Source organism: Alligator mississippiensis, chromosome 1, assembly GCF_030867095.1.
Source record: "Alligator mississippiensis isolate rAllMis1 chromosome 1, rAllMis1, whole genome shotgun sequence".
NCBI lineage: Eukaryota > Metazoa > Chordata > Crocodylia > Alligatoridae > Alligator > Alligator mississippiensis.
Genome location: NC_081824.1, coordinates 250,894,609 through 250,966,697, shown reverse-complemented (window position 1 = coordinate 250,966,697; position 72,089 = coordinate 250,894,609).

The window sequence follows — 72,089 nt, the reverse complement described above, 5'->3', positions numbered from 1 at the left end:
ACACATACAGATACACACACATACACACTTACACTTCATTAAAAACCCAAATAGGTAGGGTTTAATAATATACTAGTCTATAGCATGGGTACTCATGACCTTGGCACATACCATTCTGGCTGGTGGATGCCTACTGGAGTGGACTTCCATTGACTATTGGTGTTGTGGACTGGCAGGTGGGGGGAAACAAATATTCAGCATAAGTATTTCCTTCAACCTGTCCTCTGTCACCAATTATGATCGCAGTGAAGATTTATGTGCCTGGTCATGGCTGGAGACACTGAGGGAACCAAGAAGTATAGGACTGTGGTATCTCCAGGCAAAGCTTTTAAGTTAGGTTGAGTCACTATAGCTACTACAGAACTACTTGCAGAACTCCAAAGGACACAGAAAAACGCAGTATGAAATTACCTCAGTGCTGCAGCACATGGGAGCCCTGAGCAAACTTGAATCTGATGCTGAATTCCCATCTCTCAAATGCTAATTAAGCAGCCAACAGGAATTATTTCATTAACCCTATACAGTTAGGATGTGATCAAGGTCTTTTGAATTGGGCTCCTGGGCTCCTTATGTGTTCACTCTGGTTTCTTTACCAACAGGATTTAATTAAAGTGACCCAATTTATGGCTAGGAAGGGGAGGAAAAGAAGTTTATGCTCCCCCCACACACCCACCATTCTAATAATGTTTGACAACATTGTAAATATTGCTCTGGACATTTGGGAGGCCTAGATGGAGATTAGAAAATCCACAGGTTGATTTTTTTTCCCTTCATTTTTGTGTATATTGCTCAGCTTTTTAAGGAAAAAAAGGCAATTCATAAGGCTTTGCTACTCTAATTGCAAGATGACCACAGAATTTCCACTGAAAGAGACTGAGGGTAGGCCAAGGTTTGAGCTTATGCTTTCTGAGTAGAATGATTTTGCAGCCGTAGGAGGTCCAAGATGCAGAAGAAGCATTTTAGCTCTTCTAGGGGAAGGGAATGAAAAGCAGGGATGTTTCATGACTAGAGACAACTGTAAAATTTTCATCCAAATACTTTTTTTCCATCCAAAAAAGCTATTTTGACACCACAGAGGGGTTTTTTCATGGAAATATATGGATTTCAAGTAAATTAAAAATAAGTGTTGTGGGATAGAATTTGGAAGATGTTACCATATCCCATTTCCATATTTTTGACTGAAAAGCTTTATTTTTCAATTTCGAAATGACATTTTTGCTTAGAAATTTATTTTTATATTTAAAAGTACATCCAAATCAAAATAAAAACTTTGTGTAAATAAATTGCTTTGATTGCTCAGACTTGAAATTGCTTTTCAGTCTGTCTCAATAACAAAAATTACAATTTTGATTTTTTTAAATCTGGATTCACACCAAAGAAAAGTTTCCTTTTAGTAAAATCTTGATATTTACCATGTGATGGAGAATCAGTCACATTTACTCCTAACTGACTTTGTTTCTGTGGGGCTGCATTCTGTGGGGAACTCTCTCCAGAAGGCAACACCCAGACAAAGAAAAGATGCCATGTCTCAAGATGTGTTAACAGTTATGGCTTTAAACACCACTTAGCACCAAGTGCAGACAGGAGTTAAAAGTGTTAGAGGCTTGCTATTAGTTAATATATTTTATGCGCTATTGCATTTGTAAAACTTTCTTCTAGTGGTAGAAGTTATAATTGAGAGATACTCCCTAACTAAAGGAGTTGGGAATTAGGTGATGATCCCTGAGGTAGAGACCAGCTAGCTAATCAGTTGACAAAGGGTCTGCAGGGGTTGACTATTGAGCTACAATTAAAGTTTTTAATTAGTTGTTCTACTTCATTGTATGTCTGTGTTTATTGAACCCAGTGATCATTACATTCCTACTCTCATGGTCTAGACAAGGCCTTCGGGAACCCGGAAACAGTGTCTCAGTCAGACTACAGAAGTGGCAAAGCAGCCCAAGACAAAGCCCACTGGGTCTGCCCCTTGTGCACACAATCCAGTAGTTGTAAACCCCTACTGCCCCTGGGCAGTAGATATGCAGCTTGTGGGGTCCCTGGCACATTGCAACCAGCTTGATATACAAATTCCATTTCCTCCACCCTGCCCTGGTCTCTCACACAAAGCAGTGGGTTTGCAGGGTTGTATAATTACAGCTACTTACTTGGATATTAATGTTTGCACACACAGCAGTCATTACAGCAAGAGCAAACTATTATTTTTTAATTTTAAATGGTTAATGTTCATCAAATGTTTATGAAAATACTTAACCCGTAATGATGACAAACACAGCGCCTAATAAAGATGGAAGTGAAGATCCTCTTTGTGAATATGTAATCAGAAGAGTAAAGAAAATTACATTAAAAAGACTTCATTATGCCATTAAATATGTGAAATGACTTTTTCTACTCCATTTTAATTTTATCATATTTCTTTTTTAAATATCCCTGACATTTTTATGAGATGGATGCATAAAGAAGCATCAGCTTCTGTAACAAGAACAATTCTGACTTGCTGCATCCATCATCCAGATCCAAATTTCCATTTCATTTATCATTGAGAAAAATCAACAATATTTTTGCCCATTATTATAGCTTTTATTTTCCTGAGAGAGAAAGATCAGGCTTAAATACATCATATAAAGCAAAATCCCAAGACCCTTACTCAGGCCTCAATGGAGTCCACCTTCTGTGCTTAAGAAGTATTCTCCCATATGGGAAGCTTGCCGAAGTGAAATATATGAGCTGCCGATTTAGCCAACACACAGGTGATAGATGTGGGAACCTACGGTGCTGAAAACACATCTCTTCTACTACTTGGGCTAAAAGATTAGGCTCTCTATAAAGGAAACTCCATCTCTGAAGCCTTAGTCCAAAAGGGGGAAAGTCAAACATACCTTACAGTGGATTGCCTACTTTTCATACACAGAGGAAACCTCTCCCAAGCTCCTGAGGCAAACCAGGCTCCTGGATTAGTTGCATTGATATGCCACTCACCATCTTGGCTGTTACAAGAGTTCAAAATGTGAATTTCTACTGTTCAAGTTAAAAAGCATGACTGTCCTTGGTGGCTGTAACAGGCTTATGCTCTCCATGGTCCCGATGCAGAGGGGATGATACAGAGCATACTGTGATCAGCGTGTGATGCAAGGAACACTGTGCAAGGCTGGCCATGCTACTTCTTCCCAAGGAAGTGGGGCTATGGTGTGTTCCCCATTCCGCTTTGGCTAGCAGAGTTTTCTGCACTGTGTCACATGGTGGCACCACACTCCTGCCTTCATTTAGAGTTTCCAGAGGTCCCTGGTCTTCCAGAGCTACACAGTTTCCCCTCGGCCTCCTAGCTCTGAGGCAAGGCTGTGCCACTTGGGTCTAACCCCAATCTCCCACTGAAGTCAAAGATGCCAAATTCTACAGTCCTTTGTCACTCCCTGTAAAAATTCTCACTGACATCAGTGGGAGCTTTGATTAAATTCTGAGTGAAAATGGAAGAAGGCAATGAAGAGTTTGTCCTGTGCAGAATAGTCGTTGATTTCTTCTTCTTTTTTTTTAAACCCTATTCATTTTACATTGTGTGTTAACTGTGGTGTTAATTTACACAATTAATATTCGCTCTTGGCAAGATGATGCAGTGGTTCCTTATTAACAGGCACTTCCATTCTAGCAGCACTTTGTGACAAGCATGCTCCATTCTGTTGTACTTATCTCCGTAGTAGTTTAGCACCACTCATCTCTTCAGCAGCACCTGAGGCAGGGCTCTCCAAATTTTTTGCCCTGTGGGTCAGGTATTCACTTCCAGTGGTAGCATGATGACTAATTGCTGTGGCTGCCAGTGCACAGTTCCAGACCCAATGGAATGAATCCTACCACTGCTCACCCCACTTTTTCTCCTGCTGCTGATTGAGTTGCCGAGCAATGACCAAAGATCCCAATTTGGTGGTGGACAGGAAGATGGAGGGAGGTGGCAGCTGTGTTCACCCCATGGGCTGCAGAGTTGTGCTGGCTACAATTTAACCCCTCATGGACCACATGCAGCTTGTGGGCCATTATTTGGACAGCCCTGACCTAAGGTACATCCCACAACTCAGTCTCCAGATATGACATTCTTCTCTTCTATTCTGTATTGCTATTTGGTCTCACTATAAATCACGTCCATCTCTGACCTGACTGCTTTGTGAAGGAAGGCTCATCGGTTTGGTAAGCCAGGCCCTGTAACACTGTTTTCATTGTTTAAGACTATCGGAGGATGTCATGGCCAAATGAACCCTGAGCATGCAGTTTTGGTGCACAAATGGAACCTGAGCTCTTCTGAAAATTTGTTATGGGTATCCCTGATTTCTGCCAAAAATTGTCCTACTAGCCCACAATCTATTATCCTTAGGAATGTTTCCATGGATATAAATGACTTGTGGATCAGGGACTCTTTTTCCTAGAGTATAGCCCTTGTGAACAAGGGTCTCCAGGTGGCATCTGTTTAAGATACTTCCTGATTAAAGTGTGGTCAAGGGCAGTAGCATCACTTTGGGCAAGTGGGACATCAGCCCTGGGCACCTCGCTGGTGGGGTCACCAGGACTGTGCCCCCTGAAAGTCTACACTCTTGCAGCAGCAGCATCCCTGCACCACTGCTGTTGTAGGATCAGCTGCTGTAGGAGCAGCAACCTGGGCAGGAAGACCATGCCATGGCAGCAGTAGATGGGGATTTTTTGATTGTCTGGAGTAGGTAAGACTCCTGCACAGCCTCTCAATGTCTCTAGCTCTAGTTTTATGGCCAGTAGAGTCTGTCAGCCATGGGAGCTTACCCCCTTTCTACCCAATGCCTGTCTTCCCCATCAATCTGGATAAAGACAGTCCTACAACTGAAGGAGCACTCACCTGAAAAAGAATTGGGAAGCCTCAGAGAGAGCTCAAAAACTTTAATGTAGGGTTGGCACCCTTAGGAAAAATACACTAAGTGCACTGCTGGGATAAGAATAGGTGAGGAAATTGTACCATCATACAGTTTCCTGACATAGTTACGCATTAATGCCAACTTTAAAGGTTAATGCAATTTAACTCACTCCCAGCTCTTACTCTGAAATAACATATCAAGGATTTCTCTATAAACCGATACCAGGGACAGGATATTTTATGACAAACACCAACAATAAAATGGAGCGAGATTTTTGCAGCATTAGGTGTGCATGAGTCAAAGGCCAACTGTGTGTGTGTGAAAGACGTCAAGAGATAGAGACAGATAGACAGACAGAGGGACAGAGTTAATGTGTTTTTACTCTATCAGATAACCTGTCAGATCCATGTTGTGTTTGTTGCTGAGATAATAGAAATATCATATGGAAACACCATGTGTGTGTATATGTGTGTGTGCGCACACATGTGTGAGTTTGCATCACATTTGTACTGCCAGAAATGCTGCACTAAACAAATCACAGATGAGAAACATCAATTTTCAGCACTTTATACTGAATGCACTTAAGCAGATTTATATAAGACCAGCACTAACTAGGGATCCTCACCCCACTCTCTCTTTTAAAGGCCTACTGCAAACCAGGCCTGTGTCAAAGCTCTTCCAAAAAAAGTCACAAGAACTTTTTGAATGGTTGATGGAGTATTATTATGTGGTTTCATTAATACATATTGGCAAATCATTTTGATATCTTTATGTTAAGTGCACTCACAAGTTTAAGGACTGGATGTGAAGACATATGTGATGCTGGTAGTAGTTTTAGTTTTAAAACAGCACTATGCTTAAAATTATAATATTCAAGAAAAACACCCCAGCAAAATGTTACACAGACTCACACCCCACCCTCCCACCTTTACCCTCACCCTACATAGGGTGAGCTCATTTGATCACTGGTCATTATTGAGGTGTTCCTCACCACAGGACTGACATATTCTCTAGGTCAGTGGTTCTCAACCTTTTTGGACTCGAGGCACCCCTCCATCACTTTGAAATTGGGTGCTACTCAATTCACAAAAAACCTAATTTATATATTACAGTGCTTACTGCCTTGTAGAATGGATGGGGAATGGGGTGGGATTCAGGCAGGGACAAGCCTGACCTGTGTTTTTCTACTTAGCTCCACACACCTTGGAGCACCCTTCAAAGGATCCAGCAGCACCCCAGGGTGCCCTGGTACCTTGGTGCAGAATCACCGCTTTAGGTTTGGGACCAGCCACCAGAGGGCACTCGGCCCAGGTAGAAGTAGAATCTGTTCCCCATGTAAGAAATTGTGAGCTCGGGCTGTTACCTGGAACCAGAATCACTCCTTCCCATTCAGAAGCCTCCTTCCCACATCTCCCTTGTCCCAAAGGTCTTGCACATGAACACAGAGCCAGAGTTTCTTCTGAGCAAGAAGTTCCCCTTGGGCCAAAGCCTTATTCTATGTAGAGACATAGCTCTGAACAACCTTTTTTTCTACTGCTGTGTTTCCTTTCCTCACATTTCTGACTATTTCTGTTTATCTCTTAGAAAGAACTTTCCCATAAATCTAGTCATTTCTTTACATGTTTCCAGGTTTTCTTTTATTTCCTCCAAGACTGTTTTATGTTTCAAGACTTTTTCTTTTCTTTTCTTGGTCTATCCCTTTCCTGTCAGTGTTTTTCATTTTCTCTAGTATTTTCTTTCTTTTGCTGTTACCTCTCTGTTATTTATACCCTTTAACTCTGGTTTTGTTGTGTCATCCCTTTTTACAGTTTCTTCTGACTATATTAGCTCCCTTCTCTCTCAAACTCTCTCTCCTTCTCCTCCATCCTACTTCCATTTGCCCCACTGCTCTTTCTTTCCTCTTTCAATTTCCACGTCCCCTCCCTCCTGGGACCCCATGCATCAAAGTACAGAAGTATCTGTTTTATGGAATATGTCTTTTTGCATGCACATCCACACAGCAATAAAGAAATTCCCAGCGAGCGGCCCCAACATGCAGTAAGCTAAGCTGAAATGTGGAATGGATTCTCTGGGAACAGGGTCTTCCATGGCTCTTTTGAATCAGGGGCAGGGCTCTAGAGAGGATATTGGCAATCCCTCAAGACACTGTACTCTCTCCCTCAATCATGTTGGCTGGAAACATGATTGGGTAAAGAATTTCTGGCTTCCAAGAGTAAAACAGAGGTTTCTTTCCCTCCTTAGCAGGGGATCAGCCTGCAATGACTCACATGCATTAGTGTGGAGCAGAGGAATGTTCTGTCACTACCCCAAGATGCCTTTGCCCTTCACACCTGCTTCAGCAGTTCTCAAACAGCATTAAAATGTAACTCTCCTCCTCGCTAAGAGCAGCCACTGGACAGCAAGGGCACAGGCGGTCCAGCTCAGTGCCAAGATGTTTTGCAGAGTAGCAGCAGGCTTGTATCATTTTTATCCTGTGCCTGCCAAAGTAGTGTAGCTGGGGGTTTAGATCTGCCAAGGTCCTGATGATGCCCATGGAGTTGACTTTCCCCCACTTGTCTTTTTTTCTGATATCTCTTCTTCCATTGGCACCAATGGTGGCAACAGCAAAGTAATAAGGATCCCAGCTGCCTGCCAGTTTCCTTCATAGCCTGTCATGCAGACCCACTTAGTGGAGCCAGTCAGGAGTTTTTTGACAAAACTGTTTTTCACTCAAAAATGCTGGTTATTAAGACCAACATTTCTCACAGTAACATGCCAGCTTCAATGATGCTGCTGCTGTGAAAGTTTTCTCCAAGAGAAAATGTCTGCTATGAGAGAGAGCAGAACATCACAGATTAGCCATTGGCCCAGTGGTCAGGGCACTCAACATGGCATGAGAGACCCAAATTCAAGTCCTCCTCTTCCTGATTCACAATGAGGGAGTGTATCTTGTTTTGCCCTATCCTAACCTGCCCTTGTACTAAGCAAGAGCTCTCACTGGGGTGTCACTTGTGACTGTTTAGGCTTCCATTCAAGGTGGCAGTGGAAAAGAAAGAGGCAGGAGCCCGTGTGAAGAGGAAATTAGAACAGACTGCCATTCAGCAAAGTGTCTTACGTCTTAGTAATCTTTGGCTGGTGTCAGGAACAGGATCTAATAAAGCCCTGACAGATCCCAGAACACCCCTGCAGAAAACAGAAAGGAGGCGCTTTCAAGGAATTGCTCTCAGCCCAACCAGAAGAACTTAAATACTGCACAATAATAGCAGCATGAGAGGCAGAAAGGAGGTATAAAAACTTAGAGAGCCCAGAGAGAACTGCTAAGGTGAGTTCAGGCTGCAACAGAGGGTGATGATAGGGAAGTAAAGGACACTAGAGCTAAGGGTTGACTCATGACAACAGTTCTTTGCTTTCTTAGGGGAGCTACACCCCCATTCTCCATACAAAGGTGAATGCAAATAAACCGGGAGAAGTACCCACTCTGATAGAACAGCAGCATGACTATACTTGATCCTTCAAAGTCCCATTCCTTCATGTCTCAAAATATGATTTCCAGGCTCTTGAGAGATGGCTGATCTGGGTGAGAAGACCCTCAGCCAGGCTTTTGATTTGGATCTCAGACAGAGGAAAAATGTGTAAGAGCCCTGGCCTTGTGCAAAGGGACCTTCAAGCAGAAGATTTTTCCTTTCCAGAAGTCTCACAGCTGCTCAACTGAAACAGTTCCCTCTGGTTCAAGGAGCCCCTTGTGTAGGTAAGCATTTCACACCTTCCTATACAGCAGGCATGATTTCACATAGGCAAACAAGGACTGGGTGAGTCAGCAAATGATTTCACAGCAAACTTGAATCCCCCACTGGCTATGGGGAGATGACCAAGGAATTTATCAAAGACAGGGTCTGTGTTAGACTGAGAGGCTGCTAGTAATCAGAATCAGTGGCATAACTGGGAGGAGGGGGCAACAGGGGCAACCACCTTAGGTGCTGACTTGGGGAGGGGGGAAAGCAGCGCCAAAAGGCGGCTGTTGCCAGAAGCTGTGCATTTGTAATCATGAGCACAAAGATATTTCTTTTGCTTTTCCTGCCTGGCTGTGTTCCTACACTGCTGATCAGAATGACTCCAAAATTATCCAAACCTTATACTATAGACAACTAACAGCAGCATTTTGGGGAAAAGCTAGGGTAGACAAGGCCCCAGACTCTGCAAGTCCACCAGAAAAGAGCAGACCTGATATCACCCTCTCTTTGAAAGGTTCATGTCATGAAAAGTCACTGTGCCTGCTTAAGTTTCAGTCTGCAGTACCTCATGCCATTGATATGGTCCCTGAGGGACCTCTCTCAAGAGCTGACATATTTCTTAGGGCTACTGTGAAACCAAGTGCTTTAACTATTTTTTGAAAGTCCCCTATCTGATGGGCCAGCAGGAAAACGTTTGGTCATGCAAAGGACCAAAGCTCTCAGGCCACTCAGTGCTAAGGGAACTAAAATGATAACAAAATTAACCCAGTAGCATGTAATTCTGCTCCACCATAGTTCTGCCCTTTAAACAGGCCTGTTCATTTGTGTCACCATGAGATGGAAAAAAACATACAGCAGAGGACACCAAGAATGAGAGATGGATGGGCCAGGATATGGGGAATTAAAGGATGAGGAAGTGGGCTCAACAAACACAGGCTTTTAAATGTACATGTGTGGGGGTGTCTCATGCTGTTCAGAGACTCTGACTTGCTTTGTCTTTTTTCCAATATAATACTTCCAAACCTGTCCGCTGATAACTTTGTTCCCCTCAGCCCTAGCTTGGCCTTGGCAGGAAATCACAGGATACTGCAGTTTCTGTGCAAGTCGGAAGCTGATGTCCTGCTACATGAACTTGGGAATTGTGCTCTCTTTCTTTTTCTTCTCCATGGCCGCAGGTGAATTCTATTTTTTTTTTTAAGTCTTAGAAATTGCCTGCTTACAACATCCTTGCTCTCAGCCACCAAAGTCCCGGGTGGCTCCTCTTAATTGTCCATATAAATTGCTTTCTATTTTGGACACTTGGAATATCTCAACAGTGTTCTGTTTCTCCCTTCTGGGCACCTCCAGCTGTGCGTGAAATTCCCCCAAAGAGGCCAAGTGAAAATTCCTTCCCCATTGTTGAAAACAAAGAAATAAAAAAGTTACACAAAAGGGCTGGATTACTCCCCAACCCTCAAACCAGATGAAAATAGCATAGCCTGTGGTCTGGAAACCACAGGGAAGGAAAAGCTAAACAAGGATCATTCTCTGTTTCCAGGGAACCTTTCAGTCAGAGTGGTACAAACCCAAGTCTCTTCGTGTACCGTGGGTAAGATTCAAGTCATGTTTCCCAAGAACAGCAACACCCCTCAAGATGGTAGCACTACGTGAAAGAATAGCAGTGCCAGATGAGACTCCAGGAGGAATAGACAGATGAGAGATGGACTTTGGCATAGAGAGCAGTGCAAAACCCTTTCCCCACACCTCTTGCTTTTGAGTTTGTCTAGTACCTACTGGGTTCATCTACGCGAGATGCTAACTGAATAGTAGCCTAATAATACTGCACAGTAGCGTGCTGGGCTAAAACCATGCTAATACACTACTGCACAGTACTATTAGGCTAATGCCCAGTAAGCATCACTAAAAGACCATATACCGGCACTACTGTGCACTAGTGCAAGTTACTAAGCATTGATTTAGTACTTGGTTAACTGAGTACCAAACAATGCTCAGTAACTACATTGCATTAATGAATGTGTAGATGCGCTCCCTGTTCACCAATCCCAAAGGGTTTTACACTCACCATTGCCTGGAGAGACGATAAAGCAATGTCAGTCCTGTTTAACTGATGAAGACAATGAAGCAGGAAAAGATAAAGTGATGTGTTTGCAGGTGGCAACAGAGCCCAGAATACAGCTCATGTTTTCTAATCTAGAACTTTGGCTGCTGACAGACATACAGGCCCCTGCTCTAACTCATGGCACTTGCCTTTAGTTACAGCAGTGCCCCCTGGCCCAACAGACTGTTGGGTGTCAGGGGGCGGGGTGTGGAATCATGCTCCATTTTGGAGCTGATCAAGCATAGGATCCTGCCTGCAGCCACTCTCCCCTAGTACTGCCACCCCTCTCAGTGCTGTCTGCAGGAAGGGAAGGGGGAGAAAGGAGGAAAAGTGAGCTGTGGGCTGTGGTTTACCTGATCTGTGCTGGAGGGGGAGGGCTGCGGGGAGCCGTGAGACACTGGGGACTTCAATCCACCCACCTACCTCCAGCTCAGGCCAGACAAACCCTAGACTGCAGCTCACTCCCCCTCCCTTCTTGCAAAAGCACCAGGGGTGGGGCTAGGCTGCATCAATCCAGCCCTAATTCTGCAATGGATTGACCATAGGGAACACAAGTTCCCTAAGGCACTCCAAAGTAGAGCATCTTCATCTGATCCCTCATGTGATGAGGGTTAATTTGTCATGCAATCAGCCACTTTTAAAGCACTGTGTAGCCGTGCATAAATTGCATATGTGTCACAGAATGGCTGTAGAGCACATTCAGGGGGCTGATCACATGACAAATGTCGCTTCTGTCAGTGCCTTTTAACTGCATAACCAGCCTTTCTCTTGGGCCAGCTTCCAGGGAGCTGTCAATAACCACAAGCAGACAGCATCTCAATCTTACATCTTGTTTGAGAAATGACTCCTCTATCAGTGCAGAGCACCAGCCAGGATTCAGTACTGATTCAGGGTGTATTCTTAACTTAAGATGCTTTAGCTGAAATATCTAACTGAAGTGAAAATAGCAGTGAAGACAAGGCATTTGTGTCTTAACTCAGATTAACAACTGAAGATAAGGCTCATAAGGGAGCATGGAACAGACTCAAGCTGCTAAACTGAGTTAAAATGCAAGTTGCTTTTCCTTCATTCCTACTTTAACCCAAATAGCAAACTCAAGCACCCAGCCTTGATTTTTTTTTCCAGTGTAGACACTAGGAGGGTGCTACCTGCTATATTATGCACAGCATGTTCTGTAGAGCAGTGGGTTTGGTACTCAGATACAGGCCCCCATGCCAGCCTCAGTTGGTTTAGACTATGTGACAAAATCACAGCCTGAAACTATATGACTTCAGGACTGGAAATGAAGGATATTTAGAGGCCAAACCTGTTGCCAATCTCATCATTATGAGTCCATGTTGCATTTGCTGCTAGACAAGGAGTTATGCTTTGGACTGGTTGGGTATAAATGGAACATTGGCTGCTGCATAAATGTTCATTATACTTAAATGAAAACAGAACTAAATGAGCAGAGAGCTGAGGAGAGGATAGTTTTGTATGCTTTATGCTGGCAATGCCACCTGGCTGGATCTGTGTTAGGCTGCTGTCCTACCCTGGCTTGAGAGGAATAGGATGGAATGCAAGGCTTAGTGGATTTAACTTCAATAGGCAGCCCTTTGTGCCACTCCAACCGTATGGTCTACAATTCTGTGCCTCTCAGATCTCTCAGATGCTTCTGGATACACAGTACAACTGTTGGCTTTTCCCTGTTTCCAACCAGGAGATAGTTACCTTCCCCTGTCTCTCGTGAGCATCAGTAAGCCAGTCCATGTCTCTGTCACCTCCAGATGGCATTCCTGGCTGGCCCTCTCTTTGGAGCTACCCTGTAGAGACTCTAGTGTTGTTCACTTTCTCATGGAGTGTAATATCTCTGAGTACCCAGCACCTATCCTCTTTGCCCACACTCAGTATCCATTTGGTTCTTCATGTAGCTCAAGATGTGATGGCTTTGGGCAACCTGAACACTCTACATTCATTGATTATTATTCAGATTATTTGTTATTCATTATTTCATAATTTCATAGATTTCATAGACATTAGGGCTGGAAGGGACCTCGGAAGATCATCATGCCCCAACTCATCTTCCCTACCTCTGCCCCTTACTGCCTGACTCCCACAAGCTTTGGTTTTATGAAGCACCAAGGGAATGATTTTCAGGTGACCAGCCCTCAGTGGATGACCCGCTTCTAAATAGGAGGAAAATTATGTCTCTTTGTTCATTCCAGTTTGGGTTTTCCTTCACCTAAACCCATGCAGCTGAGTAAAAAATCTCTAATGCATCATTTAAATAACAAATCCTTCATTTATCACTTCCCACTGCATATCTGTGAGTGAAGTATAATTTCCACATTTTATTTATCTATTCCAAGTTATTTTCTGAATTAATTTTGTATGGCATTTTTATCCCTCTGTATTCATTGGTCGCTTGAATAGGAGACAGGGAATATTCAAAGGGGAAAGCTCATGACAAATACAGTGGGTGAAAAGACATTTTACTGAAAATAATTTCTGGAATAATTCCAAGGACGACTTTTATATCTCCATCTTTTCTTTCATTGTGCCACTCCTTCCTGTTCTGCTTTCAACATCTTGGGTTCTGTAGAGCCCCAATAAATCCTCTTTAATGCTACAGATTAAAGTAACAACTGTGGGACTATCAAATGATACTGACATGTAAACATTACATATTCAGGATTGTGTAGTGATGCAAAAATAGCAAAACTGTTTCAATTTTAACCCTATTTCATTCATGATATAAACCAGAGCGAGTTAGTTAATTTGTGTTACTATAGAATACTGCAGCTGTACCAGTGCAATAACTTAACATGTGCTCCTAAGTAGTAGCTCCCTCACCCCTTTCCAAGCAGTTGAAAGGTATGTTTGTCCTTCTCCTAGATGTCCTGGAATCTATAGGCCATAGTTTGGAAACCAGTTATTATTTAACAGCCTACTTGCCCCTCTCCTTCCCCTCCACCTTATCATATAGTTTGGGATCTGTAGCTGCTGGCATGCCCTCTGTCAGAACCTAATGGCTAGCTTGCCAGTCCAGGCAGGATTGTCTTTTGGCATATGAGTTTGGCGAGTGGTAGATCAGGCAGTGATGCTTTCCTGCTCAGTCCAATTTCCAACGAAACGTTATTTTGGGTTGCATGTTTGGAGCCAGAGTAGCTTTTATAGAAGGTTGGACATTGGGAGTCATTTTGACTTCTGTGTCTGTTAATATTATTTTATAGCGTCTCATTACTTTTGTTACATGTATTATGAGATAATAAATAAATAAAATATCATGACTTAGTGACTGCAATGCTGATTCTGTTAACAGGCTTATTCCCCTTCTGTTTCCTATATTTGTTTAAAGTGGCTTCATTTAACATTTATGCAGGCTTTGGTGCAGAGAAAATGTGTTACAACAGGAGTTTGTCCTAAGGGATCCTCCAGTACTAACAGCTACATCATCTACAGAGGCAGATATTGCTAAACAATGATATGAAAAGACATCATCTAGGTCGCTTAAAATCATTTTTTACACAGTTATTTTGCAACAAAATGCTGTGAAAGCTAATTTAGGTTTCCCCTTTCATCTCAGTGTTAATGGCAAAGAGGTACAAATGTCTTCCAGATGCAAGAAGGAAGACTGGGGCCACTGAATTTGCTCTAATGCTGTTCCACTGAGGCAAGGTACATCACCCTAGTTTTGGTACAAAAGGCAAATGCATATTAAATGCTCCTTTGACTTTGCCACCCTGTTTCAATAGTGGATACTAATAAAAACATGTCTTTAACACGTTCTTTCTTCTAAAATTAGAAATAAATTTAACTTTAGTGGTTTGTACATAGACACACCATGCAGGAAATTGAAAAGTCCTTGCTTCTAATCTTAACTCTGCTTCTCACTTGCTCTGTGGCCTTGGGTTAATCACAATACTTCTCTGTCCTCTTGGTCAGTGGGATGATAATAATTCTCAGTGCTTGCACAGTACTTTTAGCATCTAGAATACTATGCAAATAGCAGTAGCATTACTGCTCACATATTCTCCATCCTACTCTCCACCCCTACCAGTGGAAGCCAATGTGAGCAGGATGTAATCACTGTTATTAGGTATTAAAGAGAAATGCAGCCTCCATGTTCATTCATAACCTCAGCTTCCACAGCATGCTCTACCCTAGGAAGATCATTTCCAATCTCTGAATACCATCCACTTCACAATGAGAGGAAAATTACATCTCTCTTCATTCTGTTTTTTGGCTTTCCTTCACTGTGGTCTGACACAACTGAGCAACCAATCTACACTGTATCATTTACGTCACAAATCCAGCCTCTTTGACTGGCCCTAGAATATCTATGAATAGAGTGGAAGTTCCACAACTTATTATTCACATTTAGTCTCTTAATTACTTTTGCTACCAATATTGTTAACTCTCTGCATTGTTCATGAGCAGTCCTCCCTGAGTGCTCACTGCTTCCTATTCAAGCCCTTGGTTATTTGAGGTTGTTTAGATAAATCACATAGCATCATTTCTATTCATTGACTGAGTGGATATACAGTCATGTCCTCTAATAAAAGTCAAGCATTTGACTTCAAAATTTACTTGGTCACATGAGTATACATGGTCTTAAAACTGGTCACATGGAAACTGAGCCCAAACGTTATTTATAAGCCAGAGTATTTGTTTATTGATCCAAGTGAATATTTATGGATGATTTTTTTTTCCTGCAGGATTTTCCCCATTTTTGATGTGTTGCTGAAATAGCATCTTTGCCCTAAAAACACTATTCCGTTTAGGTTAATAGAGGACCAAGTTTACTGTGTCCATTTCTTACTTGGATTTCCCTAAGACAATGTGCCACTATATTTTCCATATGAAACAGAAAGGCCTTGTTCTCTTGGTTCTCTGCCCCATATTCAATATGGCTATGAGCACCTAGCCCAGGGTGGGGTAAAATATGGCCTGCAGGCCAGATCTGACCCACCAAGGGATTTTATCCAGCCCGTGGCGGATTCCGCAGCCCAGGCATGGGGGGCAGTTGAGGCCATGGCACATACAGTGGGTCCCACCACTGTCAGGTGCAGTGAGGCTAGGGTGGCATGGCAGTCTGATTTCAGCTTCCCACCAGCCCCAGCAATGGTGGCTCCTTCCAGCTTCTGCTGCCAGTGTTGCTGCTGCCATTGAACCCAGCCCTGCTACCCAGGCAATCCACCCCATCCACTCTCCACCCCCCGCCAGGGGTGTTGGACAGAGCAGGCTGGGTAGGGGTCCCAACTGGTCTCCATGGAGACCCAACCTACCTGTCTGCCTGCTTCATCTGCAGTCCCAACAGTGGGTGTGGTGTGGATGGGCCCAGGCCACATAGGACCAATTGCCCCCCACTCCCGTTGTGCTAGGTCAACACTCCCTCCCAATGCCAGACTGGGTCAGCATCCCCCCACTCCTCCACAACAGCTCACAACTCCCTAAGTAGCCCTCCAGCCCAGATAATTGCCCACCCCTGACCTATCCCCACACACATATTTGCCTATTCATCTAGCCAGTAATTTGATATTATTTCTAAAGGAAGGTTCAGAGAAAGAATAAGCTTTCATGAGATTAAGATCAGAGACAGTCCTTTAGGATTTTAAGTGTTCCCCTGAATCTCAAGATTGTTTACAAGGCCTGCAAAGATACTCAAGTTGCAGCTTCTCTAAAGCTCTACCTTCCTCATTCTCCTTTCCAAAATTAGTGAAATGATTCTCCTTCACAATCACCTGCTGTGCTGGGAAGAAAGCCTAGATGGCAGAACATGTGACTGGATAAGTGTGTATGAGAACAGTATGCAGCCAGGAAGGCTAGACTCAGCAGAAGGGGAATGGGGACAAAAAGACTCCTGTGGTTATTCAGAGATGAGAGTCTTCCAACAGACAAATATCCTGTGTGCCCTTGATGTTTGGAGCTTGTTTCAGCTTTAACAAAGGGACTGGAAATTCTTTAGAAGGTGTGGAAGACAAATGCATCTTCTCTTGTATAATAAACATGGGGGCAGACCCAGCGATGATTCAGTTGAATGTTCTGCATTTGGGAAAAAAGGCTGGGGATGGAAGATCGCTTTTAACTTACCCTACACCAAAAAAACAGTTGTCCAAGAGAGATTCTGGTTCTTTACTGCCTTAGAACCATTGTGCTCCTTTCATTGCATGTAGGATCAAGACTCTATTTCATTAAATTCAGGTTCCTCCTTCTCCCTGTAGTATCTGAATACCTTCCAGGAATGCATCAGGTAATATGATGAACACCTTGCCACATCCGATTAGCTCTTTGCCTCAGCCTCCTGCCCCATCTCCCAGGCAAGAACTGTGCATGTTGTGTAGTGTTTTAATTTGATAGGGGGGGTTATCTTACATTTTTTTCTTTTTCTTTCATACAGACATGCTGCTATACTGAGCTTATGTTGGAGAACGGAAGGTCAAAGAAATGCACCTGGCCTTTGAACCAGTGGCTGGTGAAGTTTGGGGAGCTCCTCAGGTCTTGGGGAAGTTCATGGCACATTCATAGGATCATAGGAAAGTAGGACTGGAAGGGACTTCATGGGGTCATCTAGTCCACTCCCCTGCTAAGGCAGGATCATCCCTGACAAGACCATCCCATCTAAGTGTCTGTCTAACCTGCTCTTGAAATCTTCCAAGGATGGAGAATCCAAAATTCCTTTTGGTCATCTCTTCCAAGGCTTGGCCACCCTCATAATCAGAAAGTTCCTCCTAAGTTCTGCCCCCTACAGCCACAGAGAATAGCCCATCCCCATCTTCTCTAAAATCACTCTTCAAGCATATGAAGACTGTTACCAAATTCCCCTTCTCAGTCTTCTGTTCTCCAGACTAAATAACCCTAGTTCTTTCAGTCTTTCCTTATAAGTCATGCTTCCCAAGCCCCTAGTTATTTTTGTGGTTCTGCACTGGATGCCTTGCAACCTGTCCACATTCTTCTTGAAGTGTGCAGCCCAAAGCTAGACCCAGTACTCCAGGTGAGGCCTCACTGGTGCTGTTTAGAGTGGAAGAATCATTTCCCTTGATTTGGAAGTGACACTCCTGTTAATACAACCCAGTATGCTGTTGGCTTTTTTTGCAACAAGAACACACTGCTGGCTTGTATTCAGCTAGACCTATTATAACCCCCAGGACCTTCTCTGTAGTATTACAGCCTAGCCAGTCATTCCCCAGTCTGTATTTGTGCATGGAATTATTCTGTCTCAAGGGCAGAACTTTGCACTTATCCTTGCTTGATTGTGGGCCAGTTTTTCAGTCTATCCAAATCATTCTGGATCCTAGTTCTACCCTTCAGAGTGTCTGCAGTCTCAGGAAAATTGCCAGAGAAAGCTGTCTTTTCTCAGAGGTGAATTACCTTCATGATAGACAGTTCCATTGTGCCAGCCAAGCATAGTTGTCATCTACTGCCTTTCTCCTGAAGGTTTAGATAGCTTGTAGGTATCATGGGATAAAGCTATGAAGCATCTTAAAAATAAGGGCTGAGACCTTAAACTTAACTCCATATTCTGTGGGAAGCCAGTGTAGAGTGGAGGCCACATCTGAAGAATTCATGGTGAGCTAGATGACCCCCGGAGGTTGCTTCCAACCCTACTCTTAAATGTTTCTAAGCAGTGGCCATCTTACTTTTAGTGCTGTTATATACAGTGAAGGATAGCTGGAGCTGTATGTCATCCCTGCCTATATTGTTTTTCCAGTTTAATAAGTGGCTGCATGGAGATATTGAATAATACTGGGGATAAAATAGGGTACTACTGGATTTTACAAAGGAAGCCTCAAGTGACAGAGCAAGAGCTCCTAGACTCCCCAGGATCTCCATTCCAGCCAACTTAAATGAATCCATAAATCCAAAGCATGCTGAAAATGTTGAGGAATCATGGATCAAAGAATCACTAGACCAAATTCATTCTCAGTGCAACACAATTCCACTTTTATTAGCAGCCATCAACTTATAATGTGACAGATTTATGAAAGTGGAAAATACTGTATCCATCTATCTCCACCATCAACCAACACATGACTATTCTCTAGTGTAAATTTATTAATGTTATGTCTAGGCTACCTTCAAAGTATATGTCCTGAGCAAAGGGACTCTTATCCCTTCTCCTGGATAGTGTATTCTACCACCTAAGGCTCCTTAGTGATTCCTGATTTTCAAACCATATTTCCCTTTCCTGATTTCATTTTATCTCTACCAGTTATGTCACTGTACCCTTAACAATCCAAGGAGAGGAGTAATTCTTTTCCTTCCAGCACCTTCTACATTGTATTTGGTTTGCATGTGTGTGTGTCTAAGTGGATAAGCAGAGATAACAGATTCATGGGCCAGTACTGGAGGTGTGTTATACTACACAGACTGTAACTTCTAGGTTCAACATCACTGCAGTGGTTAATTCTAACCTCACCAAGCCACAAAATTGCAGAGATAGACCTGAATGTCTCCAAAATTGTCACAATGAATTGAACCATGGGATTGAGCTGAACATTTTATGGAGAAGGGTGACATTCGATGACATTCATTTACTCACAGGAGTGTAAAAGGTTCATAAGAAAGTAGGGCTGGAAGGGACCTCATGAAGTCATCTAGTACAACCCCCTGCTCAGGGTCTCTCACTACATCGAAAAACAATGCTGTCCCAAGTTGGTTTGGGCATAAACATTTGGTTTGGGTGTTTTGTTGAAACTAAGTTTTCAGTTTGTTGATTTGGGGTGAGCTTGAAATGTGTTATTGTTTTCAGGCTATTTAATCTCCATTTTAAAAAAAATCCTTAAAACTTACTTCCTTTTAAAAAATTGAACAATTCTGTTTCGGAATGGTCACTTGGAAAGTTTTGTTTAAAGGAAATGTTAAAATAAAGCATTTTAGCTTTTCCAGGGTCAAGTGTTCCATTTTGAAAAGGTCTAACAAAATGGTATAACATTTTTGCAAAATTCATTGCTTAGATTAAAATTATCTGCTGATTCCAGTCCCCATAAAATTCCAAAATTCAGTGAATTTAGTATACATTAAAATAAAGAATTTGTTGTGCTTCAATGCTGATTCCCTGTTTGTCTTGCACTGATACTATATCCCAGTTTACAAGCCTGTAGCCCTCTCTTCTCTGCCTTTCTGTCTGTTACACAACACATTACTTAAGAACCCTTCAGCTGAATGTTCTTGGAGAATGTGGATGCCTGGAAATATTGTTTGGTTGTTTGTTTCAACCAATTTGATGAAATTTGCCCCAGATTTGAATTTTCCTTCCAATTTGATTTACTTTGCCTTGAGGTTTTGGTTTGGCCTATTTCTTGTCCCCAGGATAAGGATGGCCTGCTGAATAAGATACAAGGTGATGCAGATCTGCCACAGACTTCCTCCATGACCTTAAGGGCAGTCAGTTGATTTGTTTCTTCCTCAGCTCCCCCTCTGTAAAATGGAGATAACACTGAAGTGTCTCACTGGGGGTTTGTGAGGATAAAGTTAATTAACACTTGCAAGGTTTTCAAGCCCTGCCATAATGAATTCTGTAGAGACACCTACATATTAAATAAACCCATTATACATTCTGGTGCAATTAAAACATGCCATGACAATAAACTTTCCTGTTCATGTGCTGAAGTCAGTTTTCAAATACTAATAACATGCCCACTTTGAACATCTTTTCCCCTCCTTTAAAATGCCAGGTATGCTGCTTTTGCCTCATGACTGGCAAACAGCGGCAGTTCATTTGAAAAAGCAAATCTGCTCAAATATTTATAAATGGTATCAATACATGGGTGAGAATTCCAGTGCATGATGGGGATACAGTCACCTGACTCGCAATGACTGTTTGGAGACACAAAAACCATTGTCAGGAGAGCTGGATTGGCTTTACCAGTCCTAGCCATGGCTGTTCACACTTGACTTTCTTTCTTCCTGAGCAGAAAGAGAGAAATCCCAGGGTGAGAGAAATGCTTTGTCTTAATAGTACACTAAGTCTTTCCAAGGCTTTTCTCTCTCCCAGGAATTCCCTTTTCTCATCCAGAGCAGGGAGTCACAGCCAGGAATGTGGCTGGCTCTGCCATAGGCTTTCTTCTCTCCCTGGGACTCTGAAGCTTTCCTCATACTTAAAGCTTCAGCCAGCAACTTAGATGGCTCTATCACAGGTTGCCCTCTCTTTGGGATTGTCTTATATCCTCTTTCTAGGTCTTTTTGTCTCACTTTTCATGGTCTACCCTGTCACTGATTGAAGATAGAACCACACTTTGCATACAAGAGCACTGGGAGAAATGCCTGCTGCATTCTTGCAAATAAAGGTAAAAGGTCCTGAAAATCTGCTAAAATATCAGATTAAGGATAGGAAACAAACAAAGAGGGAGAAAGGTGAGGAGTGACACAATGTAATAGCTCCCCAGCTGCATATGTACATACACCTGGTCACCATCAGGATTGAACCTACTTCCTGAAGAAAAAAAATACCCTTAACTGGAAATTTCAGGTTTAGAGCTTCACTGTAAATCAGCCACTTGAAAAAGCACAGCATATCGCCAGTGCTGCATACTCCCTCTTTGTGTCTTAGAGCACATGAAAGTGCAAATCTCACATCTCAGGTGCCAGCCTGTAATACAACCATTTGCCCATACTGGCAGGTACTATTGCTGTCTCCACAAAGAAAACTTATGTCCTTCAGTTCCAAGGGTCTGATCCAAAACCTATCAGTCAACAGGTCTCTGCCTAGTAATTGTAGCAGAATTTGGATAAGGCCTCAAAAGCCGTAACACTTCTATATGAGCCAAATGAGTGATTTGATTACAGTGGATGCATCTATACATGAAATTAATGAGCAGCAATAAACTCCAGAGCTGTTTCAGCTGGAGTCAGCTGCTCCTGGGCACAGTGTCTGCAGGTGTGCCCAAGACAGAAGCACTTTGAGCTTGGACAGAGCAGCCTCAGGCTGGCAGCAGGCTTATAGGGGTCAGCCCTGGGCAGCAGTGTTGGGCAATGGATGGGTGCTGGGGCACAAGGCTGCTAAAGTGCAGAGCTAGGTGGAAGGCAGCCCCTGCACTTTAGCACTCGTGTTCCCCAGCCAGCCTGTCACTGTCTATATGTGCATTTTGATGGATTTAAATACTCCACCTTAAGATAAAACTGACCCTGATGGTATTATCTTATGGCAGAATTAATTTACTCCACCCTAATATTAGCACATGTATAGATGGTGATGCTTTACTGCAAAGCTAGTCAACTCGGCAGTAAAGCACATGTGTAGATGCACCCAGTAAGTGGTTCGTAGGTGTGTAGCAGGCAAATCTCCTCTATGTGTACCCTTTGCAGGAGAAAGACAGGATCACACATGGCCAGAGGATTACCTCTGCATCTGAAGAGATGAAGTATATGAACAGGTCTGCAGTTTAATGGAGCTGGAGCTGCAGAAGAGACATAACACTGTTCATTTCAGTCTATGGAAGTTTGGATTGTAATTTCAAGGTGAATGGGTTTTGGCCCAAAGTGACCACTGAGATGCACAGAAAGCATTGTTTGGCATACCTTAACAGAGGTGAAAGGCTGTAGCAGGAGAACAGAGAAAGGGAAAGGGAGAGTGTGATTAAAGTCAGGTGCTGTTAAGTGGATCCGTTTAGGATAGGAACACTGCATTAAGACAAGGTGTTCAAAGCCACTTTGTGCATGGAAGCAAAGCCTTTATTCTGCAGGGCCAGAATAAGCCTTAGAAGGCATCAAGACAGGACAACCAGGTTGTCTTAAAGCAGCCTTCCTGCCAGCTATGGCATTCTTTACCTGTAGCCAAGCATGGAACTTTTTCCTTATGTTTTCACCCATCAAAGTAATGACTCCCAATAGGAACCTCACATGAAAAGCATCCTAATAATTCAAAGGAATAGCAAGCACATTCAGCCCCTCTGCAAAATGGTTTTAGGAAAATAGGTTTTGATTCATGGAGCTATTCAAACCAACAGTAGTGATCAGTAAAAAGCAGCATATTGTACATGGCTTCCTCCACTCATAGACCAGAGCAGAGACTCTAGAATGAATGCTCCTTTGAATTCTCTAGATAGGCTCTCTTCAGTCTGGATTCTGTAATCTCACACCTGGCCACAGTGGGAGTATGAAATATCTATACAAGTATATATTAAACCTAGGAGTGTCATTTTTAACCTACAGTTCCTGGGTTTTGATAGGCTATGCCATGACCTTGATGCTTCTGATCAAGCAGGTTCTTATTATGTGCTCAAGTGAGAGATTTCTTTACCTCCATTTTTCTGAGCAGGGACTAGGTCATCCTCCCCCACCGGGATCCCTGACAGTCCCAGGGGAGGCACAGTCAGGCCCAGGGTCAGTGAGGACCTAGTCAGGGAACTTCTGGAGGGACTAGACATGTTCAGATCAGCAGGTCCTGACGACCTCCACCCTAGAGTGCTGAAGGAATTGGCAGAGGTCATTGCGGGACCCCTGGCACAGCTTTATGAGCACTCGTGGTGCTCTGGCCAGGTGCCAGAGGACTGGAAAAGGGCCATTGTGGTCCCCATTTTCAAAAAAGTGAGGAAGGAGGACCCAGGAAACTATAGGCCTGTTAGTCTTACCTCGGTCCTGGGGAAGCTCTTTGAGAAAATTATCCAGGTGCACATCTGCGAGGGACCAGCAGGGGAGATTATGCTTAGGGGCAACCAACATGGGTTCATTAGAGGCAGGTCCTGTCAGACCAACCTGGTGGCCTTCTGTGACCAGGTCACAAAAGCCTTAGATGCAGGTGTCACGGTGGACGTAGTCTTTCTGGACTTTAGGAAGGCCTTCGACACTGTCTCTCACCCCGTTCTCATTAAAAAATCAGGCAACTCAGGTGTCAATGCCTACACAGTCAGATGGGTTGCTAACTGCCTGGAGGGCCGCACCCAGAGAGTGTTGTGGACGGGTCATTTTTGACCTGGAGGGATGTGGGCAGTGGGGTCTCCCAGGGCTCGGCCCTCGGGCCTGCACTGTTCAATATCTTCATCAGTGACTTGGATGAGGGGGTGAAAAACACCTTGTTCAAATTCATGGATGACCTAAGATGTGGGGAAAAGTAGGCACATTAGAGGAGAGGGACAGGCTGCAATTAGATCTCGACAGGTTACAGGAGTGGGCGGATGAGACCAGGATGGGTTTCAATATTGACAAATGCAAGGTGCTGCACCTGGGGAGGAAGAACCAGCAGCAGACCTACAGGCTGGGGAACTCCCTTCTCATTAGCACAGAGGCAGAAAAGGATCTTGGAGTCATTATTGACTCACGAGCAGGTCCAAGGAGGTGATCCTCCCCCTCTATGCGGCACTGGTCAGGCCGCAGTTGGAGTACTGAGTCCAGTTCTGGGCACCGCACTTCAGGAGGGATGTGGACAACATCAAGAGGGTCCAGAGGTGGGCCACTCATGTGATCAGGGGGCAGCAGGGCAGGCCCTATGAGAAAAGGCTATGGGACCTGAACCTGTTCAGCTTCCACAAGAGAAGGCTGAGAGGGGATCTCGTGGCCATCTATAAACTGGCCAAGGAGGACCAGCAGGCAATGGGAGAGTCCCTGTTCCCCCAAGCACTACCGGGAGTAACAAGGAATAACAGCTATAAGTTGACTGAGAGTAGATTCAGGCTAGACATCAGGAGGCGCTACTTCACAATAAGGGTGACTAGGATCTGGAACCAACTTCCAAGGGAAGTGGTGCTTACTCCTACCCTGGAGGTCTTCAAAAGGAGGCTAGATAGACACCGAGCCGGGGTCATTTGATTCCAGCACTCTTTCCTGCCCATGGCAGGGGGTCGGACTTGATGATCTGCTCAGGTCCCTTCCAACCATGTTTGACATAGTGACATAGTAACAACTATGTTATGATGTCAAAACCTAAGTCTGGATTTGGCAAATCCAGGTCTGTTGAGTTTGCATTCTAAAGCCCAACAGAGACCCACTTCATGCAGCTGGAACTGATTCCACCCATGCCTTACATCAGGTCATCGTTCCTGGCAAAATATCCTCCTACTCCTTGTTATAATTGCTGGCATGTAAGCAGTACTTTGAACATAGATTAAGATACGTTGCTCTTTCATCCAAAAAGTTTTCAAGGTAATAGTGTAGTATTATGTAAGAAAAAGGAGGCCTAGGGCCTAATGGAGTGTCAAAAGAAGAATTGCTCTAGAGGGATACAGAAAGTAAAACATTCTTTTGGAACACGGTAACCATTTGGGCACAAGCCAGGGCTTACCTCTTGGGAAGGCTTTGCGGGGCAGCAGTTGGGTAACAGGAACTTTATAAGGTAAGAGTCTAAAAGACTTTGGGTGCAGATAAGACACTAAATGTGGACCTGCTCTGGCTTTTTCTCTCCACTGTGTGTGGTGGTCAGGTTGCAGTCAGCAGGCTAGTGGCAGAACTCTGTACAGCAGCCCTGCCAACCAGTGAGGATCTTGCAGTCACTCTGTCACAACTGCTACAATTTTGCACAGTGACCTTGAGGGAAATCCTAATAAGGCAAATGGTGGAGGTGCTTAGTCTCTGGGACAATCTCATATCTTATGTTTATTCTCTGGGACAATTACGTATCTCTTTGTGCAGATGCAAGGAATTCCAGAGGGACCTTTTCCCTCTAGGGAAATGGTGCAGGTGTGAGGCATACTCTTTCTCTCTGGGCTCTGGAGGTTAAGTGTTGTGGGACAGTGGGGATTGCTAGCAGTCCCAGATATACATCTGAGGAAAGTTATGCTCCCACCCCTGCATGCTGAAGTAGTTGCTTTGGGATGATGCTAGATCTATTGTGGGAATCCTCTTATGGTAAAGGGTCCCTTACCCTAGGTTCCCTCAGGTCCTGAGATCTTAATGACTTAAGCTATTTACAACCTGAGCCTGGATTGTGTCCAGGATGTGAAAGCCTTTACTATCCCATTAGCAATCCCCTGAACTATCATTAAAAAATAATAAGAATAGAGTTTGCTCTCTTCTCTTATGGGTCCTGCCTGGGACATGCCTTAATGTTAATACTAAGAGTCAACTTGAAGTGGCAACATCAAATCCAAGCATTGCCAAGGTTCAGACTTCCTTAGGCGTGGGTGTTTGTTCAGTCCCTTCTCTAATTAATGTTAACGTGCCACAAGTGAAGAAGCATAACAATTAGCAATTCCCAGAAAAAGCATTACTGGTAAGTGGGGGGTGGGGGGGAAGATGCTGTTACATCCAGGTTTTAAAGAGGATATTGAGGATAAAGGAGAACTGAAGAGTAAATTGGAAAACATATAGAAGTAGTGTAGCATAGCATTCCTTAACTGTACAGGCCTTAATGAATATTCCTGAGGGGGTTACAATCTGGACCCAGCTCCTGTCAGTATATGCCCAGGTTTAACTGTAAGCTGTGATTAATACCACTGGATTCAATAGAGCTGACTATTCTGCTCATGTACTTAGAGTGAAATGTATGCTTATGTGTTTGCAGGTTGGGAATTTAGGTTGCACTTGTCAGTAATAGTTCTAGAAAAGTTACTTTTACTGCATGCTTACTGCACAAGGGATGCATCTACACAAGGTGCTTTACTTAAAATCAGAGCAAATTTCTGCTCCGTAAGTGTCACTGGCTACACGTGCAGATGCTTATTGCACAGTAATTTGTTCTAATCTTGAGTAAATTTGCTACCTGTAAATACAAGTTGAAAATTTACTCAGGAGTAGTTACTGAGCAGTAGGGCACGTGTAGGTGGCCAACTAGGAGCAAATGTGCTCCCAGTCAGCCGGGTAGCAGGAGGCCAAAGATTGCTCCCCCCTCCCCTGGGAGCTGCCTGCTGCTGGGGCTGGCTCCACCATCAGAGCCTAGGTGGAGACAATGTCACCCTGTCCTGGCACCAGGGAGTTCCCAGCCCCCACTCTGCTGTTGCGGATTGGGGGCTGGCCAATAACAATCTCCCAGCCCCCACTCCACAATTACAATTGCAGAATAGGGACTAGGATCTCCCTGCTGCCAGGGCAGGGAGACATTGTCCCTTCCTGGGCTCCAGTGGTGGAGCCTGCCCCAGCAGCAGGCAGCTCTGGGGGCAGAGAGCCATCTCCCAGCCCCCACTAGGTGGCAGCTGTCTCCTGGCCCTATGTTCCCTGCCATCACCCTGGGCTAGGACCCAGGAGGAGCCTAGAGCTTCCCCTTGCTGCTGCAGGGGGCCAGTACAGGGCTGGTAGGGGCAGAGCAGACTGCTGCCATGAGCAGCAAATCTGCTTCCACTTCCCTGCATTTCTAGTTGCCTGCCTGGGGTGAATTTGCTCTAGAGTAAATTACTCCAAAGTTAACCCACTCCAGAGCATTTGTATGTATAGATGTGCCCAAAGAATTATATCTCATCTTCATTAAGAATCAAGAAGTAACATTTCAGAGTTTGAAATCTCATGCTAGAGTCAGATCTGAATCTTACAAATAGCTTCTGAATTTATAGTAGGATGAACAGAAATACCAGACCTAAGCACCTGCATATTATGTGGTGAACTTATGCCAATCCCTCAGCTAAAATTCTTTTATTTGGGAGTCTATGGAGGATACTGTTCAGATAATACAGCCAAGAAACCCAGGGACAGATTCCAGGAAAGCTCTTACACAGACAGAAATCGCATGAATCATGCAAACATACTATTCATCTTTGTGTAGTGCCTCAGTACTTCACAGGCAAGAATAAAGCTGTTGAAAAGGTGTGGATTGATCTGTTTCATTGTAATGGGTGGGATAAGACAAGTACCAGTAGGTGTATGAATCACACGGGGGAAGCCCAGAGGTAGTGTGGGGCAGTGTTGCAAGAGATACTCACCAAACAGTATCTATTTTGAAACCAGGAGCCTCTCCTTGCATTCAGAAGCATGGTTTGGATCAGTCCTAGATAGGTTTGGGTACTGACACAGACTTCCTGGCTTTGCCTTTATCCCTTTGTTCAACACATTCTCATCTCAGGTGACACCTATTTGCTCAACCAAATCATCTTCTTTGGGTTCTTATTTACTCCAGGAGGCTTTCTTATCCTCAAAATTTGCCCCCAAACATGGGGAGTTTCCTTTATTTCCATTCTTTCTCCACCTAGGGCTCTATTCTTAGTGTTTCTAGAAACATCCCATCATTTTTTACTTTTCTGCATGTTTAGAACTGGTGAAGCTGAAAGACCACAGCAGCCAAATGGAGATCTGCTGGGCCATCTGATAGACTTCAGCTAAGACAGATGCTCCATTAAGCTTCTTGGTCTCAGCTAAGTTCCCTATGGAGAGAGAAAAGCATCAACATATCTGATATTGCAATCACAGTTAGAACTAGTTACTTGCTTTACTGGTTGTCCAAGTAGAGAAGCCAAGGTCTGCATGATCCATGGCAATTGAACTTCCTTCTCATCTCTAAAGATGCCTTGGTCCTTCCCTGAAGAGGGCATATTGGCTAGGCGACTGCATGTATGGGGAGGGGTGGAATTAGGGAGAACTTCCTCTGCTATTCCTTCCTGGCAGATATGTGGAGGACTTCAGTTTGATGGTCTGTTTGCCCTGGAGTTTTACTATCACTAATACTATTAAGGTGGCCTCTACACTTAGCTCTCCCCATTGTTAAAAGACTGTTTCTACTGTGAGTGGGGCACTAGTATTGATAAGGATCCCCTGGCTGATGGTTCTATCTACATTCAAGGCCTATTAGAAGCACATCTAAACATGATAATATTGAAGTGGTCAATGGCCGCTGCTGCCTCATTCCCAATAGAGCTCCAGCTGTTGCTGTTAAAGATTAAGCCAAAACAGTAGTGGATATTGGACTCATGTTCAATGAGTGGTAAAGTGGCAGAGTGGTAGTGGAAGGGTGTGGGCAGTGGGGTCCCGCAGGGCTCGGTCCTTGGACCGATACTCTTTAATGTCTTCATCAGCGACTTGGACGAGGGAGTCAAATGTACTCTGTCCAAGTTTGCAGATGACACAAAGCTATGGGGAGAACTGGACACGCCGGAGGTCAGGGAACAGCTGCAAGCGGACCTGGACAGGTTAGACAAGTGGGCAGAAAACAACAGGATGCAGTTCAACAAGGAGAAATGCAAAGTGCGGCACCTAGGGAGGAAGAATGTCCAGCACACCTACAGCCTAGGGAATGACCTGCTGGGTGGCACGGAAGTGGAAAGGGATCTTGGAGTCCTAGTGGACTCTAAGATGAACATGAGTCGGCAGTGTGATGAAGCTATCAGAAAAGCCAATGGCACTTTATCGTGCATCAGCAGATGCATGACGAATAGGTCCAAGGAGGTGATACTTCCCCTCTATCGGGCGCTGGTCAGACCTCAGTTGGAGTACTGCGTGCAATTCTGGGTGCCACAATTCAAGAGGGATGCGGATAACCTGGAGAGGGTCCAGAGAAGGGCCACTCGTATGGTTAAGGGCTTGCAGACCAAGCCCTACGACGAGAGACTAGAGAACCTGGACCTTTTCAGCCTCCGCAAGAGAAGGTTGAGAGGCGACCTTGTGGCTGCCTATAAGTTCATCACAGGGGCACAGAAGGGAATTGGTGAGTATTTATTCACCAAGGCGCCCCCGGGGGTTACAAGAAATAATGGCCACAAGCTAGCAGAGAGCAGATTTAGATTGGACATTAGGAGGAACTTCTTCACAGTTCGCATGGCCAATGTCTGGAACGGGCTCCCAAGGGAGGTGGTGCTCTCCTCTACCCTGGGGGTGTTCAAGAGGGGGTTAGATAACCATCTAGCTGGGGTCATCTAGACCCAGCACTCTTTCCTGCCTATGCAGGGGGTTGGACTCGATGATCTATTGAGGTCCCTTCCAACCCTAACATCTATGAATCTATATCTAGAAAAGGGGGTGGGGAGGGAGGGAGGGAGATGTGGCAGGAGAAGGGTAAAGCCATCTTGTATTCTAGGCAAAGCCCTATGGAATCATCTAAAAATGGCTAAAGCACTCAAAACACAACCCTGGATGGAACAAAATCTTCCATGGAACATTTCATTTTCAAGTAACTCTAGTTATATGTGCATGCTCTATGGAGTGTGACAAGGGATTGCTCCACTCCGCAGCTGGAAGACTAGAGGCTGTGTATTTATTGCCTGTCTGCCCCCCGTCTCTTTTCTCCCCTCTTTCCAGAGGGGTGGGGAAAGCGGAGTTATGGTACTGAGCAACCTCCTGTTGTGCTCCCTGGATGGGAAGCATGCCACTGCATACCTTTTTGGAGATTTTGGAGCCCTTGTGTAGGAAGCCTATGGCAGGGGCATGCATATATGTCCATGGACTGAAATACTCCAAATTTGAACAGAATTTGGAGCAATTCAAATGCACATCTGTCCATGGTCTTAGGCTGAGAATGGGCCTACTGTCTGTCCTTGGTAGCATGGGAGGTTCACTTCCATATTAAACTTACATAGGGTTATGACTATGCCCTGTGTCAGAGGGTAGGCTAAACTGGATTACTTTACAACAGACAAGGTGCCATATCCTATCATCTGGTGACTTCCTGGGCATGTCTACACATGTGCATTTACTACAGCGTAACTGAAATTACTGCACAGTACAGGAGTGCATTTAGACATGTATGCCCATACTGCACAGTAAATATGGTGACTTATGCTGACTTGAGCATACATTTGATACCCGCATGCAGATATCAAATTTACTCCCAGTTAGTTACTGTGCAGTAACACACACGTAGATGCCTTACTGAGCAGTAACACTGTGTGTATGGACTGACATGGGAGTAAAGTTAGCCACAAGTCAGTTCATACACAGTGTTAACGTGCTTTAACATCTGCACATGTAGACACCAGCCTATTCCCTCTTACTGTTCAGTAACTTACTGTGCAGTAAATTTAAGCTGCTGTAAATGCATGTGTATACATGCCCACTGTGTGCTTTTAGGTCTCTAGAAAGAGAAGCTTGCTGAGCAGCCCAAGTAAGGCAACAGTGCATAGAGGGCATCCAGGTCTCTCCTCACTATCTCCTCATATCCTATTTTGACTTTAATCCTATTACATGTGAGCCGAGAGAGTGCCAAGCCTCCTGCCTCTCGTCACATTGTTCCATCAGTTTTCCTGTACCTCAGGCATTGATTTATCTTCCAAAGGGGTTAATTAAGATATGCAAAAAAAAGAATAGGCGTCTGACATCCACACCAACCTCTTCTACCCATTCTGTGAATCTTCAGAGGGAATCTAAAACGGTGGGGTTTTTGCCTTTTGGCATAAAGATGTCTTTCAGAATCCACCCAAAGACTTTCTATCCCTCTTTTGCTTTTCTTCCCTTTATCCCATGGCTCAAATCCCCAAAGATACAAAAGAAAGTGGGGAGGAGGTGGCAGTCAGTCCAACTGGGGAGTGCAGCTCTCTGAAAAGGAATCAGAAAGTACTGGAACCTTTGAACTTCCACAGGCAAGAGAAAAAAAAAAGTAAGAGAGCTATCCTGCCCCCTCCACATTTCAACTCCTTCACTGTAAGCATGCAGGCCCACCTGTTCCTCTCTCACATCTAGACTTCATCCAAGCCAACCTGTGTGCTCAGTCTAGCAATATACTTATAAGTGGACTTGAGAAAAGCCCTGTTAATATTGAGAGACAGACTTTGCCTCTAACGGTTTATACTGGCGCATGGAAAGAGGGAATTAAGGCTGTGCGAAGCGTCAGTCCCTGATTCGATTCGGTTGAGATTCAGCCCAATTCGGTGGCTGAACATCCGGATTGAATCAGGGGACCCTTTAATCTCTCCAAATTGAATCAGAACCCTCCACATTGATTCAGATTTGGAAAGATTCAGCAATTCAGATATAGACAGAGCTTTAAATGTTTTTTCTACATACCTCTGCTGGGAGACGCAGACAGCAAGGTCCCATCGCTCACGCAGGTTTCTAACTTGTGTACAGGACCTCCACCTGACACAGGAGGTGTATGGTCCCACTAGGGGGAATGCCATACTGGATCTGGTATTGGCAACGGGAGATGACATGATAGGGGACCTCCAAATCGATAGCTATCTGGGAGACAGTGATCACCTTATGATAGAATTCAACATAAGACGGCGAGTGGGTAAGGTAACTAGTAGGGTGAAAGTGCTAGACTTTAGGAAAGCTGATCTCATTGCACTCAGGCGATTAGTCAAGGAAGCACTGCAGAGTAGGAGTTTTGATGGGATGGGAGCCCAAGAAGGGTGGCTGTGCCTAAAGGAAACGATCCTTTGGGCACAAAGCAAGACGATCCCCAAGCGAGGCAAAAGAGGGAAAGGGGCCAGGAGGCTTCCATGGCTGACCAGAGAAATCCAGGGCAGCCTAAGGGCCAAAAGGGGAGCACATAAAAAGTGGAAACAGGGTGAGATCACTAAAGATGAATATACCTCCTCTGCTCACGCTTGTAGGGAGGCAGTTAGGCGGGCCAAAGCTACCATGGAGCTAAGGATGGCATCCCAGGTAAAAGACAAGAAATTGTTTTTTAGATATATAGGGAGTAAAAGGAAGGCCCAGGGAGGAATAGGACCCCTGCTAAATGGGCAGAAACAATTGGTGACAGACAGGGGGGACAAGGCTGAACTCCTCAACGAGTTCTTTGCCTCAGTGTTCCTAAGCGAGGGGCACGACAAGTCTCTCACTGGGGTTGTAGAGAGGCAGCAGCAAGGCTCCAGACTTCCATGCGTAGATCCTGAGGTGGTGCAGGGTCACTTGGAAGAACTGGATGCCTTTAAGTCGGCAGGCCCGGATGGGCTCCATCCCAGGGTGCTGAAGGCACTGGCCGACGTCATTGCAGAGCCACTGGCGGGAATATTCGAATGCTCCTGGCACACAGGCCAAGTCCCGGAGGACTGGAAAAGGGCTAACGTGGTCCCCATTTTCAAAAAGGGGAGGAAGGAGGACCCGGGCAACTATAGGCCGGTCAGTCTCACCTCCATCCTTGGTAAAGTATTTGAAAAAATTATCAAGGCTCACATTTGTGAGAGCCCGGCAGGACAAATTATGCTGAGGGGAAACCAGCATGGGTTTGTGGCGGGCAGATCGTGCCTGACCAACCTAGTCTCTTTCTATGACCAGGTTACGAAACGCCTGGACACAGGAGGAGGGGTGGATGTTGTATACCTGGACTTCAGGAAGGCCTTCGATACGGTATCCCACCCCATACTGGTGAACAAATTAAGAGGCTGTGATGTGGATGACTGCACAGTCTGGTGGGTGGCGAATTGGCTAGAGGGTCGCACCCAAAGAGTCGTGGTAGATGGGTCGGTCTCGACCTGGAAGGGTGTGGGCAGTGGGGTCCCGCAGGGTTCGGTCCTTGGACCGATACTCTTTAATGTCTTCATCAGCGACTTGGACGTGGGAGTGAAATGTACTCTGTCCAAGTTTGCAGATGACACAAAGCTATGGGGAGAAGTGGACACGCCGGAGGGCAGGGAACAGCTGCAGGCAGACCTGGATAGGCTGGACAAGTGGGCAGAAAACAACAGGATGCAGTTCAACAAGGAGAAATGCAAAGTGCTGCACCTAGGGAGGAAAAATGTCCAGCACACCTACAGCCTAGGGAATGACCTGCTGGGTGGCACGGAGGTGGAAAGGGATCTTGGAGTCCTAGTGGACTCCAAGTTGAACATGAGCCGGCAGTGTGACGAAGCCATCAGAAAAGCCAATGGCACTTTATCGTGCATCAGCAGATGCATGACAAATAGGTCCAGGGAGGTGATACTTCCCCTCTATAGGGCGTTGGTCAGACCGCAGTTGGAGTACTGCATGCAATTCTGGGCGCCACACTTCAAGAAGGATGCGGATAACCTGGAGAGGGTCCAGAGAAGGGCAACTCGTATGGTCAAGGGCCTGCAGACCAAGCCCTACGAGGAGAGACTAGAGAAACTGGACCTTTTCAGCCTCCACAAGAGAAGGTTGAGGGGTGACCTTGTGGCTGCCTATAAGTTCATCACGGGGGCACAGAAGGGAATTGGTGAGGATTTATTCACCAAGGCGCCCCCGGGGCTTACAAGAAACAATGGCCACAAGCTAGCAGAGAGCAGATTTAGATTGGACATTAGGAAGAACTTCTTCACAGTTCGAGTGGCCAAGGTCTGGAACGGGCTCCCAAGGGAGGTGGTGCTCTCCCCTACCCTGGGGGTCTTCAAGAGGAGGTTAGACGAGTATCTAGCTGGGGTCATTTAGACCCAGCACTCTTTCCTGCTTATGCAGGGGGTCGGACTTGATGATCTATTGAGGTCCCTTCTGACCCTAACATCTATGAATCTATGAATCTAACAATGTTGACACTGGAGTCAGAAGCGAACTGGCCAAGTTTGCCAATGACACCAAACTTTGCGGCAAAGCATCCACACCAGAAGACAGGCGGGTGATCCAGGCTGACCTGGGCAGGCTCAGCAAGTGGGCGGACGAGAATCTGATGGTGTTCAACGCCGATAAATGCAAAGTTCTCCACCTTGGGAATAAAAACCCGCAGCATCCTTATAGGCTCGGCAGTGCTATGTTGGCTAGCACTATGCAAGAAAAAGACTTGGGGGTCATCATTGACCACAAGATGAACATGAGCCTGCAATGCAATGCTGCAGCTAGTAAAGCGACCAAAATGCTGGCTTGCATCCATAGATGCTTCTCAAGCAAATCCCGGGACGTCATTCTCCCCCTGTACTCGGCCTTAGTGAGGCCGCAGCTGGAGTACTGTGTCCAGTTTTGGGCTCCACAATTCAAAAAGGATGTGGAGAAGCTTGAGAGAGTCCAGAGAAGAGCCACGCGCACGATCAGAGGTCAGGGAAGCAAACCCTACGATGACAGGCTGAGAGCCCTGGGGCTCTTTAGCCTGGAAAAGCACAGGCTCAGGGGTGATCTGATGGCCACCTATAAGTTTATCGGGGTGACCACCAGTATCTGGGGGAACGTTTGTTCACCAGAGCGCCCCTAGGGATGACGACTAGGTCGAACGGTCATAAACTACTGCAAGACCATTTCAGGCTGGACAGAAGGAAGAATTTCTTTACTGTCCGAGCCCCCAAGGTCTGGAACAGCCTGCCACTGGAGGTGGTTCAAGCGCCTTCATTGAACACCTTCAAGAGCAAACTGGATGCTTATCTTGCTGGGATCCTGTGACCCCAGCTGACTTCCTGCTCTTTGGGCAGGGGGCCGGACTCGATGATCTTCCGAGGTCCCTTCCAGCCCTAATGTCTATGAAATCTATGAAACCTCGAGGTACCAGGCAGCTTGTGAATGCTGCAATGATGGAGCAGATGGAGTGTCCCATAGGAATGTGGGGGTGGGGGGGCTCCCCAGCATGCTCGGCAGCAGACCCAGAAATGGGCCAGAAGTACTTTCAGTCCACTTCTGGGTCCACTGGGCCCCTCCCCCCCCCATGCTCCCCCGGCTTGGCAACTGGTGCCTCCTGGGTCTGGAGGGTCACTTGCGGTCTCCTCGTGGCTGGTCACTAAGCTGGGGGGGAGGGTGCCGGGGGGGCCCCCCAGTATGCTCGGTGGCAGACCTGGAAGTGGACTGGAAGTACTTCTGGTCCACTTTTGGGTTCACTGCTGATAATCCAGAGGGCCTCCTCGCACTCCCCATCTGCCCCAGCATCACAGTGTTCATGAGCTGCACCTGGTACCTCGTGGTATACAGAAAAAACATTTAAAGCTGTGTTTATGGCCAAATTGCTGATTCTCTGAATCATCATTGAATCTTCAGATTCAGATTTGGCTGAATCAAATCGGAGACAGCGATCCAAATCAACGAATCAAATCACTGTCCCCAAATCCGAATCCAAATCAAATACAGCCCATTTTGCACTCCTCTAGATGAAAGCTTCTGGAGTCTTCACAAACAATGTGAATACCTACCAATGAGATAAAAGCATTTTATGGGTCCTCTGTGCAGAGTGGTCCTCTGCATTTTTCTCCTGCTTCTTCAGGTGGGGAAACTGAGCAACAGTAAGAAGAGTTAATTTCCAAACTTGCACAGCAGATCAGACTTGAGAATATCTCTCAGAACCCTTACTGAATGGGCTTTCCTTCCTTTGTCTATACAGGTCATTGATAGACAATCAGCCATTCGGTGGAGTGTTGCCAAAGGGAATTTTGCCTGAGTAAGGACCACGGGTGCTTGTACACCTGACACCATTACCATGTACACATGATGAAAATGTTACATTGTGTGACTCAATGGTATATAGTATATACATACTATATATGTGCAAGAGTTTGGGGGGTTGTAAATGAGTTTGCATCATTGAAAACTAAATTATATCCCCATGTAGTATAGTTTTAAATGTTGCAAATTGCAATAATTCAGCTATCAGCTCACCCCCAGACATGGGAGAGGCAAGCAGGCTCTGAAGAAAAAAAGGATTGGGCCCCTCACTGCTTCTGCCTTCAGCAGGCCCCTGTGGCTGGCAGGACACCTGGGACCATCCAGAAACAGGTTAGCTTGCTCCTGGGGCAGTGCTGGAAGGCAGCAGGAGGGCAGCTGAGTTTGCTGGTGGCCAGAGAAGGTGGTGGGGATGGTGCTCAGAGGCACCTGATCCAACATTTCCCTGAGCCTTCCCAGGCTTCCAGCACCCCATGCACCATCCCTGCTGCCTTCTTTGGTGACCAGCACACCCAGTCGCCCTCCTGCCACCTTCCTGTGCTGCCCCAGAGGCAAGCCAACCCATTTGAAACGAACTTTTTTTTAATTTTAATTTTTAATTTAATTTAATTTAAAAAAAATTCAATTTTCAAAGTTTGTTTCAAAGTTTCTTTAGAGTAAAGAATAAAATCCTGAGGGCTAAACCCTTATCATGTGTACAAGTGCCCCATGAGTCCAGGCTTATCTACTTTAAGTACTTTAAGATGTAGTGGGAAATAGAGAGTTTTTGCTCCTGGTACTTTTGAGGTTCACTTAGTCTCCTCCATCTATAAATCTGAGCCAGTAATATTGCCTGCTGTGTTGAATTCTTTGTAGAAAAATGGTAGATGATGATGATGTCTCATTTGTATTTCTCACTATAATTAAATGAACAGACAAGGACTGAAGGGCTGAAAGCTACAAAGAAGCCCTTCACGTGTCTTAGCTGAAACTGGCTCCAGTCTGAGCCAATTCAAAGTCATTGTCTTGAACCCTTGTAAAGGGCTGTTCTGAGGCTGCAATCATGATGAAGTAATGAAGTTGTGGAGGAAGAGGGAAGGAAAACAGCTTCTATTCAAACGATACTGAGATGTTCCTTCAAATCCCAGGCCTTCCATAGCTAGGTCCTTCTCAATGTAACTGCAAAACAGTGTTCTTGTGACAAAGGCAGAGCTAGTCTTGGGCTGCACAAATTGGAGCTAAGCCCACATCTTTGAACACCCTATTTTGAGGATGTTCTGCTCTGACTTGGCATCATTATCCACCCCTTTAGTCTGGATTTCAAAACTGCCAAAGTTCAAGGGGTATAGGAAATGGTACCGGGCACCCTAATCTTTAGCTGCGGTCTTCATGGATTTGTCCTGACCATCTCCTCCTGTGGAAAAAGTTCTAAAACCTAAGAACACAGCTGGCAAAATAACACAAAGGGCTTCCAGAAGTTCAAGTACCATTGGGATGGAGAACTAGGGGAACTTTCTTGGGGTCTGAAAAAAGAATTATACCCAAAGATTTCAGACTCTTTGAGGCTAAAGAACGAGCTAGAGGCTGGTAGCCTCTTAAACTCTCCACAGACTTCCTACTCCAACCTGATGGAATTATGTATGTTCTGCTTGATTCCTATCCCTCTGCTGTTAACAAAATCTCACCACAGTTAGAACACCTTCTATAGCCTGTATCCTCAGCTCTTCATTTCAAATCTCATTTGAAAAACATCTCTTATCCTTGTTCCCATTCTTCATTGCATGCTTGCTCTTTCTCTCTGCCATTTCTATTTGACTGATGCCTGAATGCTTTAATTCATTCACAATAAAAGATTTCTCCATCACCCTCTCACTGCTTTGTCACTTACTTCCTGTGCAGAATATTATTTCACCAGAGCATTTGCATGAGATATTGTTCAGTGAAGAACAAAATCCAGTTGAGCTGTATTGTAGTATGCTCTGTTTCTAAGCATTGTGAAGGAGTCATGACAGGTCAGATACTCTGATATTTTTTCAGGGTAGATGGAAAGAACCCCCATTCTTTTGTTGTGAAGCAATGGCATCACTTTACTGCTGTGTTTTTGTCACTACTCTTGTCTGGGGAAACCTATGCAATAGAAACACAGTGTCTTGTGTATCTGCTTTGGAGCCTTCATCTGTGTAGTACATTTTGTAATGAGAGAGGAAGCTAATGGAGAGCACTGGATGTGTAATGACTGCTCATTAAGAAGCCTCTTGCATTTGCAGCGATCCAGCTGCCTCTCGGGACACTCTGAGAGATGTCTGCTCCAGTCTAGTCCTAAGGTTTGAACATCAGCACCACGGCCAGCACCACGATGCTTATTAGGGTGTTTTAAAAAACCTGGGCGAAATTGTGTTTATAGGATCCCAAAGAAGGACAGACCTTTCCATGTATTTTAGCAGCACTGAAGATAACCAAGTCCCCAAATAACAGGAGGACTCTGAGCTATGGACTTTTGGCTCACTGTGAGAATAACACTGCAAATACCAGAAGCAGAGCAGGAATGAATTGCAGCTTTCTAGCTCTTCGTTCTGCTTCTTCAGACACTTTCAGTAAATTTTCTGATTAGGTGAATATTCTAAAGCATAATCAGAGGCCAAAAGACTTGTTTTTACAAAACTGATGTTGCTATTTTTTGAGTTATGTAAAAGCAGGGGAAACAATTCTTTAGTCAAGCTTTGGTCAAAAAAAGTGCCTGGTGTGCTGCTGCTGTTGTGTGTTTTTGATTTAAACACACACACACTTTCCACATACATTATTCCTTTATGAGGACAAGGGTTTCTTTCTATTTGGAGCAGTTTTCTGTCTGTTTTTTCAGAAGTGATCATTCTTTGATTGCTAAGTAAACAGCAAACAATTGACTCTTTAGGAAATCTGGCTCCTGGTTAAAAGATGCAAATGAAACAACCAATTGAAAAGCTGATTCTGTCCACCCAGAGCTGTACAAGTGGAACTTCAAAGCTTTCTGTACAGCCTCTAAGATAGTTACTATATTTTTCCATAGTTTCATTCACACACCACTTTAGGATGCTCTACACCAGCCTACAGATACATGCACAAAGTTTTTCATCACATCTCTCATAGCCAGTGATACAAACATACTTAGATACTCATGTCAAAACATCTCCCGTCCAATATTTATTGATAGACTGCAAGGAAGTGCCCTGTGGGTTGATTAGACCCTGATTTCCATGTCCTAAAGTAAGTAAAGTAAGGTAACATAGCTGTCATACATCACAATAGTTACTATAAAGCCATAATTAACTGGAGTTACTCATTAGAATTTGTCATTGGTATCTTTCAATTTGAAACAGACTTTTTTAAATCTCTCTCTCTCTCTCTATATATATATATATAATAAAGAATCAGGTTGTTTTGAAGAGCTTCTTCACTTGAAGAAAACTCAAATTGTTTGAGAAATTTTAAAGCACAAATGAGTCTATACAAATAATTCCAGTTTAAAACTATTCATTTTGAAACTTAAGTTTAATTATGGGGGGAGGGGGTATTTGGTGGGTTTGTTTGTTTGTTCATTTTAAATTTGAAAGCAAAAAAGACTGATTTAATCAAACCAATTTTCCAAATTTCAGTTTGGAATAAATTTAAACTTTGCCTCAGTTGGAGACAGGAAAATGTTTCAGGGGTGAGGAGGCAGGGGGCAGGGTTTACAATACTGAAAATGTTCCATATACCTCTGTGATTAACTTTTTTGGCTCTGAAGATGCATGCCTATGACTTTTGAAGTATGAGAATGGAGTTCCTTGATCAGTTCCTTTTGAAGTGGAAGGTGATCAGGCAGCAGCAATAAAAAAAAGACATTTCTTTCAAAGGAAGAAAGGGACAGTGAAAAGAGGTCAAACAGCTTTAGGTTAAATCTTTTTGGTATGGTTGTTCTTATGTTCTTTTGTAAGCAATTGTCTCATGGTAGAGTGAAAGGAGAGCAGAGGTGAGGTTAAAATTCTGTGGCTGCCTCTGCCACAGGCCTTCTGTGTAGCATTGGGCAACTCATTCCATCCCCCTTGTGTCCCTTTGTCTGAGCTGTCTACTTAGATGGTGAGTTCTGTCCCTCTCAGTATCTTTGTAGAGAATCTCAAACAGTGGATCCCCCAAAAGCACTAGAAGCTACTGCAATAAAATAAGAATCTTGACAAACCCATCTCTCCAACTGGCTACAAAACTCTTCTTTCTACAGCAAACAACAACCATAAATAACCTTCCTTGTACTTCACTGTAACATGAAGGTTTCAAAACCTCTGACCAGATCCTAAGTGGCTGTAAATCAGTGACTCCTCTGACCCCAATAAAGCTACATCAGCTTCCACCAGGTGGTGACCTGGGCTTTTACTAGACTAGTATTAGGACCAAATTGATCTCTCAGAGATAAAAAGAAGTTTTTTTTCTTGTGTGTATCTCCAAAATGGATACTGCGGCTTCTGTGTACCCCATAGTCTAGTATAGTAATAGTTATAATAAACCAATATGGAGCTCCAGGTAACACCATGTAATTCTGAGTGGTGATTTGGTTATGCATACTCACAGATTTTACTCTGGGCTTCCCCCCTGTTCACATTGATGAAAATGGCCTCTTTTCACTGACTGCCATTGGGCAGGTATGACATGCTTAAGCCAGGTGTTCAGTCTTTTTACTGTTGCTCCTCACCTACAAAAAAACTACTGTGCTTCATCTCTTCCCCACATCCCTCCACCCTACACACACCTCAAACAATCGCAATATGTCTCCCTCCAACCTTATTAAAGTTCTGGCTATAGTGATTCCTTTGGCTCGCAAAGACTATGGACTGGCCCTGCCATACTCCTTTATACATAGGCACAGGTACTCTCACAAGTTGCTGCCCCCTTGTGTTGGACATGTCCCCAGTTCCTGTTGTTCTTCCACAAATTAAGCTACTGTCTGCATACTCTGCAGCTTCTCATTAAAGTCTAGTTTTCTAATCCTAAACAAAAAACAACCCCAGAGGCCTCCTTGCAGATGGATACCAAAATGACAATTAAGGACAGACTCCTAAGACCAGCCAGGAAAAGCTGATAGGTTTTTCTCCTCCTCTTTGCTAGCTTAAGTATAATTTATCTCTCTCAGCTATGAAATTTTATTTGGGGTACATAGCGCTTTTTAAGCACTTCCATCAAGTCTTTATAGTTCATATCACCTGGGTCCAGAGGGAAGCATCAGTCTTTCAGGACTGCCAGTGTCTCTTTTCTGAGCAGAGTTAAGAAAATGGATGTATTTGTTCCTTATGAATATCTTCAGAGTTGTCAGCATGAGAATACAATTACAGACTTTGTACATAAACTTCCAAATTCTTGTCCGTCTTCTCTTCCATGTGTCTCTAAAGAGTTACCTTTAAGCAGTTACAAAATGGTCCTATTAACACTATCCCAAAAAAGTAAATCTCTCCATGTCTGGCAGCAGAAATTTTTCTCCCTACGTCTGCAGATCCATGCAAGCTACTGGTGCCATTTGGAATGAACCACAATGATTTTCATGGGATTGGAAAAACAATGAAATAGTCACCAAACTGATTGGAGTTAGCATGATTAGCCAGTCCTTCATCATATATACTCAAGTTCATTGTACTTTTGAGTTGATTCTTACCCACACGGAGCTGCAATTGACTGCAAAATAGCAAGATAATATTTTAAAACTGCCATGTGGTATGTTCCAGGCCTTTAAGTAACACAAGACACATGATCATGGTAGTCCTTGGAGTTCCATGCACCATGATCATGAACAGTACCTTCTCACCAGAGCCCTTAGAAACTCAAGTCTCACTAGCTTTCTTTTCCAAATTTGGCCTGTCCTCGTCTAAACCCAGGACATGTCTTCCTTTGGAGGGGTGGCAAACACTTCCAGCACAAGGTTGTAGTCCCAAGCCTACTCATGGCTTGGCCAGCGGTCCTAAGTGGTGAAGCCCCTTGAGCAAGAAACTCGTGTGCATCCAACTCCAACATCTAACTGCTAGTTTAGAGTAAGAGGAAAGTGCTGAGAGATCCATCTCCCTCCTGAAGCTGGATGGATGAACTGAAGCAGCAGACAGAGCCTGGAGGGAGAAAGAGAACTGGTATGAATATTAATACCTATAAAATATATACTGTATGATGCATCTCTCTTCTCACACAGCCAGTGATCATCCATCCTCCCTCCCTTCCTCTCTGCCACTATCTGTCTATGGAGTAAATGTTGGATTTACATTTCCAGTCTATTTAAATCTCTCACTTTTGCCGCAGTGTAGCAGGAGAAAGCCTTAACTCTCTGTCTGCTGATCTGCACATCTTAAACTAGGGGACTGAGAAACTATGGTTTTAAGAAAGGTTAGGAGATGCTCCTTTCAACTGCCTTATACCTTGGTGCCAAATATGGACAAATACTGCTAAAATGTTTTAATACAAATTGTATATTTTGCTTTAGTGCTTGTGATTCTTTTTTATTATCTTTCTTTACATTTCTGCACAAGTTCTCCTACAAGAGCACCTCTGCAAAGCTTTTGCAGGTACTCTTAAAAAAAACCTAACTCTATTCAGGAGTTGTGATTGAACATAACAGCTACAACTGCACTCCAACCTTACTATATTCAGGCCACTTTGCAAACTCTTACTGGATTCAAGATCCAAGGAAGCAGCAAACAGAAAATCCCCATGGTGACTTGAATGACCAGGCAAATGGTGAGCAGGGCATGTCCCACAAATATTAATGGTGAACAGTTAGCCAGTAGTCCATTGGTTGGCAGATGTTTGCTTCAGACACTCATTAGATAACTTCAGACACTGGAAAAGTAATAAGGCTAGAAGTGTTGGCTAGGGTCAGCTACTGCATGCTCCTCCTTCATACGTATGTAACTCACAGTTACAAATGAAGTCAATAGGAACTGTGCTCTGAACCTGTTCAGTGCTACGTACTGTGCAGAATCAGGTCATAAGCATCCCAAATTTAGGATCCCAAGATTAGCGCACAACTTTTACATTAATGTTTCTGTGCCTCCATTCCCCAGCTGTAGAGTGAATACAAGAAGAGCCCCTCACCTTGCAAAACAGTTGCAAAGATAAATATATTTATGCTTTGTGAAGTGCTCCGCTGTTTAGTGCTGAATGCCATGGAGAAGCCTGTGGAGATAGCAGCAATTCTACATTCAGAGCAGAGTTTGACTAGTGTGCAGTAAAAATGGCCTAGGGCCACTCGTGGAAGAATGAGGAGAAAACAAAATACTGTGTAACTGCACATTTAACTGAATGCCATCCATCTTGGATACTGAGGTGGGGGCTCTGTGGAGGGGAAAAAAGGCAGTATGGACCTAAAAACGGTATCTAGATGAATATGCTTGAACTGACCAGCTTCAGTTGGCCTGTGCAACCTCAGCTGTGGCATTTTCCCCAACTTTTATGCTCTTGACTTTGCCACCTTAATAATGTTCTTTTTAATGAGGGGTTTTTATAGAAGTGAGTGGGGAGATAAATCACATTGTAAAAATAAAGTCAAGCACTTGCGCTGTTAAGAATTGGTTTGACTGGTTAGGGAAATAAAGGGCCCTTCAATCAAGTAACTGAGAGCTAATTGTCTCATTAGCTTATCTGTCTGTGCTGTATTCTCTTGAGAAGAGGGTTGAGGGGGGAGGGTAGAGGATGGAGAGGAGACAAATGAAATAAATGAAGCAATCATCAGGGAGAGGGGTTTTCCCTGGGAAGAGCATAAGCCAAGTGATTGTCACTAGTCAAGCTCGTGTATGCAGAGGCACAGTTGTTTGGATCATTAAAGCATAAATGGACAGCACACTAGAGAAAAATGTTGTATGAAAAAGGCCTGCAGTAGCCAGGGAAAATGGGTACATGGGTTCTGATCTCTACCTGCCCTTGTAGTATTGTGGGTCATTGGGATTTGAAAACCGGTTATTTATGGATGGACTGTCAGTAGCCTGAGGACAGGTGGATGGAGGTGATAGTAGCCTTTAAAAAAAATGAAAATCATAACAAAATGTTTTGATGCTGCTGGCTAGGGACTTTCTAGATGATCAGTTTTGTGAAAGTTTCTCAGGTTTTGACTTTTGTCATCATTCAGGATGGGTGAAGAGTTCAGCATCTCAAACTCTCTCAGATTTAGAAAATAGGTTTCCTGCCACGCTGTATTTACCAAATCTCATTTGGAAAAACACTACTTAAGAAGCCTGCAAACTTTAATATCCTTTTTTAATAGGAAACTATGGAGAGAGGGCTTTCAAACAGGGCTAGTCCTAGTTTGAACGCTGAGCTCATTCCACAAGGAAGAAGCTGTCAAGTCATTGGGACCTTCTTGTGAAGGTTTGGTAGGGACAAACAGAGCTGCAGGGCTAGTTTGCACAGGAAAGTGATTCCAGTGAACTTAAAGCCCGGTAGCCAATCCACACTAAGAGAAAAATCCTATTTCACTTTCTCACACTTAAGTGATATTTGTGTGGCCACACCACAGCAATTTTTGGTACATATACACAGTTCAGACTTCATGCAACTCATCCAGCATTTCCCTTCTGTGCATGGACATATGGGTACCTACACAGGTAGTGTGTTGCAAATGGAATAGAAACATCCAGGTACTGTTGACTCTTTGATTTAGAGAGCCAGGACTACAGCCTGCCCATTAAAGCAGATAATTCATTGACAGAGGAAGCATGGGATCTCAATTACTAAAATTACAGTTACTTAAATGATTACCCTACCCTCTCAACAACATTGACCCCTTTTGTTGTATGGCGAGTCCATTCTTGGTTGACCGAGGATTGCAGAATTCTGTTCAAACAAATCTAATCCTCCCAGCTGTAATGAAAAACGTATAACCCTTTTACACATACACAAGCCCAACTTTCACTGTTTCTTAGTCTAAATACTAAATACTGTAAGCATATGGCAGCATGGGTAATGCTACTCTTCCACTGATGGCATAAGATTTCCCCCCCCACACATACGCACACACACTTCTGCTCCATGGGTAGCAAATCTGGAACTGAGGCAGTACCCTTGAGCACTCCAGAAACTCAGGCCATGAGCAAAGGAAGAGGGATTCCATTAAAGTGCCACTTCTGCTTTGTCTCCAGGATTGATGCTTATGAAGTGCAGATGGAGAAATAGGGCTTATTTTCTTTGGGACTTCTTTTCTTTTCTTATTACCCTGAGCTCCCTGCCACTGTAAGGTTGAGGCACCCTAAAGCATCCACACTAGAATTTAGTGAGCAATAGTTACTTCAGGTTATTTTTTCCTGTTGGCAAGTCCTCAGACTGTGTTCACCTCTGTTTCTGTGCTGTAATTGATTTATTTTTACCTATCTAGGTGTGTGTATCTCTGTGTCTATGCTCCTGTCCCTTCTCCAAGGAGGGAAATGCTTGATAACATCAAGGGGCTGAAGAAATTTGAGCATTTCAAGTCTGCAACCTGTTAGGCAGTTGTGCAATGCCCTTTCTCCCCATCTCTCCAAGGTATTAAGTATCCTGTCTACAGACAGCTCAGCTCCCTTTTCCACATCCCTCTGCAGCCATCTGCTAAGCAGCTATCTATGCCCTGACAGGGAGCCCACACCTGCTGCTGCTCCAGTGCTTTCCTGGATTCTGCTGCTCTGTCTGTGTAATTCCACCCATGAACCAAACCAAGGGTAATCATCTGTCTACTCTGGCTGAATGGAAAGAGAGGGACTTTAAAACAAAAGCTGTCTCCACTTATACCTACTATCAAAGCTGGCATAACATAATGGAAGAGCCTTCAGTGGCTGCAAATGAAGTGCTGTCCCTTACCAGGAGAAAACCTTGGCTTGAGCAGAGATATCTCCTGGAAGCTGGGGACTAGATGCATTGTCAGAAAGCTGACAGCAGCTGGACAACTATTAAAAAAACAGCAGATCCCCCTCCTGAGGGGCAGAAGTACTGCTCAGGGTTTGACAGGGGCTTAGCAACTTTCAGCTTTGGGGACAAAATACACTTGCAACTCAGTCTCTGGAAGAGAAGGTTGGATGGGGGAAAAAGGGAGCGTGACAGAGACAGAAGAAGCACAGCAGAGGAATTCCAATATACACAAACACTGCAGCCCAGAAGGGAACTGTGTGTCCCTGACACATCTACTGCGTGTTCCAGGTACTTCAGAAACTAGGAATCCTTGCATTTAGGGGCATGCTGGGAAATACACATACATACATAGAGAAAAACAAGAACTCTTTCATACAAGTTATGTGTGGGATGAAAGCAAGTGCACAAAATACATGCAGGCACATTCTACAGCACCCTTTCCATTCAACACCAACATGGGATGTCTATTGCTAGGATGACCATATGCCCTTGTTTTTATCGGAACAGTTCTGTTTTAAACACCTGTCCTGGGTACCCCATTAGTTGAGTCAAATGGAAGCATTTGTCCTGTTTTCAGTGGGATGCCCAGAACTGGAGTTTAAAATGGGACTATCCCCATGAAAACAGGATATTTTACTTGGCTGCCCAAGCCATGCTTTCCAGTACACTCAGCTGAGACTGGAGCTCAGACACAAAAGAGTATGCTAGAGTGTGTGCGCCCCATTTTGAAAGTAGGGAAATAAGGTGGCCCTAATGATAGCACATTGCCACATACAGAGAAATATACAGGAACTCTAATATACAGCATCAATACATGCATGCAAGCATACACAAACACTTTTGAGGACACCAATATTTATGAATGCAACAAAAAGGAATTTATAGCCAAAACCCATTCCTGTATGAACACTTATTTATGTTAATGTAGATCTATGAAAACCTTCATCAGTTGCTTATGTTCCTAGCTGGACAGAAATCATGGATAAATACTCATCAAGCTCAATGCACCCTGAGGAGAAAGGTTTACAAATATACATATTGCCCCCACAACACACACGCACACAATTTCTGCACTGATGCTGCCTCAACACCTGTATTCAAGTGTGAACATAAAGAAAAAAACAATAGGTAAATGGGGTAGAACAACTGCCATGTTTTTCTTGAATACCCAGTTAACTTGGCTGCAAGGTAAAGAAGGGTTCAAGCTGAAAGCTAGAGCCTCTGGCCTGGGATTCAAAATACACCACCATTCAGAAGTATCAGATCTCAGATTTTAATTTGAAGCCTTATAATAGTTGTGTGCAGGGGACAACACAACAAAAACGAGAAAGTCAATTAGAGAGTCAGACCAATGTGGAGGATCAGGCACACTCAGGAATCACAGAATAAACTAAGAAAATCTCACCTCTCTTAGTTCACTGAACCCCAAGATTTCCCAAATCCTTGCAAGAGAAACTGAGATGTGACTGAAAGGCTGTTCCCAGATTTGGCTGTCTCCTTTATATGTGTCCACTGAGGGAAATCTGAATATTTTCCCCTTTGGCTATGCTGTCTACTGATGTTAGTAATCCTTTCCCTACCTCTGAATGAAGCCTGGACTTTCAGTCTCTCTCCAAACCACTGACCTAGTTCTCTCAGTCTCCAGGGATTGAGGCTGCAGCCAGGACCATCACATGCCAAAGGCTGAGCCAATGCGCGAACAGGGCAAGTTCTGCATGTGGGTTTATAAGACATTGCACACTGATTGAACGTGGATTTGAATGAAGGCTCTTGAAAATATATGGTATCACACAATATGTTTTCCTTGGTGCTGTAATGTATTTCAAACAGCTCACTTCCATCTCCTGCACTTTAATTAGCATGAAAATTGGCCAGTTCCACAATCCTTTTAGATACATTCTCTGTGTTACCACATATATTTCAAATGCAGCACAGGAAGGAAAACTAGGTGTCTCAGGGGATTGGAGAGGGAAAAGAAAACACTTCCTCGGTAAGACCATGTCCCCATCTACTCCAAGTCATTAGTGAGCAATCTTGTGACTGGCCAGTGCATTTTGTAGGTCTCAGTCTTTGTTCTAGCAGACAAATTCTACATGACAACCTACCACCACCATTGCAGCCCATCTCATCAAAGAGGGCAAGGGCTGAATAGCACATGGAAAATAAACTTTCCTGTTATTTTAAGCAGCTTAGAACCAGCTCAGAGCCTGGGCAGGATAGTGTGAAGGGAACTTGCAATGTATGCCATAATTGTTCCATGGACAAATAAAGGAAGTTAGGACTACCAAGCCAGCTTGTGACTCTGCCCTGAAAGAAAGCAATAAATTCTGTTCCATCTAGTTTTTGCAATAAATATGAGAAATGGGATGGGATAGAGGGATATGGGATAGATTTGCATTCATGGTAGGGTGTTCTTCCTTCTGTTGTGGCCTTGGTTGATTTTTGCTTGGTGGACATGATCAAGCAATTTATTATTAAAGGGGAGAATGACAAAGCTAACATTTTTTTCATTAAAAAGCTGTGACAGGGGGCCAATTTGGGACCATGTCTCAACCTCATCCTGCCCCCTGTCTGTGTAGGGCAGTCCACCCAGTCTCACCGCCACGACATGTTGTTCCATAAGCTGCTATAAAATGCAGGAGGCTGCCCATTTTCATGCCCTGATGCCAGGGGACACTGTCCATGGCTCTGTACCATCCCTACACTGTGTCCTATACCTCACAGATAGTGTTCAGATTATTACTATTCCTCTGGTTTAAGGCAAGGCAAAACTCAGTCCTATGTTGAGACTGTATCACTCTGCCCTTCACTGGGCCATGTGCATACCACCTCCCTCTCACTGGGGCATCTGCCAGGCTGCCCACTCTCACTGGGCCACCCTCTGACTGCCCTGCTCCCCTGAGCAGCTACTTTTGACCCATTGGGCTTGCCTAGTCCCTCTCTGGCTGGACCCCACACAGCCCTCTGGGTTGCTTGAGCTTCCCTACACTACGTGGCTTCAGCCTTACCTCACACAGGGCTGACTTTGCCCCAAGCCCTTCACTGGGCCACTTTCCACATTCACATACTCATGGGGGATGGTGTGTGTGTGGCTCTTCAGGCCACCTCTACAGCTCTACTCAACATGTCCCCTAGTGTAGCCCTTCACATTGCCCCTGCAACCCTACTATACATCTTGCTTATGCAAAGCCCTTCAGGTTGCAATTGCACACCCTACTCTGTGCAGGCCCAACATACACTATTGCCCCCCCCCCCCCGGGGCCACTCTTCTGCCCTGTCACTCCAGGCCATGCTACTGCCCTCTCACTGAGGCCTCTGGGATCTTACACCCATGTGGAGCTCAGGTGTCTGCAGACACAGCTGGCCCCCATGTCTGTCCCTAAGTCTGAGTAACCCAACAGGATGTGGGGGCTGGGGTTTTATGGTGCCCCTCCCCGCCATTCACTGGGGAGGCAACTGGCTTGGCATTTCTGGGGAGCTCCCCCACCACAGGTAGCCCCACCAGGCCATCCTTCCCCAGCAGGGTGTAGTTTTCAGCCAGGACCAAGACCAGGACCCCCCTGCCATCCCCATAGCTCCTGCCCTTACCTCCAAGGATGTTCTGAGCAGCAGCTCAGCTGGGTGATGTTTCTCCAGCTGCCAGCAGCAGACTGCTGCCTCAGCCCTGAGGACCTGGATCTAAAATGGAGGCCTCATCAGGGCTGGCCCGCACCTTCCGGCTACCTGCTCTTAGCCTTACAGTGGCAAGTACCAAAAGTGCCCTGTCACAAAAGCATATCTACCAAAAGACCCCATATATGTCTTTACTTGCTCCTCACAATACAAAAGGTTATTCCAGCAAAAAACATAGGTTCATTCCTATTGCAAAAATATTTTTGGTTTTTGTTAGGCAGTGAGACAGTTTTGGAGCTGCTGAGGACCCAAGATGAAGTCAGTCCTGGCCTCAAAGGACCAGATTCTATTCCACTTCTTAGGTGCTTTGGTAGACTTAGGCACTTAAATCTGATTCTATTGTATCCCGCCCCTGAAATTCCAATAATGCATTTACTTTTGTAACACACCATCATCTGACCCTTACATTTTGACTGACAAAAATGCAGCAAGAAAGAGAAAGACCCACTGACCTTCTGCATGTTTTTCTGGGACTTGGGCAGAGTGGACCAGATTCACACTTTGATACCTAAATACCTAAGAGGTGGAAGAGAATCTGGCCTTATGTGTTTTCATCTTGCAAACTATTTGACTATGAAAATAAACTAGACAGTTTCAATTTGGAGTTTGCCTTAAAGTTTGGGTGCAGGACAGAACTACAGTCCCTCATTCCATAAGGCATTATTGTAGGTAAATGTAGGCAGTGTTCTGGAAATGTATGTAATAGTATGCACATTTTAAAACATTTGACTTTCTGGCAAGGTATTTGTTTAAGGGATATATATATATATATATATATATATATATAAAGAGAGAGATAGATCTATGTATCTATCCAGCTATCTAAAATATGCTTTTCTCCCTTCATTTGGAACTTAAAACATTAAATATTCATTGGAACACTTCTGTGAATCACAGGGAGAGACCTCATCAAGCTAAAACATTCAAATGTGGATCCAGACTTCCTCAGAGTTTTGGGGTGAGGGGGTGAAGAAACTTCAGATGTAGACTTTTGAGCCAGGCCTGCCTTGCTTTTTTATCACTTGTACAAGTCTGTTTTAACAGAATCTAAATTTGGGGCCATGTGTGACCTGCAAATTCCCCTTAAAACGAACAAATTCCATCCTCTTTGTGTTGAAAGCAGCAGTGAAATTGGTAGGCATGAAAGCAAAGCATCGATATCACCAGCTTTAGCACACAGCCACATTCTGGGGAGCAAATGAGGGCTTGACTGCTTTCTGCCACTCTTCTCATCTCAAGAGGAAGAAAAGGATCTTGCTATCAAAATGCAGCAAAGTAGAAGGAGGCCCATGGAGGACTTGGTCTTTAATGGAGAAAATTGGTGTCAGAGCAGCTGCCATGATCTTTATTATTCATTTATGCCAGAAGGGGGAAAAAAACAAAAAACCTCTCTGAAAGCTGCTGAACAAGACCTAAACATTTAAATATTTCAGGCAGGCTGCTTGCTGAAAGACAGTGGTTTTTCAACCTTTTTTCCTTTGCAGACCCCTACAACATTTCTAATGGGGGTGTGGATGCCTTTATATTGTAAGTGTGAATATTCACATTCTTTTGATTTATCATAGTTATCTTTTGTGGACCTCTTAGACATGGACTGCAGACCCCCAGGGGTCCACAGACCACAGGTTGAAAACTATTGCTGTAGAACCAAAGGGGCCTATGGAGAACCAGCATTGGTATCAGCAATGTCCAGAGGAGTTTATGGGTTAGCTGTGACAGGGATCAGAAACAGGATATCTGGGGTTCCAGGCAAAATGGGGAGTCTGGGTAGCAAAACATAGTTGCTGTGTAGTAGGGCTGTGCGAAGCTTTGGTCTCTGATTTGATTCGGTGGAGATGTGGCCCAATTTGATGGCCGAATCAGGCTGAATCTGAATCAAATCAGAGGACCCTTTCATTTCTCTGAATAGAAGCAGAACCCTTCAAATCAATTTAGAGAGATTCAGAAAGATTCGGAGATTCGGACATAGACACAGCTCTAAATGTTTTTTCTACATATCTCTAGGTAGCGGGGGCTCATGATCGCTATGATGCTGAAGCGCATGGAGTGTCCCACAGAAGCATGCCCCCCCCCAGTGCGCTCAGCAGCAGAGCCAGAAATGGATCAGAAGCACTTCCAGTCCACTTCTAGGTCTGCCAGGGAGTGCACAGCCCCCCCACGCCCTTTGTGCCCCCCCAACTCGTTTGGGGGGGCACCCAGGATCCCCCTGCAGCTGATCACTGAGCCAGTGGGGTGTGGGTGGGCTCCCCTGTGCACTCCCCAGTAGACCCAGAAATGGACAGGAAGTACTTTTGCTCCACTTCCTGGTTCATCACCAAGTATGTGAAGCCCCCCCCCCCCACACACACACACTCTGTGGGATGCTCCATGCACCCCAGCACCACAGTGATTATGAGCCACACCTGCTACCTCAAGGTATGTAGAAAAAACTTTTAAAGCTGTGTCTATATCCGAATCAGCATCAAATCTTCAGATTCAGCCGAATCAAATCAGGGACAGTGATCCAAATCAATGAATCGAATCACTGTCCCTGATTAAGGCCAAATCCAAATCTGAATCGAATAGGGCCCACTTTGCACACCCCTGCTGTGTAGACTATCTTCAGGTGTTAGATCTGCAGAATGCAGTTAATAGTAGAATAGGAAGTGTCCAGCTGTGGTTCTGGAAGAGATGACAAGCTGAGTGAAAGGGAACCCAGAAACATCCTTGAGTTCACTGGGGGAATCCTTGTGGGGGTGTGCAGCTGGCGTGCTAAGAGGTACAACTGCAAACTATGCGTTAGGTATTAAATCATTAGGATTCCTGGTATGTGCAGTTGGTTAGAATGCATACTGCTACAGGGCTATCTACAGATGGCATTTGGTCCACTCAGTGGATTTCCTTTGATGTGACAAGTGCTTTTCTGCAGGCTATGGACAATACTTGTTTTAGTTACTAGAATTTCAAGCATTCAGGCTCCCCTTGACAGAAGAAGGCAGGCACATGAAAAGAATACCTTTAATGGGGACCAGATGGACTTCTGAGCCCAACTGAAAGTTGTGGGCTAAGCATTGGGACTGGAGTGTTGACTGTACATTGCCTCACTTTGCTTTGTATTGATGGTTGATAATGAGCAGCAGAGAGACAGGAGAGACAAAATCCCTTGGAAAAATGTGGTGATATGTGCAATACAGAGGGATAGACAAAAAATAATTACACACAAACCCTGCAGTGTCTAAACCCTTCAGACACTGTGATCTGGGATCCATACTAGCTTCTATTGATGTCTGGGCACAGCTTCAGATGACCTACAAAACTATAAATGGCCCATCACGAGCTTACCTAAGAGATCCCTTCTCTTCCTGTGCCATCTGCTGCCTCTGCAGTCAGCAGAGGTAATCAAGCTGGATCCTGCCTCCTAACAGAAAAGGCTGCCAGCTGGGCATTCTTGCAGAGGAGTCTGAGAGCAAAAAACTATCCTCCCTCCCTTGAGGATAGAACAGCCTGAATTCTGTCATCTCCTGGCTTGAGGATCTCTTGGAGAGGGTGTTTGGAGGGGGCTGAGAATACCATCCTGGAAGGAAGGGGGTAGAATAGAGTGCTTTTGCAGGGTTGAGCTGAGCTAATGTGTTCCTGCTTGAACGTTTGTTCTAATGATGCTGGATGCATTGTTCTAATGTAAGATTAATTATTAGGGCACTTAGAACTATTGCACAGGTGACTTCTTAACTCTTATCTAAACTGACTGAAATGAAACATAAATCACAGATAGGGCCTCCAGTTGTCAGCCAAACTGTGGAGGATTCTTCTATCTTGAATAACCCACAGGCTTCCCCCCCTTAGCTAGCAAATCATGTGTCCCGGGGAGTAAATCGTGAATTTAAATGGTAGGCAACATAGACCATGAAGTCACATGACTTTTATGAACCCTAAAAATGGTCCATGGCCCCTTCTGCCCCTGAAGCCAGCAATGTCTACCCTTTTCTGATTTGAACTAAAGAGAAGTCCACACTAAACACCTGGCTCTGGATCTGTTCATGATGTTTCAAGGACCCAGAAGGGCTTGGAGATTGTTCTTACTCCACTGTAAAGGAGTAGCCATTTGCCAAAGTTTGATCCAGATTTTGGTCTTGATTTCAAACAGATTGAATCTGGAGCAGTCAGTGGCTGAGTTCTGATTTGGTCATACCATTATTACTTAACTTGATAATGGATTGGGTAGGGAATATTTAGGTAAAAGTAATGGGAAACTACCTATATAGCTAATTCCCAGTGTATTTTCTGTCTTTGCTGTCATTGGAAAGCTGCCACATAATCTGCCTCATCTCTGCATTGTGCTATTTTCACTTTTTAAAAGTATATTCCTAGCTCCTATGAGTACAGTTAAAACCATGCACATATAACCTATGGAAGTGTTTCCCTGCAGCTCCAGATAACTGAAAAACAGTAACAGTTACAGGTAAAAACTACTTCATATATCTCAGTAGCTGGTATCAACTCTGAAGCCTAATGATGGGAACTCCAGTGCCAACTTTGATAACTGAATCAATGGCCATTTTAGTGAAAACAGCAAGCTAAGGGGCAAAGCTCCTTCTAGGCTTTCCTAGGTGCTAACAGCCCCAGCTGCCCCTAACCAGCTCCCAAACACATACACTTCTTTATTTTGGCAATGTCTAAAGTTCAATTATTCATTTTCAGTACAAAGTCTATAGCACTTTGAAAATGGAGAGACAGTATATATAATATCCTAGCTCTCAAACTGTGCTTTTCTTTTAGAGATCTCAAAGAAACCGAGGTAAGGGATTTATTAAATTACCATATGTCATTTAATCTTTTTCAGCCTTCACCTTTCATAAAAAAAGGAATCCCTTCTTTTTCAAATGGATGTAGAGCTGTCTCAGACTTTCCTGTCTGCTTTCCTGAAGTGTCACAGAAACCTGAGTACCTTGCCTCATAATTTAGGTCTCATTTAATTATAGCTAGAAACATACTGAGCAAATTCTGTTCAAGGAAAAGCCAAGCCCGGGCCCAGAGACATTCAGTGAACACAGAAGCTTGACACAGGAAACATCCCCCAATGCAGGAGAGTACCTAGGGAAGTCAGGAAACAGCTTTTGTTAAGTGAATCAGAAGAGACTATCAAAAAGAAAGGTAACAGACAAAATAAAAGCTGTACTCTCCATGATAAAGGCTGTTTTAAGCAAAAATGTCAAGGGGTTGGGGTTTTTTTTTGTTGTTTGCTTTTTTTTGTTGTGTGGTTTTTGTTTTTTTGTTCTTCTTGTCTCTATTTGAATACATGTGGGTGAATTTGGGTTATTTGTTTTAAAAACTCTTTCTTCCTTATCAAAAGCTGTCTTCTGACTTCACTGGGTGTTTTTGCTGGGAAGCGGCATTTAGTAATGTAAATGCAATTCTCCCCTGAAGCGGCTGGAAAGAATGGCACAATTCTGTCTGAGCCTGCATCAGTAACATGCATTAGCACAGGGACAGAAGATTGATAGAGGGAATGGATGGCTCAGTGGATTTATACTAGGTTGTGCTTGGACCCTTTCAGCTCCAGGTCATTAACTCGTGTCTCACCTTGAATGAACTTTACAGAGTCTGCACTGCATCTCATGCAAATAAAATAGCAGAAGTGAGTAGATGCAGTGTGGCCTTGAGAAAACTAGAGGGAGTCCACCAGCAGGAAATCTGGGGGGCAGGGAGGGAAGAACATAATGAAAGGGCAGATGTGTTCAAGTTCTTGTGAGTCTGTAGGGAAAAAGGCTTCAGGTTCTAAATCTTGGCCCAGAAGCAATTATATAAGCCAGACATAGCTCTGACTACCTATAGTAAAGGTGTCTTACTTCCATGCTATTCGAAGGTATGATTGTGATAAGAGATAATGAAATGTCAAATAATGTGCTCAGCAAATCCATTTATGTCTTGGAAGGAGGCTTTATGGAAAGCTGGTGGGGCCAAGAGAGTGACTATTCTAAAACATTCTAGTTCAGTCTACATGCATCCTTCTTCTAATCTGCTGCCTCTTCCAAAAGGAGGCAAAAGCCCAGGCATTCTTTCAAGACTTACTGAAGATTATAAGAACTCTACTCCTCATGTCAGGGAATGGAAAAAGTACCACACAACTTGTGAGGTGTCACAGCAAAACAGTAGTTTCCATTTAGAAGATCGAGTGCTGAATACTACATCAGTGTCTCTGTGAGCAATCTGTAGGTTAAAAAAAAAAAAAACTTTGCCAAAAACGTGTTAAGTATATTCAAATAATAAGAGCATTTGAGGAAATCTTGATTTGCTCATGAACCATCTGCCAGCAGAGAAAGAGAGAATTCTTCCAGCAAATTACTTGCTGCAAACAGTTTTATCGGTACTGCTTATGAATGTTGGAACTACAAGACTGGGGGTATATGATTAAGCTGGTAATTAAGGATATAGGACAAGGGGCCTCTGATTTGAATCTTTGTTCTGGGGGTGTCAAATGTGACATCTCTGTCTCAAACTGAGCACCCAAAATTTCAGCCCCTCCTATACCCAGTGAGGTGGATGAATGTAAACCTTAAAGTAGTTGTAGGGTACATGCATGTGTAGGTAGATATGTGTTTACAGGAATTGCCTGGTTGGGCACTGAAGTGGAAAGAGACTGTAAACACAAGAAGCTCAATAGCTTCAAGCAAGAGATGATGATGCTTGTAAGCTCAGCAGGTTATTTAGCTCTGCACTATGATCACTACTGAAATCTGAATGAGTTCTTAAGTTAGGCCAGGTCTTCCACTCTCCAATATCAATGGGAAACTCCCATTGGTTTCTATATGTCTCAGGTCTGTCCCAAACCAAGCACACATACACTAGGCGTGTGTCATGGCTGAAGTTTTGTTTCACTAGAGATTTACAGATTTTAATAGCTGAATTGGAGCAAAACCCCCACAATTTCCAAGTTCTCCATAATAGAAAAGTCTGGGGTTAAAAAAAATAGGTTTTGCTCATTCCAAATGTTGGGGTTTTTATACATTTCAAACATTTCATTCTGATGTATTTTAGGATGCAAGTTGTATTATATTCTATATCTTATTGTAATGTAGGATGAAAAATTGGAATGAAAAGTTATTTAAAAAAAAAAAGTTTCATCATAAGGAGAGTGGAATTTATTTCCCTCTTTCCCCTAAACTGAATTCAACTCCTGCTGAATAGGCCAAACTTTTTTGCAAGGCACTTTGGGTGTGCTCCAGGGTGGAGGAGTGAGAGTTTAATTAGAGTGGCTCTTTGGACCCACTCTAATTAAAACACTCGCAGCATATTGCATATTCATTGTCCTGTGCTTCAAAATGGCAACCGGGGTGCTTTAACTAAAGCTTATAGATTCATAGATGTTAGGGTTGGAAGGGACCTCAATAGATCATCAAGTCCGACCCCCTGCATAGGCAGGAAAGAGTGCTGGGTTTAGATGACTCCAGCTAGATGCCTATCTAACCTCCTCTTGAAGACCCCCAGGGTAGGGGAGAGCACCACCTCCCTTGGGAGCCCGTTCCAGACCTTGGCCACTCGAACTGTGAAGAAGTTCTTCCTAATGTCCAGTCTAAATCTGCTCTCTGTTAGCTTATGGCCATTATTTCTTGTAACCCCCAGGGGCGCCTTGGTGAGTAAAGCCTCACCAATTCCCTTCTGTGCCCCCGTGATGAACTTATAGGCAGCCACAAGGTCGCCTCTCAACCTTCTCTTGCGGAGGCTGAAGAGGTCCAGGTGCCCTAGTCTCTCCTCATAGGGCTTGGCCTGCAAGCCCTTAACCATATGAGTGGCCCTTCTCTGGACCCTCTCCAGGTTATCCACATCCCTCTTGAAGTGCGGTGCCCAAAATTGCACGCAGTATTCCAACTGCGGTCTGACCAGCGCCCAATAGAGGGGAAGTATCACCTCCTTGGATCTGTTCGTCATGCATCTGCTGATGCACGATAAAGTGCCATTAGCTTTTCTGATGGCTTTGTTACACTGCCAATTCATGTTCATCTTGGAGTCCACTAGGACTCCAAGATCCCTTTCCGCTTCCGTGCCTCCAAGCAGGTCCTTTCCTAGGCAGTAGGTATGCTGGACATTTTTCCTCCCTAGGTGCAGCACTTTGCATTTCTCCTTGTTGAACTGCATTCTGTTGTTTTCTGCCCATTTGTCCAACTTGTCCAGGTCTGCTTGTAGTTGTTCCCTGCCCTCCGGCGTGTCCACTTCTCCCCATAGCTTTGTGTCATCCGCAAACTTGGACAGAGTACACTTCACTCCCTTGTCCAAGTCGCTGATGAAGACATTAAAGAGTATCGGTCCAAGGACCGAGCCCTGCGGGACCCCACTGCCCACACCCTTCCAGGTCAAAACCGACCCATCCACTACGACCCTCTGGGTGCGACCCTCTAGCCAATTCGCCACCCACTGGACTGTGTAGTCATCCAAGTCACAGCCTCTTAACTTGTTCACCAGTATGGGGTGGGATACCGTATCGAAGGCCTTCCTGAAGTCTAAGTAAACGACGTCAACCCCTACTCCTGCGTCCAGGCGTTTTGTAACCTGGTCATAAAAAGAGACTAGATTAGTCAGGCATGATCTACCTGCTGCGAACCCATGCTGGTTTCCTCTCAGCATAATTTCTCCTGCCGGGCTCTCACAAATGTGAGCCTTGATAATTTTTTCAAAGACTTTGCCTAGGATGGAGGTGAGACTGACTGGCCTATAGTTGCCTGGGTCCTCCTTCCTCCGCTTCTTGAAAATGGGGACCACCTTGGCCCTTTTCCAGTCCTCTGGGACCTGGCCCATGTGTCATGAGCGTTCAAATATTCCCGCCAGTGGCTGCGCAATGACACCAGCCAGTGCCTTCAGTACCCTTGGATGGAGCTCATCCGGGCCTGCTGACTTAAACGCATCCAGTTCCTCCAAGTGCCTCTGTACCATCTCAGGGTCTACGCTTGGTAGTCTGGCACCTTGCTGCTGCCTCTCTACAACCCCAGTGAGAGCCTTGTCTTGCCTCTCGCTTAGGAACACTGAGGCAAAGAACTCATTGAGGAGTTCAGCCTTGTCCCCCCGTCCGTCACCAATTGCTTCTGCTCATTTAGTAGAGGTCCTATTCCACCCTGGGCCTTCCTTTTACTCCCTATATATCTAAAAAACAATTTTTTGTTATCCTTAACTTGGGATGTCAGCTCCATGGTCTGTCCTCAGCTTTGGTCGGTCTAACTGCCTCCCTACAAGCGTGAGCAGAGGAGGTATACTCCTCTTTAGTAATCTCTCCCCATTTCCACTTTTTATATGCCCCCCTTTTAGCCTGTAGACTGCTTTGGATTTCTCTGGTCAGCCAAGGAAGCCTCTTGGCCCCTCTCCCCCTTTTTCCCTGCATCAGGATCGTCTCCCTCTGTGCCCAAAGGATCATTTCCTTAAGGCACAGCCACCCTTCCTGGGCTCCCAACTCTTTAAAACTCTTACTCTGCAGTGCATCCTTGACTAAATGCCTAAGTTCATTGAAATCAGCTTTCCTAAAGTCTATCACTTTCACCCTACTAGTTACCTTACCCACTTGACGTCTTACGGTGAATTCTATTATTTGGTGATCACTGTCCCCCAGGTGACCACCGATCTGTAGGTCTCCTATCTTGTCATCCCCCGTTGCCAATACCAGGTCCAGTAAGGCATTCCCCCTAGTGGGACCATGTACCTCCTGTCACATGGAGGTCCTCTACACAGGATAGGAACCTGTGTGAACGGTGGGACTTTGCTGTCTGCATCTCCCAGCAGATGTCTGAGTAGTTTAGGTCCCCCATGACTACCTCCTCCCTAGTTTTTATGGTCTCTGAGAGCTGCCTCAGGAGCCCCAAATCTAGTTCTTCCCCTTGGTAGCAGACCCCTACCACCAAATCCCTTTCTTCTTGACCTCCATGTAACCTAACGCACAATCCTTCTACTTTCTCCTCCTCCGATTCCTTTTGATAAGGGTCGATGTATATCGCTCATTGACATAGAACGCCACCCCTCCCCCTCTCTTTCCCACTCTATCCTTTCTGTACAGCTTATAACCCTCAATGTGTACCGCCCAGTCATGAGAAGGATCCCACCAGGTTTCTGTTAGCCCTACTAAGTGTTAGGTGTTTTCTGCAAGCAGGAGTGCTAGTTCATCCTGCTTGCTCCCCATGCTCCTAGCGTTAGTGTATAGGCACGCAAGCCCAGTGACTGGCGCCTTAGTTGCCCCCCGGCTCTGATGCCCAAAGGGCCCCTTATTGCTTACCTGCTTATTGCTTACCTGCGGTGTACTGCTGGCCGCCCCATGGATTGCAGGTTCCCAATGTTCTCCTTCTTCAGGCTGGGCTGTCCTTGTGGGTGCCACATGGTTTGGTGGTCCACAGCTTCCCCCGCCCTCATCTTCCCCTCCCCCCGATGAGCCTAGTTTAAAGCCCGCCGGCTAAAGCTTGTTAGATGAGCTTTAGTTAAAGTGCCCTGTTGCAGTTTAGTAAAAGTGCCCGTTCCAGGGAACTGTGAGCAGGGCCGGATTAACTATTTAGTGGGCCCTAGGCAAACAAACTTGTGGGCCCCTACTTAATACTGTATATTTATATTACTGTTTTTCACTCAATAATTATGATATGTAAAATAAACACAACTGGGTCCCTTCTCTACTTAGGGCCCTAGGCATGTGCCTAGTTTGCCTATGCATTAATCCAGCCCTGACTGTGAGGCCTACCCTAGTTTGCCCTGCCATCCCTGCTGTAACTAACTTGAATTCCACATTGCGAGAGAATCCTATCATATTTCAACTGATTAATCAAGAGCCATGCTAATAGGGGAATCCCACAGGTCAGATGACATGGTGCTATGGGCTAGATATATTCTGCAGGCTGGAGATTGAGAACCCCTGGTTTACACCAATCTCTTGCACCGTGAGATCAGGATGAGGCCTAATGGTGAATGAGGTTGCCCCACATGTGCTTATGGTGTAGTTCTTGTACTTTATCCCAAAGCACCTGATTTTGGAGCACTGTCAGAGGCTGGACTTAGGTCCCAGAACATGATCCTAAGTCTCTATTCTTACACTCCTACCTTAAAATGTCCAGCTTGATCAGCCTCAGAATTTGAGGGAAACCAAAGTCATCAAGATCACTTTCCAAGTACAAGGCTGATCTTATGGCCCAACTCCAATCGGAGGACTAATTCGTGGTTCTATTTGAATAGCAAGAGTAATTGCTATAGATATTCCAAGTACTGCTGGTTTGCTATGAAATATGGAATTGATTTTATTTAGGTGGTGCTCACATAAAACAAACAGATCTTTTACAATGTTGTTGCCTCGTTTAATGGTTTGTAATTGTTACTTGTCAAAAACAAATGTGAGCCAAAGGTTTTTAATGAATAAAGATGGACAGGGTGTGTTTGTGTGAATGCTGTCCTTCAGCTGGATTTCAACCAGAGACCTAGAGAGAAAAAGTCTTTAATTCACCAATAGGGGACAGCCCCATTCACTTTATACATGTATGCGTTTATGTTGATGCTGATATACACAGTGCTGAAAAAGGTGTGTGTTTCTTTGGGGTCTCACATACAGATTCGTATAGTCAACAGTTATGTTGCCTTTGCAGGGAGGGAGAGGGTAACAAAGAATGATGGAAGACTGTGAGGAAGGAGAAGGAGAAAAAGGAAGGCAGGACGGAGTACAAGAAAGTCAGTGATGGAAAAAAAACAAGAGAGGAAGAAAGGTTTGCAGTCAGGGAGAAAGAGAGAAAGAATATGAGAAGCTGAGAATAAGGAGAGAGTACAGAAAGGATGAGAGAGGAAGAGGGGGAAAATGAGAACAAAAAGAATGAAAGAGGAAGGCATGGTGTGACAGCGAAATAAAGAAAGATAGTGAAAGAAAGAAAATTGCGGGAGATAAAGAGATGGAGATTGATGTGTTTGTTTGAATTCAGGAGTTGCTCAGCTAGTCTGTGCAGCACCATCCTCCTTTGATCAGCCATGTGGCAGGCCATGTCTAATCAGAAAGCAAGAGATGATGAAGCAGAGGAAGCTGCTGTGGGTTTAATGGGAGCAGAATAGAAAAGGGTGGGTGGGAAACAAAAAGCTTGCCAAGCAAGGCAAAGGCTTCCCGTATTTCCATGCTGTTATGGGACCCCTACCCCATTACTAAAAAGGGAAGGGGACTTAGAGGAACATGAATCCTGCCCCCTTCCCTTTTTTCCCCCTCCCTTTTTGCTGCCAGTTCACTACTTCCCAGCATGGTGTCCCTTTCCGTGGTTTTTCTCCTTCCCTGGTTTCACCACCCTCAGCTTTGGCCCCCCCTTTCTTTTACATACACCTTCTTGGTATTGCTAGAGTCAAACTCACAGGCAGAAAAGCCTGAGGGAAGATGGCTACTGTGTCCAGGTGCAGATTGTGCCTGATGACCCAGGGAGCAGAAGTGAAGGGTCAGGTGTCCTGGAACATCCTGCATAAGCTCAAACCTCAGGCCAGGAAGGGGCATACTGGCCATGGGAGTCACTAGAGAAAGAGCCTCTAATGGAAGGATGCAGGGGTCATGCCCCAGACTGTGAGAAGGGCCACCCGGGTGATGGCGACTGGAGGACCCATGCTGGGAGCAAGCAAAGTACCCCAGACTTTTTCTATTTTGTTTTCTTTCAACTTGAAGCATGCCACTGGGGGGTGGGGCAAACCCTAAACAGGACATTTCTTTGAGCCAGGACTGGTGCTTGTATTTTGTGGTTTCTATTTTTCCCCAGAGGATTGGGTTGTGGCTTTAGGGGAAGTGGAAACCATGGAAAAGAGGTGACTGGGGACACCCCAAATTTGAAACTCAGTTGAGAGGACAGAAGATAACAACTGGGGCATATTCTGAGCATGAGAGACCAGACAGAGGCCACTTCTCCATTGCCTGCCCTGGACTGTAAGGCAGGAGTGTAGCTGGAGAAACGAGGACCCGTGTCCCCAGTTGTCTGTGTGTAGGGGGTCTTGCAGGGCCTGGAACCTGAGGTCACAAGGGCATGGCCAAAGCTGAGCTGGAAGCTTGTGGCCCTGAATAGTGGGCCCCAAGCTCAAGAGCTAAGCCAGAGTAAAAGTGGGATGAGGCCAGAGGAGCCACAGACCAGACAGAGGCTACTTCTCCAAAGCTGACCTCACCTTCAGAGCAGCCTCCCCCATTTAGATATTACATCAAGACTTGGCAGATGACAATACAAAGTGGGACAGGATGGAGGACGCTGGTGTGAGGAGGTTGCTAAAGGCGAGTGTATTGGGTCAGCATCTGTAAGCCTCCTACACATACCCATTTCCTGGCCTCTCAGCAGCTGTCCTCACCAGCCTTCATAGAAATAAGGTAGAGAAGGAGAGACACCATCTGTATACTAGCAAAAATGTGGGAGCAATCATATAGCAACCGTGGAAACTGTGTTGTAAACACAACTTAGAGGTTAACACTGCCACTCTCAAAGCTTTAAGCTGGGTTGGAGGACTGAGTGATAAAACTGCCCAACCCTGTCATAGTCTTGTGTGTACATTCTGGCTTCTACCTTGGGGAGTTGTCTATAGTGAATTACCAAGTGGAAATGCATGGCTCACACTGGTGGGAGTCAGTGTAAAAGGGGGGAGGGGTGTCACTCTGGAACATTGATAAGGAGATAGCAGAGTCTTGTGCCATCTCCAGTAGAGCCATGTCCCATGGGATTGAAAATAGCTTCTCATGGGAGGACCATGCTTGCTAGAAGAAGAGGTAGAGAGAGGGGAAGAGGACTCTGTCCACCCATTAACTCATGCATAGAGATGAGAATGCAGGAAGGAATGAACATTCATAGCAGCCAGATTGTATTATAGAGCTGTCAAAATCCCACAAGAGGCTCAATCATCTTTCTCAGCCACTTCTAGCCTAGTCCTTAGATCAGATAACCTGCAGATCAGAAAGTAGGGTTTTGTTCTCAGTTCTGTTTCCAACACTGTGTAGTGCTTAGTGCAGGTGACATGAAATTAAAGGGCAGGGGACTAATAGGACTGGTGGTGGGTGCTACTTTCACCTACAGAAAGTAGCATGGTCAGCTAGGGAAAGTAAGATTCTTGGGGTCAGAAGTCTGGGATTCTGCTCCTGGTCTTGAGTTTCTGATGTCTCTAAAATAGCAGACTAGGAGTAACTATTTACAGCCTAATAGCCTAATCTGTATCCTAATTGGGATACAGATAATGCCTGCCTAGGGAGAAGAACATGGCCTGGTCTTACCCTTGCTTTCTGCACCCATAAAACAGAGTCAATCACATCCTCTTTCCTTTGTAAAGCACTTTGTAACTCTGCAGCATATCATTAAATCCATCTCTTTTTTTCCATGGAATGGAGAAGAGTGAGATTTCCAGGGCAGGCGGTGTCCTGATTCTGGAACCCAAGCGCTCTAAACATATCGCTGCGTGGAGGCTGGTTTTTGACAACTCTATCCTACCATTCCCCAGTGCAAGGATTTCTACAGTGATGTTCTGGGGGCGGAGGTTGAAAGGAGTTTAGGATATCACAGAGCTAATTAAATGCAAACTCGGCTGCCTGCAGAAAGCTGTGCGTGCTGGTTGCTATGCTTCTGGCAGGAACAGACTGGGAAAGGGGGGTGTTGTTTGTTTCTTTTTCTTTTTTTCAGTTTAAAATGAAGATGCTGACAAAATTCTGGTTACTCACCAACTTTTGAAATATGGATGAAGCATTAATTTTGCAACCAGAAAAAGAAGACGAAAGGGGGAAAAAGTGAGAGGAGAAGAAAGAGGAGGAAGGAGAGAGAGGAAGCAGCATGGATAGATGGAAAAGGGGAGGAAATGATTCTTTATACTTACATCCATGCTTCTGCAGTGACATTTGCTTTACCTTCTGTGTCACCCCAGTTAATGCAGGGGTTGGTTCCATGCTCTCTTTCAAACAACTCCACCTAAATTACCCTTCATTAGAATCCTCCTAAGCACTGTAGCATTTTAGGCTTGATACAAATGTACTGCCTCCCTCTGTCCCTGCAAACTGAGAGGGAAGTGAACTGGGGCTGGCAAGATTTGATTTCCCAGTGCAGGAAGGGCTGAAGAAAAAAAAACACACTTCCACCACTGTCCAGGCTGCCTAAATCTATCCTTATTTCATTAGTCCTGTGCTGGGTAATAATCAAAGTATGTGATAAGCACAGCATCCAGCAGCTTCACCTGGCTAAGTCCCTGGGGAATAATTAAGGACCTGCTCGAGACAGCAGAGAGAGAGAGAGAACAAAAAAGGGAAGGGCTTTGAGGAGAGAATGAATAAGTAACGAAGATCAGTTCAAGAGCGAAGCTGGCTTTGAAGAGCACCTGCTGAAGGTATTCAGACCTGCCTGAGTGAACACGTTCTCCAAACATTGTGTGAAAATCAATACCTGGCTACCAAGGCTTCCTTTCAAGTGAATCCCTAGGAAAAAAAAAAAGAAAAAGAGAATAAACTAGTTCAAATGAGGATGCTTCCTTCAGAGAGTTGCTGGATACAAACTGTGCTTTAAATGCTGTTCAAATCCTGGCACCAACTGACCACAGAGCAATGCTGGAGAAATTAAAATGAGGTAAAGCCAGCATGAGGCAGGGGTGAGGTGCTAGCCAGGGTGAGAGAGGTAGGATGGCAATGCCATGTAATGTAAGCTTGGGATGGAAGCCCAGCTCTTTTGAGTTAAGAGGATCTTGTCAGCTTCACTGAGACTTCAGGCTAATATACCAGATGGCTTGAGATATATGGAAGCTGTAGATGTAAATGGAGGAAAGGGGAGCCAGGTGGTGTGAATTGGGATGGCCAGAATGATTTAGAGAAAACATGCCACCTGTCCCAAGCGAGGGGCATTATGCCAGCTGGCAAAGCCAGAAGACAACATATCGAAGTGCAAGAGTTTGGGGTGAGCTCTTTGCTGTCCAGAGGGAGATGGAGCTGTGTGCCAGTAGGCAGGGCAGCTCACGAGCTGGTCCAAACATGAGGCTGGCGAGCGGGCTGAATGCAGTTGGTCTCACTGACTCTGGTCAACATATCTTGCGGCTTGGGTGTCAGCAAATGCCTTTGTGTTTCCAAGCAATCTAACTGTTGTCTGTGCATGGGATAAGCACAGAAATGGGGATTACTTACAATAACAGGACCACACTCAGAGGTCAGGAGCATATAAAGAGGATTGGGGACCCACTATCCCAAACTTTTCTCCAGTCTGTTAGCCTCCAAAGACCACAGCTTGCTGAAGAGCCTTCAATTTCCCTTTTTGGCCAATACATACATTTTCTCCAGTTTCAGGAGCCAAGATCCTCACCTCTTCTCTCTCTACTGAAAACTCTTCCTGTTGTCCATCCCCCTAGCAACCATATGCTGTTTGCACCAAATTTTCTGATAAATGGCAATTTCCATGACAGCATGAAATAGATGGGGAACATTCCCAATCAGAAGTTTGTATTGAATTAAATATTACAGCATTGATTGTGCTATTCATTTAACATCTAATTCTATAAACATATCTTGCAGTGCATGTTCCCCCATTCATCTTGCCCTGTCGTGGAGTACGCAATTGGCTATTGTATTCTACATTACTATCCTGTAGAAATCAAGAGTGGGGGAGGGAAGTTTGGCATGGGATGGAGTTTCACCATGTCCCAGAATACACACACACACACAACTATGTTTATGGGAGACAGGAAATAAGAAAACAGCTTTTCCTAAGGCCTGACCCAAGAAAGATGAAAGTCAGTGGAAAAGCTTTCATGGTTTTTGATTCAGGATCTAAACTAAGAAAGATGGAAAATGCTGGGAGAGTGAATGAGGGAAACAATTAGTTGGGGTTGTACCTCATGAACAGTTTTCCATTTTTTTTTTTTTTTTTTTTGGTGCTTCAATGAGCTATTTAGAGACCTTGAAAATTCTTGCCTGATATTTTAGTTGCTATAGGTTAGAAGGAGTATGGGAAAATCATTTTGTTTTAGGCCGACCCCATCTACAGCACCTGGGAGGCAAGCAAAACCCTTTACAAACAGCAGCCTAGATTCAAACGCTTAGAAGTTGGTTGGGTGTAGTCCAACACGAGTATGTGCTGAACAAAGGCAGGCCTAGCCTGCTTTGAGGCTCTATTTGAAGTCATAAAGAATCATAAAGTCATAAAGAATTCTGAGAGGTGGAAAGTAACGACCAGAATTAGTTGATAACAATGTGTTTAGTGGATTCACTTTCTCCTGTTTAAGATCTGATCAGCACCCACCCAAACTCTATTGTTGTTCATATGCGTGCACTGAATTATTTATTCAGACACATTCCAGCTTTGGAGTCAAGTTTGTTATGCCAGTGAATGCACAGGGCCTGACCAGGCAAAGAGGGTGAGGAAATCACTACATACTGCCTTGGCCTGCAGACAAAAATATGCACTGTTCAGATTACATATTCTGCTGCCGTTCATTCACCGCTCACATTCCATGGTAGCGTTCTCAATGGGCAGTCTTAGTTGTAGATGGTGGGGTCACGTATATGAGTCTGATGATGGTTCCCAGGCTGACTAGAGGAAAAAGTGGAAGTAGAGTCTCAGGTTTACAGGCAAAGCCACAGTTCTGATGTCTCCCTCTGCTTTTGTCTCCCATGACAAGCCTACAGATGCCCCTAGAGCAAGGAGAAAGGGAACAAGAATTCCCTGAATTAAAACTCATGTAAGGCACTTCAACAGCAGTTCACAATCAAAATATCTGGGAGGATGAGCCCGAAAACATTTTATTTTGGGGGGAGCATTCAGCTTTTTAACAAAATATCTGACATACAACAGAAAAAAATGTACTGTTCATTAAAAAAAAAACACTATTGTCTGTCAGAAAATAGTTTCAGTAGAAATATTTTGACCAGCTATATTTTCAAGCCATTTGTCAAGAAGTTGTACCTAACAATGCTGGAATCTTGGGGGGCCCTGCGGCTAATACCTGAATCTCGTTAATGGTGCTGAGGGTTATGAATGGCTACGTAGCCGCATCCACACGAGCATGGACGTTTGTCTCCCGAGGGACAAGAAACATCAGCACACCTTGTGCTACTGCTACTCGTCCCCAGGGAACACCTGTGCTATGTGCCCTCTGGCATGAGGCAGGCTAACCCAGGTGGGGTAGGGGAGTCTGGGGTCAGCACTGAGCTGGCCCCAACAGCCTTACCTGGGGTCCTGGGGACCTGGCACTTGAAGCCTGGCCAGCAGCCAGAGTGTGGATCCGGGCAGCCAGGCTCCAACTTTGTTTTCTTTGTATGTGGGTGCTACCTTGCAGTGCAGAGAACACCTGAATGTGTGGCATCAGAGATGTGTCTGTGGTGCCACATACCTCACAGGCACACTCATCTGGACACAACCTTAGGTCTTCTCCAGAAGACCTGTAGGAGTGCAGAATAGTTAGAGAAGCTTTCCAGTTGTTTATTATCCTCACTATCTCTCTCAACATATCTGGTGCAGTCACCTTGACTAATCAAAGCATAGAGTCTTCCAACAAGTCACTTACATTTTATCAACTCCTGTCCCTTTCACCTCCCTACTGTCCCTTTTTAGAGGTAGAGTGAGCTGACGAGACGTAGAGAGGGCAAGACAGAGTGGTTGCAATGAAAGGTGGGTAACCTCAAGGCATCCTGGGATCCACTCAAGCTTTTTGTTTTAGATCTGTTGACTGCTGAGTTCCTTTTTGGATGTGGCTTTTGCTGCGTGGTGTTCCAGTTCTGCAGTCCCAGCTTCTTGCCAGTGCACAGCCTCTGTCTTTGTGAAGGATGCAGTCATTTCAGTTTTTGCAGGGAAGCTGAAGGCAGAGTCACATCTGTCTGCTTCCTTTTGCTTTGAGATTAACATTTCTGTCTCAAAGCATTGGCTAACTCTGGCTTGTTCAAAAACCTCGCATGCACTGCTGTGCTTGGAGATTCCATTGGACAGGACTTGGAAACCTCTGCTTTAGTATCTGCACCTGCAAATCTATCCACATTCATTGTCTAACACTAAGACCTAATATTAGTATACCAGGTGTGAACCTTACTGTACTGAGTAGGAGTGTGCAACCAAAGTTAGACAGACAAAGTTCTTTGAGTAAATCTGATATCTTTTATTAGACCAACTCAAATAGTTGGAAAAATTCTTCTTTGCAATCTTTTGGGTACAAATACCCTTCATAAGGCTGAGGAAGCATCTGCAGTTGGTCTGCGGTCTTCTTGGATGAAATAGTGAAGAAGCCAGAAGCCAGTATGCATGCAAGAAAGCCAGTCAGTGAAAATGTAAATTGAGGTAATGTCTCTTGTCCACTAACTACCTCAATTTGCATTTTCACTGACTGGCTTTTTCACATGCATACTGGCTTCTTGCTTCTTCACTATTTCATCCAGGAAGAGCGCGGACCAACTGCAGATGTTTCCACAGCCTGACAAATGGCATTTGTACCCTAAAGTTTGCAAAGACGAATTTTTCCAACTATTTAAGTTGGTCTAATAAAAGATATCAGATTCACCCGAAGAACTTTGTCTGCCTATGTCCTTAGACCAACACAGACCTACAACCTATACCCCTGAAACAACCTAATTTAGTGCACAAATTTCAAATCCTACCATGCTCATAAGGTAAAGCAGAAACTTGGCCCTGGTACAGTTGCATGCATGCAATCACTTGAGTATGAAACTTCACCCTAATACATGAAGGTGTGAAATTTCCTGAGCTTGCTGATGGGGAGCATGAACACTGGCATAAAATACACCAGGGTCTGAATCTTTCCACTTGGGAGAGAAGGACCCGAGTACAACGTGACTCCAACTGTTTCACCAGCCAGGAGTGTGAATCCTCTAGTTAATCCAATGGAGTGTACATGGTGAAGCCCACAGCTGGCTATTCACCCAGGGAATAAAAACGTTTCTGAAGAGCCCTTTGAAGAACTTTCCCTGATAGTTTTTTGGATTTCAGTATATATCCAGCACGCTAACAGCCTTTGCTAGCTCTACTATTACAGCTTGCTTATCCAGGCTCTGTTAATCAATACTTTCAAGAACAAGTCCCTTCTGTACCATTAAAGAGGTTTTTTTTCATTTCATTGATACCTTAGCTTTACATTCTCCATTCCTTAGCATACTTTGGCCTATAACTGTATCTTAATATGCCTTGCTTGCCTGATAATATGGCCTATAATCAGATCTTTTGCAAAAGCAAGGTGGTAGGCCTGGGTGACCCTAACACAAGGTTTTTCTCTCTTCTGTACCTTCAAGGAAAAGACTCAGTCAAAAAATATTGACATTGCAACTTGGAAAATGTACACAGAAAAATGGATAGAACAGGGGCCAACCTTTTTCTCACAAGGTAAGTCCCATATCCCTCCCAAGTGCCACTTCAATCCCTTTCCCCTGCCTGATCTGTTCTGCTTTCTTTTCCCTGACTTGTGTTACCTACCTGATCTGCTATTTTGCTTCCTGATCACTGCCCTATCTGACACTTTCCAGCTGCCACCCTGATCTGCAATGTGCCATACACCAAGGCTGCCTATGCCACTTGTGGCACATGTGCCACCATCTAGCCACCTCTAGGATACAACATCATTTAGCCTGATGGTCATCGTGTCTGACTTACTATGGTTAAAAGACTGCACCATCTCTGATACTATTGAACTCTACCACAGTTACAGGACAAAGGCCACCAGCCAAATCATGGTGCAATTCTAAGGGAGTGCTGACTTATGAGTAGAATAAGGATTGGGTTTCTGCTACTGACCACGTATTCAACCCTTAATCTCTCAGTTTTCAGTTTCTCCATCTGTAAAGAGAGGTGAGAGTTTTCTCTTCTGTAGCTGGTTGAAGGTGACAAAGAGATTTGTCAATACATCTTCATAAGTAAGCGGGATGAGCCTGCTTTCTTATCTGTGGGATTATATTGCTAGTTGTTTGCAAACACTCTGCTAAATGCATGTTTGTTTGTAATTACGTTCATAAATCCCCAAAGCGTCCCGAATTTGAGCTCAATATATTATGCATCCCAAAAAAATTAACCAGGAAAGATGTTGCTTGCTTGTTGCTCTTTAGTTTTAGAACATTTACTCATCCAATCAAGGAATTTAAACAGCACCATAGGATTTAGGTGACCGACACATGCCACAAATAATTCAATCATAATGGTGTGAGGGAACTGCTCACTAATATCCTATAGGCTGCAAGTTATTTTCATACAAAATGTCTCATATCATGTCTCATACCTTGAAATGTCTCATATCATGGACCACTTCTTATCAGAAAGATTGGCTTACAAACACCTCCCCTACCATTGGGAAGCAAAGGGACTGCATTTCTTTTCACTCACAACTTAATAATAACCCTGCAACAATTACAGCAGTTGCTTACATTGGAAAGTATTAGTAGGAGAGTGCTTCACATATTGTTAGCTTCTTTTAATGTGCTTTAGCAGCTGGAAACAAGGAGGAGTCTGCACTATGTGACCAGTCAAATCTCTGCAGACCACCAGCGCATGCTCCATTAATCACAGTTGGGGAAGCACCCACACTAGCTATGTGAGAGAGGCTTGCAAATAATAGATGCAGTCACACACAAGCCAGGACCAGGTCCTGCACAGGAAGTAATCAGATGCCATGGGCTCGATCACATACTTGGTTTGATAATGACATCACTGGATGTCCATTTTTAGGAACAGATCCTAGGACCAGCAAAGACTCTTACCCATCTTCATAGGGCAGTATGACATCAGAGAATGAAAGACACCATTGTGGTCATGGTATGGCCAGTAGGGCTGTGCAAAGCTTTGGGTGGTGATTCAACTCAGAGGAGATTCGGCCTGATTCGGTGGTCGAATCTCCAAATCCGAGTCAAATCAGGGGACAAATTAAAAGGTCTGAGTTGATTCAAAGTTCTCCAAATCTTCAGAAAAGATTTGGAGAGCTTTGATGATTCAGACAGTCCCCAGTGGCTGCAGCACGGAGCTGGACCCAGACTCAGAGCTAGTAGGTACTAGAGGCAGGGAGGGGAAGCTGGGGGAGGGGACCATGGGGGACCCCTGCCAGCTCCCATCCCCTCCCTGTTCCCCCAGCCCCCTCAACCCATGCCAGCTCCCCCAGCACCCACCTTGGCTGCCCTGCCCACTCCAGCTCCCAGCCCTTTAAAGAAAAGCCCCAGTGCTCACCTGGTGCTGCTGGGTGGGAAGCGATCCCTGTTACCCCCCACAACCCCATGCTGCATGGAGGGCTCTGCACGAGCCCCCCACCCCCACTCACCTGGCCTGCCATGGCTGCCCCGCCCACTGCAGCTCCGCTCCTTTAAGAAAAAAAAAACTCGGAGAAAAACAGAGAACAAGCCCAGGGAAAAATTACAACCCTTTCCAGCAAAGGACAGTTAAAGAATACTTGACTACTACTTTACCCAGTAGAGCCTCCTCTCTGTCAGAGGACAGACAGGTGATGGCGTTCTGTTTAAAAGGGAACAATACAAATGGCTAGATGCTCAAGTCCCTTCACCCTTGCTTTCTGCAGAAGGCCCTTCCCTAAGAACAGTGAATCACAGACTAATGGGGAAATGTTTGAGAACTGCCTTTTAAAATATTGGTTATAGATCACTGGCTCTGGGAATTCCCACTATTGCATTGTCTCTGCTATATTACAGCACTGTCCAGAAACCTGTAGGACTGAAGGTACAACTGTTCCAACCCTAGTTTGATACAACAGATGAGATAAGGCATGTCTCAGTGGATAACATCCAAGAAACTCTTGTCCTTTGACACAACTGCATTATCCCTGAGATATCATAGCACAGCATCTGGAAAATGGCAGTAATAACACATGGCTACTCACCCCTGCTATATCACAGCACAATCTTGGAAACACTAACCCTGGGGTCATGGGTGATAGCCAGCTTTTATTTTCACTGTGGGAGCTACACAAACTAAGTTTCCCTGATGCAAACCCACACTGTAGCTATTCTGAGCC